General features: G+C 41.9%; 1 long non-coding RNA gene across 1 annotated transcript; it reads left to right on the forward strand.

Annotated features, from left to right (window-relative positions):
- Positions 1-2,280: 2,280 nt before the first annotated feature.
- Positions 2,281-29,725, forward strand: LOC110509368 (uncharacterized). Its single transcript, XR_002471429.3, has 5 exons — positions 2,281-7,827; positions 7,926-8,264; positions 25,228-27,125; positions 27,213-27,450; positions 27,556-29,725. It is a non-coding gene; the product is annotated as an uncharacterized LOC110509368 (long non-coding RNA).
- Positions 29,726-72,089: the final 42,364 nt, after the last annotated feature.

A 72,089-nucleotide genomic window follows, 5' to 3' on the forward strand; every position in this document is an offset into this window, starting at 1 on the left:
TGATTAATTATTTATTTATTTTACCTCACGTTAGTCTCATTCCAAACGTCGTAAATTGTTGGTTATCTGCACAAACCCAATCTTCACTATGAGTCATCCATACATCAATTGTCTTAAATAATTTATTTATTACTAACTAAGTAATTCACAGAAATGCATAAACAAACAAACATGGTAAATGTGGTTACATGAAATGATAGGAAAATGTGCCCTAGTGGGATGATCCGGCATGGCGGCTTGTTAGACAAAGGAGAAGTGGGGGTCGACTAAGAAGTCACTACAGAGTTAATAATTATAACAATTGAAATGCTAATCCTTTACACATAAAACCTCACTCATTCGGGAACAATTACAATCAATATATATATTTTACTCAGTCTTGATCGCTGGTGAAAAGTCTTTCTTTTGTAGAATTGTCCATCTCTCTCCCTCTCTCTCTCTCTGTCTTGGTTAGAGTGGATAGTTCAAAGTGACATTCGTTATAGAATGGATGTTTCTGCGGTTGTCGTTCTTCGCTTTCAATGATACCGAATTCCTAGCTGCAGACTAGTAATTCATATCAAAGACTTGTTCTCATTCTGTTGGTATCGATAGTCTAAGAGTTTAACCACCTGGTATGGTTAAAAGATTCTGCAACTTCAGCCATCTCGTAATTGAGGTAAGCTCGGTCTGGTGATAATTTCTCAAAGATGGGTTTTATTCGGAATGGCAGAAAAGGGCTGTCCCATGATGTCTGGCCCTAACTGGGCTCAGGGGCGGTCCTCTGATTTAGTTCAAATCCAATTCCCTTTTTGAGTTTTCCTTCATTAAACAGTCCAAAATCACATTGTAAAATTGTGTAAACCTTATATCTGGGGCTATTATATAAACAGTGTTATGGTAATGTGGCCACACCGTCTCCCATGAGCTTCCCAAGTTGTGACAAACGGACCAGTTCGTAGCTGGATTCTTCACCGATCTTTTACACTTTCTCCGGAACTTGACATTTGTTCATACCTCAAGTTCTGTGAGGTGGAAGGATTTCCTTTGTCTCCATGAAAAACTACTCTCTGTAACTGTGTGTCCATGAGGTCTTCTCAGGAATTCACGACCTCTGACCACTGCAGCATAGTTGAAGGAGGAAAGGGGGAGGCAGGGAGAGGGGGGTGGGCTTGCCAACGTCATGACATCGGGGACTGTTTCAGACCTTGGACACCAGGTAAGTAAACTCTCTGGCTAATCGCTGACAGTAATCGATAATTAACTACCAGGAAGAAAAGAAAAACAGCAGTTCTTTGGCCTTGGAGGCCTGGAATTGTGTTGCCCTGTTCAAGACTAGAGTAAAGGTAACGAGGGTTGTAGCTGTCCATTGTCTCAACACTGGCTGTTGTCAAGGTACAGTAGTAGAAGGGAATGGAAGTGCTAGTCATTTGATGAGACATAACCTCTTGCTGCCCTTGGTGACTACTGCTCCCTGTGTGTAACCCTCCCATTAGCAGAAGTACGGTTCCTCTGAGCCTTGGGTACAGAGAGAGAAAAGGTAATTAGAGAACATACAGTTGAAGTCGGAAGTTTACATACACCTTAGCCAAATACATTTACACTCAGTACTTCACAATTCCTCACATTTAATCCAAGTAAAAATTCCCTCTTTTAGGTCAATTAGGATCACCACTTTATTTTAAGAATGTGAAATGTCAGAATAGTAGTAGAGAGACTGACTTATTTCAGCTTTTATTTCTTTCATCGCATTCCCAGCGGGTCAGACGTTTACATGCACTCAATTAGAATTTGGTAGAGTTGCCTTTAAATTGTTTAACTTGGGTCAAAACGTTTTGGGTAGCCTTCCACAAGCTTCCCACAATAAGTTGGGTGAATTTTGGCCCATTCCTCCTGACAGAGCTGGTGTAACTGACTCAGGTATGTAGTCCTCCATGCTCGCACACGCCTTTTCAGTTCTGCTCACACATTTTCTATAGGATTGAGGTTAGGGCTTTGTGATGGTCTCTCCAATACCTGGACTTTGTTGTCCTTAAGCCATTTTGCCACAACTTTGGAAGTATGCTTGGTGTCATTGTCCATTTGGAAGACCCATTTGTGACCAAGCTTTAACTTCCTGACTGATATCTTGAGATGTTGCTCCAATATATCCAGAAATATTCCCTTCCTCATGATGCCATCTATTTTGTGAAGTGCACCAGTCCCTCCTGCAGCAAAGCACCCCCACAACATGATGCTGCCACCCCCGTCCTTCACGGTTGGGATGGTGTTCTTCGGCTTGCAAGCCTCCCCCTTTTTCCTCCAAACATAACGATGGCCACTATGGCCAAACAGTTCTATTTTTGTTTCAGCAGACCAGAGGACATTTCTCCAAAAAGTACAATCTTTGTCCCCATGTGCAGTTGCAAACCGTAGATTGGCTTTTTTTATGGCGGTTTTGGAGCAATGGCTTCTTCCTTGCTGAGCAGCCTTTCAGGTTATGTCTATATCGGACTTGTTCTACTGTGGATATAGATACTTTTGTACATGTTTCCTCCAGCATCTTCACAAGGTCCGTTGCTGTTGTTCTGGGATTGATTTGCACTTCTCTCACCAAAGTACGTTCATCTCTAGGAGACAGAACGCGTTTCCTTCTTGAGTGACATGATGGCAGCTTGGTCCCATGGTGTTTATACTTGCATACTATTGTTTGTACAGATTAACGTGGTACCTTCAGGCGTTTGGAAATTGATCTGAAGGATGATCCAGACTTGTGGAGGTCTACAATTGTTTTTCTTAGGTCTTGGCTGATTTCTTTTGATTTTCCCATGATGTCAAGAGGCACTGAGTTTGAAGGTAGGCCTTTAAATACATCCAGAAGTACACCTCCAATTGACTCAAATTATGTCAATTAGCCTATCAGAAGCTTCTAAAGCCATGACATGATTTTCTGGAATTTTTCAAGCTGTTTAAAGGCACAGTCAACTTAGTGTATGTAATCTTCTGACCCACTGGAATTGTGATATATTGAATTATAAGTGAAACAATCTGTCTGTAAACAATTGTTTTGAAAAATGACTTGTGTCATGCACAAAGTAGATGTCCTAACCGACTTGCCAAAACTATTGTTTGTTAACAAGACATTTGAAGAGTGGTTGAAAAATTAGTTTTAATGACTCCAAACTACTGTAGGTGTATGTAAACTTCCTAGTTCAACTCTAGCTGAGGGTAATTTAGGAAGGGAATAAAATGGGCAGCTTTGGAAAACCGGTCCACCACCATAAGGATGGTGGTGTTGCCATCAGAAGGCAGGAGGCCCGTGACGAAGTCCAAGGATATTTCGGACCAGGGGTGGTGAGGGACAGGAAGTGGATGAAGGAGGCCAGCCGGAGCTTGCTATGGAGTCTTGTTCAGCGCACACACAGTACAGGCGGCAACGAATGCAGAGACATTAGGAATCACGGTGCGCCAACAAAACCATTGTCGGAGAAAATCCAAGTTCCGACGGGAACCAGGATGACAGTTGAGTCTCGAGGAATGTTCCCATTCCAGAACCGAAGCACGGGCAGAGTCTGGGAAAAACATCTGGTTAGTTGCGGACCAGACTCTCGATTCCCCAGACAATAGCAGCCACTAGACGGGAAGTAGGGAGGATGGTCTCGGGGTCGAAGGGTGTTGTAGAGGGGCTGTGCAGGTGTGAGAGCGCGTCAGGCTTCACATTCTTAGACCCCGGGCGGTAGGAAATAGTGAAATGGAAGCTAGTGAATAACAGGGCCCCTCTCACCTGCCTGGAGTTGAGGCGCTTGGCGGTGTGGAGAGATTCCAGTTTATTATGGTTCGTCCACACCAGAAATGGCTGTTCCGCCCCTTCTAACCAGTGCCTCCACTATTCCAACGCCATCTTGTCAGCGTAATTTGTGATTTTCCATGTTGTGGTTCCTCTCGCCAGGGTTAAGGCAATGGGAAAGGAAGGCACATGGCTGCAGCTTCTGATCCTGGGCAGAGTGTTGGGACAGGACAGCCCCCACTTCGACGTCAACCTCCACCACAAACTAACAGGACAGGTCCGGATGGATTAAGATGGGGGCTGTAGTGAATCACTGCTTGAGGTCAGAGATCGCCCGGTCAGTTGCTGGAGACCACCTTGGTAGAGGTGAGTGCAGAGAGGGGGAAGCAAGGTTGCTCTAACCCCAGATGAAACGATGGTAGAAATGGCCAAACCCCAGGAAACGCTGCAGTTGCACACTTTTCATAGATTGATGCCAATCAACCACAGCTCTCACCTTGTCAGGGTCAATCTGAACAATCCCTTCAGTGATGACGTATCCCTAGAAGGAGATGGTGGTGCTTCTCCGCATTCACGAACAGCTGGTTCTCCAGGAGATGCTAACCAGGAATAGATGAGGATGTCATTGAGGTAGACAAACACAAATTGGTTCAAAATGTCTCAGAGCACACCAGGGCCTGGAACACTGCAGGAGCATTGGTCAGTCCGAACAGCAGGTACTCATAGTGCCCACTAGCCGTGTTAAAGGCAGTTTTCCACTCATCCCCTTCCCGTATATCTGAACCAGATGGTAGGTGTTCCACAGGTCCAACTTGGAGAAGATGGTTGCCTCCTGGAGAGGCTTGAAAGCTGAGGAGATGAGTGGTAGTGGGTAACGGTTTTTACCCTCAATGTCATTGAGACCCAGGTAGTCAATGCTTGGATGCAGGGTTTGTCCTTCTTCTCCACAAAGAAGAACCCTGCACCAGCAGGGGAGGAAGAGGGACGCATAAACAAAGCAGTGAGAGAAGTCCTCAATATACCCTTCCATCGCTTTGGTCTCCGGACCCGACACGGAATAAAGTCATGCTAGAGGAGGTGTAGTACCCGGGCAGAAAGTCAATGGCGCAGTCATAAGGCCGATGCGGAGGAAGCGGGGTGGCAAGGGCCTTGCTGAAAATCTCCCGGAGGTCCTGGTATTCCACAGGAACGACAGAGAGGTTTGGGGCTTCTCCCAAGCCCGCAGGAAGACGCCCCAGGGCAGGCAGTGCCAACTTCAGACAATGTGCATGGCAAAACGGGCTCCAACCCAGGATAGAACCAGTAGCCCAGTTGATCTGAGGATTGTGCCTCTGGAGCCAGGAGAACCCCAAAACCACAGGTGAATGAGGGATTCGATGGGCAGGGACTGCATACTCTTACTGTGATTGCCCGACATTCTCAGGTTAATGGGAAATGTAGTGTTTGTGACTGCCAGTAGATTGCCCATCCAACGCTCTGACGTCCATGGGAGTAGAGATGGTATGCGTGGGGATTCCCAGCTCCAACACCAGGGTAGCGTCCATAAAGCCCTCATCGGCCCCAGAATCAATGAGCACCCGGAGAGATTTGGACCGTTCACCCCAAAACAGGGTAGCATGGAGAGGGGTATGAGCAATCAAGGATGGGATACTCCCCGTATGGCTCATCAGTGTACTCGTATCTACTTGATGAGCCTGGGTTTTTAATGGGCAGGTAGCTAAGAAATGTCCCGTAGCCTCACAATATAGACAGCTCTGGGTGTTAAGTTCACGTAAGCTCTCAGCCGGAGACAATCTAGCCCTGACCAGTTGCATGGGCTACGAAGGAGGCGAGTTTGCAGCCCACGGAGATTCCCAAGAGAACTTGGGTGACATCGGGTTCACTCGGACATGTAGACTTTGGGTATCTCCGGGATTCCTCGGAGGTGAGGTGGGAATCGAGGGCAAGCGAGTGAGACAGGGCACAGATTCCCTCTCCCTCCTACATTCTCGTAGCCATCCGGATGGTCAAGGCTATGAGGGAGTGAAGGTCCATGGGCAGCTCCCTGGCTGTGATCTCATCTTTGACCACCTCTGATAATCCATGAAGGAACATGTCGAACAATGCTTCCGGGTTCCAGGCACTCTCAGCCCCCAACATGCGAAAATCCACCTCGTAGTCTGCCACGCTATGGGAGTCTTGACATAGCTGGAGCAGCTTACAAGCAGCGTCTCTCCCGGACAATGGAGACTCAAACACCTTCCGTACTTTCGCCACAAACTCCTCCAGACGGAGGCAGAGGGCGGACTGTTGCTCCCACAACGCCGTAGCCCAGGCGAGTGCCCTCCTGGACATCAGCGTTATGAGATGCGCTGTCCTCGAGTGGTCCGGGCGGAACGAAGAAGGCTGCAGCTCAAAGATGAGAGCGCACTGGGAGAGAAAGGCCCGGCGGGTTCCAGAATCTCCAGCATAGTGCTCTGGAGGAGGTAAGCAGGGTTCTAGGGACACTGGGGTAGGCAGGGAAGAAATGCTGCTGGTGGAGGAGTTGCTGAGAGTCTGGGGGATTACTGGTGTGGCCCAATGCCTACTAGGGAATCTGCAGAATTTCTTGAGCAATGTATCGAATGCCTGGTCATGGCGTTCTGCCAGGGTATGGTGTCACTCCATAAGGCATTGCAGTAACTCCTCATGTCTTCCAATGGTGGCTCCTTGCTGGGAGACAACATTGTAGAGTCTATCGTACTATCACGACTCATGATATAACCCAGATGCAGACACAGGAGGCCAATAGTACAGTTCTCAGATGATTTATTATAAGCACAGGGCAGGTCGAGGACAAGCAGGGGTTTGTGATCAGGCCTGAGTAAGGCAGGTAGGCTCGGGGTCAGGGCAGGCAGAGGTTTGAATTAGGTCAGAGTCAGGCAGGTGCAGGACAGCAGGCAGGCTCATGGACAGGGCAGTCAATAGTCAGAACCGGGAAAACTAGGAAACAGAACTTGAGAAAAAGGAAGAAGGGAAAGCACGCTGATAAGACCAGACAAGACACCATAAACAGGCAACAGACAAACAGACAACACAGATGGTGACACTTGGAGGGGGGTAAAGACAGGTGAAACAGATCAGAGTTTGACAGTCTTATTTAATGAACAGGGTTGCAGTTTGCAGTGAAGCGTTCATCCATGTATACGGGTAAGAGTCTAGCTACAGTTTCAGATACATTTCTAATACGTTTCTAATTTTGTCAGAAAGTTGTTTTCATTGCAAGTTAAAGCTAACTGTTGGCTGGCTCTCTAGCTAACATTACATGTATGATCTGTGCAATAATATTATTATGCATTGCTTGTTGTAGCCTAATGTTAGCTAGCTAACCAGCTAACATTTAGCCTATATGGTTAACTTTAGCAAGCTATTACAATCGGTTTGTATTGCTAGTACTCTATGGAATGTGATTATGGTTCATTCTTTAGCTTTCTAGCTAGCTACATGTCTAAACAAAGACCCCAAGTTAAAGCTTACTGTTAGGTAGCTAGCTGACATTAGCTGGCTGGCTTGCTAGCCATCATTACGTGAATGATCTGTGAAGTAATATTATCTCAGAAAGCCATATGCATTGCTAGTTATTGCCTAATGTTAGCTACTGTAGCTAACATTGAACCTATTTGGTTAACTTTAGTTAGCTATGACAAACGGTTTGTATTGCTAGTACTTCACTGTTTAGATAGCTATATGTCTAAACAAAAGACTCCACTTTTCCAGATGATTACATGACCCATCAAATTAGCCAGGTGTGTCTGACGGTGATTACGTCCATCTATTGTCTACCAAAAAAATATTTGTATCTGGAATTTGTCTTTCAGCATCAGTAGAACACGCCTAATTATTTTCCACCAGTCATATAAGGAGAATGGTCTAATGCCTGCCATCAAAAATAAATCTGACCCAAGCAAGCACAGGTTACACCTGAAGCATGAGTACTTGCAGCGAGTTGTGAACCATCAACAACTACGCAGAGGACAATGCAAGAGTATTACCAGGACGCCACCCAGGGCAAAAACACTGGTAGAAAGCTGCTGTCATCTCATGTGAATCGATGACAACACTTGGTATGTAAAGCATAAACAGCACGTTTTGATGATTTAATTTACCTCCAACATGATTGGCACTACTTTTATTTATCTCACATTATTTCTGTATTTTCCAGAGGCACGTGTAGTCGGGCTGTCTTCCTTCAGGAATTTGTGGAGAAAATTGCTGCATCCCATCTCAAGCAACTAAGCCCGGGACAGACCTGTGCTGACATTGACAGAGGAACAACTATCAGGTCTTCAGATCTACCAATCTGCCAGAAGCTGTTAAGTCAGCCAAGCTGAAGAACGAAGAACGACATCTCCTGCTTGTTCAGAGTGAGCGGTCTGTCTACCAGAAGATGGTTGCTGATTGCAAGACCACCTGTCAAGACCTGCAGTTGTCTTTGGGAGGCCCTACTGTACCAGCAAGCAAAGACATCAGGATGCAACACAGTTTTGATTTTGCTCAACAAGTAAGTAAGCAACATTTACTCCTATAAACTGATTAAGGAGATATATATACACACACTACTATTCAAAGGTTTTGGGTCACTTGGAATTGTCCTTGTTTTTGAAATATCTATATTTTTAAGTACATTAAAATAACATTAAATTGATCAGAAATACAGTGTCGATGTTGTTAATGTTGTAAATGGCTATTGTAGCTGGAAACAAAAGTTTCTTTATGGAATATCTACATAGGCGTACAGAGGCCCATTATCAGCAATCATCACTCCTGTGTACCAGTAGCACGTTGTGTTAGCTAATCCAAGTTGATCATTTTGAAAGGCTAATTGATCATTTGCAATTATGTTAGCACAGCTGAAAACTGTTGTTCTAATTAAAGAAGCAATAAAACTGGCCTTCTTTCGACTAGTTGGGTATCTGGAGCATCAGCATTTGTGGGTTCGATTACAGGCTCAAAATGACCAGAAACAACAAACTTTCTTCTGAAACTCGTCAGTCTATTCCTGTTCTGAGAAATTGCCAATAAACTGAAGATCTCATACAACGCTGTGTACTACTCCCTTCACAGAACAGTGCAAACTGGCTCTAACCAGAATAGAAAGAGGAGAGGGAGGCACCAGTGCCCAACTGAGCAGGAGGACAAGTACATTAGAGTGTCTACTTTGAAAAACAGATGCCTCACTAAATAGTACCCGCAAAACACCAGTCTCAACGTTAACAGTGAAGAGGCGAGTCCAGGATGCTGGCCTTCTAGGCAGAGTTGCAAAGAAAAAGCCATATCTCAGACTGGCCAATAAAAATACTAAATTAAGATGGGAAAAGAACAAAGACACTGGACAGAGGAACTCCTGCATCCCGGAGTCACCTCTTCACTGTTGATGTTGAGCCTGATGTTTTGTGGGTACTATTTAAAACCTGTTGATCCTACTTGAGACGCAGACGTCTCAACTAGGCACCTGGAAATGCAAATGCGCTACGCTAAATGCTAAATGTACTCGTTAAAACTTAAACGTTCATTAAAACACACATGCAGGGTATTGAATTAAAGTTACACTCTAGCCAACAAGTCAGATTTTTAAAATGCTTTTCGGCGAAAGCATGAGGAGCTATTATCTGACAGCATGCAACACCCCAATATACCTGAAGGGGACGTAAACAAAATAATTAGCGTAGCTGGCGCTACACAAAACGCAGAAATAAAATATAAAACATTCATTACCTTTGATGATATTCTTTGTTGGCACTCCTATATGTTCCATAAACATCACAATTGGGTCTTTTTCCCGATTAAATCCGTCCATGTATGCCCAAAATATCCATTTGTATAACCTGTCTGGTTCAGGAAAAAAGCTCTCTTCCAACACGTAACGTCATTTTTTAAAATTATATAAGTTGCCTATATTCTTTGACAAAACACTTCAACCTACTTTTGTAACCCAACTTTAGGTATTTCTAAACGTTAATAAGCAATCAAATTGATCACTGGGCGATCTGTATTCAACAGCAGCTACTACTGCAGCTACAAAATCGATTGCTGTATGCTGGACGGAATGAAGGATCTATTTGTCATGACACAAAGGATTTTTGTCAATGAAAATTACGTTTTTGGGTACATCGTGTGGAAGCTGTAGGAATTGCAATCTCGGCCCTATTTAATTTGGTGCCCCTTAAACAATGCATGCAAGTGGCGCATGGATATTTTTTTCAGTTTTCAGTTTTTCTTTCAGTTTTTCTTGCGCTTTTCGATGAAACACACGCTCTGTTATAGTCACAGCCGTGATTTAACCAGTTTTAGAAACTTCAGAGTGTTTTCTATCCACACATACTAATCATATGCATATACTATATTCCTGGCATGAGTAGCAGGACGATGAAATGTTGCGCGATTTTTAACAGAATGTTCGAAAAAGGAGGGGGTAGACTTAACAGGTTTAATGAAGCTGCCAAGATCTGTGCCTCGACACAATCCTGTCTCGGAGCTATACGGACAATTCCTTCGACCTCATGGCTTGTTTTTTTATGACGCTAATTAGATTTCCACGGGGCCGCGACAATTGCCTCAAGAGGGTTAAAGGGATGGCTTAAGATAAATGTTCTAAAAACCCTATTGAATGAAAACTCCACTAGAAAATCTGTTGGCCTGCAAGTGGGAGGGTTTTCAGCGGTTGCCCTGCACAGAACCTTACGGACTGAATGAGGTAAGACTGAATACCAAATACTGAGAAGTGCATAGGAAAGGCGTGCTTAGGAAATGCTAAGGTCCTAAGCTGGAATCGTAGTGTGTGCGCCCCCAGTATGCATATAAATATTTGTCTCACTTTTGAACTTTGCAATGTTGGGAATGGGCTCATAAGTAAAAATAACAGTAGCGAGGCTATATACAGGTGGTACCGGTAAAATGTGCAGGGGGACTGGTTAGTCGGGCTAATTGAGGTAATACAGTGCCTTGCGAAAGTATTCGGCCCCCTTGAACTTTGCGACCTTTTGCCACATTTCAGGCTTCAAACATAAATATATAAAACTGTATTTTTTTGTGAAGAATCAACAACAAGTGGGACACAATCATGAAGTGGAACGACATTTATTGGATATTTCAAACTTTTTTAACAATTCAAAAACTGAAAAATTGGGCGTGCAAAATTATGAAGCCCCTTTACTTTCAGTGCAGCAAACTCTCTCCAGGAGTTCAGTGAGGATCTCTGAATGATCCAATGTTGACCTAAATGATTAATGATGATGAATACAATCCACCTGTGTGTAATCAAGTCTCCGTATAAATGCACCTGCACTGTGATAGTCTCAGAGGTCCGTTAAAAGTGCAGAGAGCATCAATGAAGAACAAGGAACACACCAGGCAGGTCCGAGATACTGTTGTGAAGAAGTTTAAAGCCGGATTTGGATACAAAAGGATTTCCCAAGCTTTAAACATCCCAAGGAGCACTGTGCAAGCGATTATATTGAAATGGAAGGAGTATCAGACCACTGCAAATCTACCAAGACCTGGCCGTCCCTCTAAACTTTCAGCTCATACAAGGAGAAGACTAATCAGAGATGCAGCCAAGAGGCCCATGATCACTCTGGATGAACTGCAGAGATCTACAGCTGAGGTGGGAGACTCTGTCCATAGGACAACAATCAGTCGTATATTGCACAAATCTGGCCTTTATGGAAGAGTGGCAAGAAGAAAGCCATTTCTTAAAGATATCCATAAAAAGTGTTGTTTAAAGTTTGCCACAAGCCACCTGGGAGACACACCAAACATGTGGAAGAAGGTGCTCTGGTCAGATGAAACCAAAATTGAACTTTTTGGCAACAATGCAAAACGTTATGTTTGGCGTAAAAGCAACACAGCTGAACACACCATCCCCACTGTCAAACATAGTGGTGGCAGCATCATGGTTTGGGCCTGCTTTTCTTCAGCAGGGACAGGGAAGATGGTTAAAATTGATGGGAAGATGGATGGAGCCAAATACAGGACCATTCTGGAAGAAAACCTGATGGAGTCTGCAAAAGACCTGAGACTGGGACGGAGATTTGTCTTCCAACAAGACAATGATCCAAAACATAAAGCAAAATCTACAATGGAATGGTTCAAAAATAAACATATCCAGGTGTTAGAATGTTCTAGTCAAAGTCCAGACCTGAATTCAATCGAGAATCTGTGGAAAGAACTGAAAACTGCTGTTCACAAATGCTCTCCATCCAACCTCACTGAGCTCTAACTGTTTTGCAAGGAGGAATGGGAAAACATTTCAGTCTCTCGATGTGCAAAACTGATAGAGACATACCCCAAGCGACTTACAGCTGTAATCGCAGCAAAAGGTGGCGCTACAAAGTATTCACTTAAGGGGGCTGAATAATTTTGCACGCCCAATTTTTCAGTTTTTGATTTGTTAAAAAAGTTTGAAATATCCAATAAATGTCGTTCCACTTCATGATTGTGTCCCACTTGTTGTTGATTCTTCACAAAAAAATACAGTTTTATATCTTTATGTTTGAAGCCTGAAATGTGGCAAAAGGTCGCAAAGTTCAAGGGGGCCGAATACTTTCGCAAGGCACTGTATATACTATATATTTGAATTTATTTTTATTTTTTGCTGACTTGAGTCTTGACTTGAAGTCTCGACTTGTTCTTAGAATGCACGACTTGGATTTGACTCGAGGCTCGACCAGTTCGAACCGTTCTACTTGAGACTTGACCTTGTAACTTGCTTGTCACTCGAATAATGGTGACTTGGTCCCACCTCTAAAATGTTCGACTTGAAATGGAATTTCAAGCAAGTGATATAGCAAGATGAAGTAATTTAATTCACTCTCTATTATCCCATACTGCCAGTGCCAGATTGCTTGCTAGCTAATGTTAGCTAAACGTTTAGCATCACAATTTTCAAGTTAGCACAAAATAGCAGCAAACAGGCAGCTGCTTTGTTAAAAAACATCCATTTTGATTTAATAATGTTGCAAGCTACACTAGTAATCTAGTTGTGGCCATCTAGCTGGTATTAACAAGGGCTTACTACAAATTCTAGATAAATAGCAACAAAATTAGTGCAGCTTGCTAGTTAGCTTACATGAGCTATCTACAGCAGGCAACAGCCAAACATCACTCAAGGAATCTACTGCCACCTTGTGGTCTGGAGAACTTTATCGAGGCTGATCAGCGGTTGATCTGTGCAATATGAACAACAAAAAGTTGATTACCAACACTCTGGGCAGAGAACCCTAAGTACCTCTTGGCAGTCAGTATCCTTGGCGTGTCTTAGGCTTAAATTAACTCATATAGTAACCTACAGTAAAGCAGCAAGTAAAATTCTCACTAAGCAAACGATCCAATTATACTAGCTACAGGGAATCTGAGAATGTTTTAGAAATCAATATTCAGGATGACCTTTGGGGGACATAGATGTCCTGTTAAGAGAATTTTAAAGCTGACCTTCATTTAGCACTATATATTTTTTTATTTTACCTTTATTTAACTAAGGCAAGTCAGTTAAGAACAAATTCTTATTTTCAATGAAGGCCTAGGAACAGTGGGTTAACTGCCTGTTCAGGGGCAGAACGACAGATTCCAACCTTCCAGTTACTAGTCAAACGCTCTAACCACTAGGCTACCCTGCAGCCCCAGGGTATGTAGAGAATAGCACATTTTCAGGTGTTCGTCAAGACTACACTTAGAAAAAATTGTTTCAAAGGGGTTTTTCGGTTGTCCCCATAGGATAACTATTTTTGGGTCCCATGTAGAACTCTGTGGAAAGGGTTTTACATGGAACACAAAAGGTTTCTTCGAAGGGTTCTCGTATGGGTATAGCCAAAGAACCGTTTTAGGTGCTAAATAACAATTATTTTTCTAAGAGTGTAAGTCAAATAATTGTTCCTGTTTCCTTTTCAATGTCCCTTTCAGGGATGAGTCCCATCAGATAAATGGTTCTCTATTTGATTCTCCGCCTACATGCCACCTGCTTCCATTTTATGTTATCATGCCCTGCACGAATCTCTGCCACTCCAAATCCCCATTTCACTCATTTGTTGTCAGAAAGACTCACCCCACATTCCACTGCCCACTTTCTAAATTCTTCTGAAAGACACATGAGCTGCTACATGATGGAAGCAGCAGAAAAATAACTACATTTTAGTTTTGAGCTACTGCTTTTTTTTCACCTTTATTTAACCAGGTAAGCTAGTTGAGAACAAGTTGTCATTTACAACTGCGACCTGGCCAAGATAAAGCAAAGCAGTGCGACAGAAACAACAACACAGAGTTACACATGTAATAAACAAGTGTACAGTCAATAACACAATAGAAAAAAAGAAAGTCTATATACAGTGAGTGCAAATGGCATGAGGAGGTAAGGCAATAAATAGGCCATAGTAGCAAAGTAATTACAATTTAGCAGATTAACACTGGAGTGATAAATGAGCAGATGATGGAGTGTAAGTAGTGATACTGGTGTGCAAAAGTAAATAAAAACAATATGGGGATGAGGTAGGTAGATTGGGTGGGCTATTTACAGATGGACTATGTACAGCTACAGTGATCGGTTAGCTGCTCAGATAGCTGATGTTTAAAGTCAGTGAGGGATATGTAAGTCTCCAGCTTCAGCAAATTTTGCAATTCGTTCCAGTCACTGGCAGCAGAGAACTGGAAGGAAAGGCGGCCAAAGGGGGTGTTGGCTTTGGGGATGACCAATGAGATATACCTGCTGGAGCGCGTGCTATGGGTGGGTGTTGTTATCATGACCAGTGAGCTGAGATAAGGCGGAGCTTTACTAGCATAGACTTATAGATGACCTGGAGTCAGTGGGTCGGCAACGAATATGTAAAGATGGCCAGCCGACTAGAGCATACAGGTCGCAGTGGGGGGTGGTGTAAGGCGCTTTGGTAACAAAACGGATGGCACTGTGATAGACTGCATCCAGTTTTCTGAGTAGAGTGTTGGAAGCTATTTTGTAAATGACATCACCGAAGTCGAGGATTGGTAGGATAGTCAGTTTTACTAGGGTAAGTTTGGCGGCGTTAGTGAAGTAGGCTTTGTTGTGAAATAGAAAGCAGATTCTAGATTTAAATTTGAATTGGAGATGTTTGATATGAGTCTGGAAGGAGAGTTTACAGTCTAGCCAGACACCTAGATATTTGTAGTTGTCCACGTATTCTAGGTCAGAACTGTCCGGAGTAGTGATGCTAGACGGGCGGGCGGGTGCGGGCAGCGAACGGTTGAAAAGCATGCATTTGGTTTTGCTAGCGTTTAAGAGCAGTTGGAGGCCACGGAAGGAGTGTTGTATGGTATTGAAGCTCATTTGGAGGTTTGTTAACCAGTTATGCATTAGGGGGCGCTATTAAAAATTTGGGATGAAAAACAAGATATTTTGTCACGAAAAGATGCTTGACTATGCATATAATTGACAGCTTTGGAAAGAAAACACTCTGACATTGTCTGTGAGTGCCACAGAACTGATGTTACAGGCAAAACCCAGATAAAAATCCAACCAGGAAGTGCCACATTTTTTGAAACCGCCTCATGCCAATGACTCCTTATATGGCTGTGAATGAGCTTACGTATTCCCCAAGGTCTACAGCATTGTGACGTCTTTTTAGGCATTTCCATTGAAGAATGGCTGTAAGGGACCATATATAGCATGTGGTCCCATGGTGTCTCCCGCAGAAAATCTTGCGTAAAATACTGAGGTAGCCATTTTTCCAATCGCTTCTTATGAGAAACCAATTGCCTCGACGGATATATTATTGAATATATATGTTAAAAACACCTTGAGGATGGATCCTAAACAACGTTTGCCGTGTTTCTGTCGATATTATGGATCAAATTTGGAAAAAAGTTTGGCGTTATAGTTGCAGCATTTTCAGGTCGATTTCTCAGCCAAGCATGATGAAGAAACGGGAGCTATTTCGCCTACAAAAATAATATTTTTGGAAAAAAGGAACATTTGCTATCTAACTGGGAGTCTCCTGAGTGAAAGCATCTGAAGTTCTTCAAAGGTAAATTATTTAATTTGGTTGCTTTTCTTATTTTCATGAAAATGTTGCCTGCTGCTAGCAGAACTAGCATAGCATTATGCCATGATAAACTTACACAAATGCTTGTCTAGCGTTGGCTGTAACGCATATTTTGAAAATCTGAGATGACAGTGTTGTTAACAAAAGGCTAAGCTTATGTTTGAATATATTTATTTCATTTGCGATTTTCATGAATAGGAAAAGCTTCTAGGGGTATTTATGTCCGCTGCGTTATGCTAATGCGTTTGAGGCTATGATTACGCTCCCGGATACGGGTTTGCTCGTCGCAAGAGGTTAACACAGTGTCCAAAGAAGGGCCAGGTGTATACAGAATGGTGTCGTCTACGTAGAGGTGGTTCAGAGAATCACCAGCAGCAAGAGCGACATCGTTGATATATACAGAGAAAAGAGTTGGCCCGAGAATTGAACCCTGTGGAACCCCCATAGAGACTGCCAGAGGTCCGGACAACAGGCCCTCCAATTTGACACACTGAACTCTGTCTGCGAAGTAGTTGGTGAACCAGGCAAGGAAGTCATTTGAGAAACCAAGGCTATTGAGTCTTCCGATAAGAATGTGGTGATTGACATAGTCGAAAGCCTTGGCCAGGTCGATGAAGACTGCTGCACAGTACTGTCTTTTATCGATGGCAGTTATGATATCATTTAGTACCTTGAGCGTGGATGAGGTGCACCCATGACCAGCTCGGAAACCGGACTACACAGCGGAGAAGGTACGGTGGGATTTGAAATGGTCAGTGATCTGTTTATTAACTTGGCTTTCAAAGACTTAGGGTAGGATGGATATAGGTCTACAACAGTTTGGGTCTAGAGTGTCACCCCCTTTGAAGAGGGGGATGACCACGGCAGCTTTCCAATATTTAGGGATCTCTGACGATACGAAAGAGTTTGAACAGACTGGTAATAGAGGTTGCAACAATGGCGGTGGATAATTTTAGAAAGAGAGGGTCCAGATTGTCTAGCCCAGCTGATGTGTACTGGCCCAGGTTTTGCAGCTCTTTCAGAACATCTGCGATCTGGATTTGCGTGAAGGAGAAGCTGGGGAGGGCAAGTAGCTGCAGGAGGTGCGGAGCCGTTGGCCGGGGTTGGGGTAGCCAGGAGGAAAGCATGGCCAGCCGTAGAGAAATGCTTATTGAAATTTTCGATTATCATGGATTTATCGGTGGTGACCGTGTTGCCTAGCCTCAGTGCAGTGGGCAGCTGGGAGGAGGTGCTCTTGTTCTCCATGGACTTTACAGTGTATTTACAGAGGTGTATTTGGAGGGCAAGTTGGACAGGATACTATCTATGAGGGTGCCCATGTTTACATGTTTAGGGTTGTACCTGGTGGTTTCCTTGATAATTTGTGTGAGATTGAGGGCATCTAGCTTAGATTGTAGGACTGCTGGGGTGTTAACTTATTCCAGTTTAGGTCACCTAACAGAACGAACTCTGAAGATAGATGGGGGGCAATCAATTCGCATATGGTGTCCAGGGCACAGCTGGGAGCTGAGGGGGGGTCTATAACAGGCGGCAACAGTGAGATAATTATTTCTGGAGAGATTATTTTTTTAATTAGAAGCTCAAACTGTTTGGGCATAGACCTGGAAAGTATGACATCTCTGCAGTAGATTGCAACTCTTCCCCCTTTGGCAGTTCTATCTTGACGGAAAATGTTGTAGTTGGGGATGGAAATCTCAGAATTTTTGGCGGCCTTCCTAAGCCAGGATTCAGACACAGCAAAGGACATCAGGGTTGGCGGAGTGTGCTAAAGCAGTTAGTAAAACAAACTTAGGGAGGAGGCTTCTGATGTTGACATGCATGAAACCAAGGCTTTTTCAATTACAGAAGTCAACAAATGAGAGTGCCTGGGGACACGCAGGGCCTGGGTTAGCCTCCACATCACCCGAGGAACAGAGGATGAGTAGGATGAGGGTACGGCTAAAGGATAGCAAAACTGGTTGTCTAGTGCGTTGAGGACAGAGAATAAAAGGAGCAGATTTCTGGGCATGGTAGAATAGATTCAGGGCATAATGTGCAGACAGTGGTATGGTGGGGTGCTGGTACAGTGGAGGTAAGCCCAAGCACTGGGCTGTGAGTGATGATAAGAGAGGTTGCATCTCTGGACATGCTGGTTATACTGGGTGAGGTCACCACATGTGTGGGAGGTGGGACAAAGGAGGTATCTAAGGCATGTACAGTGGGACTAGGGGCTCCGCAGTAAACTAAAACAATGATTATTATCCTAAACAACAGTATACAAGGCATATTGACATTTGAGAGAGACATAAAGCGAGGCATAAAGCAATCACAGGTGTTGATTGGGAGAGCTAGCTAAGACAACAACGGGTAAGACAACAACAACAGGTAAAATGGAGATGAATGGGCAGAGAGGGTCAGTTAACTACATACAGGGCCTGAGTTCGGGGCTAGGGCCGACAGATAAACAAAGGTAAACAAAGTACCGTGAAAAATGAACAGTCCAGCAGGCATCAGCTATGTAGCCAAGTGATTATAGGGTCCAGTGTACAGCAATAGATGGAACAGGGAAGCCACGGGGTACTCGCTGCTACGCTAGCACGCGGGAGACATGGCGTTTAAAGTTAGCAGTCCGGGATAAGTAGAAGAATCTGCTCCGATGTTCGGCAAAGGACGGTTGAAGGCACAGCTGATGGAATTACGTCTGCGGACCAGTCGTGGTGGTACGGCGGGGCGCCGTGGCGAAAGAGGTAATGTAGTTGTGGTAATTACGTTTGCTAGCCGGGAGATCTGCCTGGCTCAGGGCTGGATCACTCAGTGGCAGCTAGCTAGCTGTGATGATGTAATGGTCAGGGTTTACGGCAGTAATCCGGCGTCGTAGTGGAGAAAAACAGTCCGAGGTTGGCAGGTATTATCCAGGCTAAAAAATGGCTGGTGCCTGAGCTGAGGGTAAAGGTTGCTAGCAGTGGCTAAATAGCTAGTAGCTGGCTAGCCTCTGATGCAAGTTTTGGCTATAAGGTCTAAAAAAAATAGCGGATTCGTGTCACATTGAGTGAGGCGGGTTACTGGAAGATATAATTCATTGGAATATATACAAAAAATACAAAAAGTAAACGAGAAGAGGACAATCCACGTCTGCACTGCTACGCCATCTTGGTTTCTACCACTATAGCACAAACAACACCAGTCAACCTTACTTCTTAATCTGTCTTCTTCCTCTGCCCTCCAGAAGCAGTAGCATTTCAACAATTTCAATCAAGTTACACCTGTTTGACCTCGAGCAATAGAATTACTCAAAACTGGAGATAAGAGTTTGAAAAAGGCATTTCAGACATGTAGCTAGGAAAGAGAGAACCTGAAAATAACCCCTCTCTCCCTGAGTTGTCATTATCACGGCATGCTTCAGTAGCTCAAAGGGTCTCCTCCTCCTCCTCCTCCTCCTCCTCCTCCCTGATTCACTCTAATGATAATGGTTCATCATTAAATACTCTTCCCACTAAAACACTGCTGAGGTGTGTTAAAGCATGCTGCTTCACAGTGTGGGCTCTATTTCAATACTTTGGAGAGATTTTTGGAATGGTTCTTTCACCACAGTCGGCGCCTTGCTCTTTCAGATGGGTAACTACAGTATTACTAATTGTTGTGCTTCATTGGTGCTTATAGGGACAGCCGACACAGGTGATTCACAGCCCTATAGCTACAATGTAGCACCCTGAGCATGTTGACAGTGTTGTCTACTTTAAACCAATGAACACCCAGAGGTACAGATTATGATATCTGTCTGTCAGGACAAGCTGCTGTGTGTGGGTCATATAAGAGCTGGTAAAGAGTACTTGATGAACAGGCACGTCGGTGAAGTCCCTCTTAATAATGTGTGTTCACACAACCCCGACAACCCACCACCCTGTCATTTTAGTCACACCATTATTGGATGTACAGAATATTCTATTTTCCTTTACAGTTTTGGTCTATCCTTTTCGATTCCCCACAATGAAATAGTAAAAGCTAGCCATGGATATTTAATTATGTTTTGCTGGAATGGCCACAGTCCATTTATCTGTAACTCTTCCCCAATTTCCCTCTGCGTCTCCATCAACATCACAGGTCTTTACTAATTGTCACGTTCTGACCTCTATTTCTGTTGTTTTGTATTTATTTAGTATGGTCAGGGCGTGAGTTGGGTGGGCAGTCTATGTTTGTTTTTCTATGTTTTGGGGCATTTCTATGTTTTCGGCCTAGTATGGTTCTCAATCAGAGGCAGGTGTCATTAGTTGTCTCTGATTGAGAATCATACTTAGGTAGCCTGGGTTTCACTGTGTTTGGGGGTGATTGTTCCTGTCACTGTGTTTGTTGTCACAGGATAGGACTGTTTTGCGTTTTCACATTTCTTGTTTTTGTTAGTTTGTTCATGTGTAGTGATTTATTAAAACATGAATAACCACCACGCTGCGCTTTGGTCCGCTTCTCTTCCTCCTACAGACGAACGCCCTTACACTAATGGAATGATTTGTATTCTGTATCCTAACCTGTCAATTCAAATATATTTTTCCCAAACAAAATTCAATTGAAAATGTGAAGTTGAAGTCAAGGTCCGATGGAGATCTCAAGACCTGAACATGAACTCATAACCCATGCAACATTAAAACATTTAATGCTGAGTTTTATTGTTACATTACGTTAAAATGAGAGAGAGGAAAGCTCATGATTAGAGATATGATTCATCAAGTCTGTGAGAGGTTTTGATTCCAGTTTGTGCATACGCTGTGGGAAGCCTCCTGCTAGTTAAACCTCCTGGCTCTATTCCATGTGTTTTCACGTTGCCCATAAACCCAATTGAGGCCATGTGCCCACCAGCGACAACCATTCTATCTATGAGTACAAATTGAAACGGGCTTCCTCTGTCAATCATTCATGAATTAAACTCCCACACATTTTCTTTATTTTGTCCATTCATGAAACTTACATACATTGATCATTGATGAAAGGATAATCATCTTTGACAGCTGGAACATGTAGGATCTTAATTTGAGCCAGTTTGCTAAAGCAGGAAAACACTAAGTCAAATAATTGTTCTTATTTTCTTTGATGTTTTCGTTTCACCGTCCCTGTCAGGGATGAGTCCCATCAGATAAATGGTTATCCATTTGATCCTTTGCCTTGATGCCACCTGCTTCCATCTTATCTTATCACTCCCTGGGCCAATCTCTGTCACTCCAAATGACCATTTCACTCATTTTTTGTTCAAGTGCCAAAGGACTCATGGCATCATCTGTGACATTAACAATAATTTTCCTCCACCCCAATCGCCTTCCCACCACACAAAAACCCCATTCCAACTGCCCACTTTCTCAATTCTTCTGAAAGACACACGAGCTGCAACATGGAGGAACTCGAAGCAGCAGTTATATAACTATATTTTAGTTTTTAGCTCTGACTTCCCACCACTACAGCACCAACAACACCAGGCAACCTTACCTTACCTCTTAATATGTCCTCCTTCCTCTGCCCTCCACAGTCTTTAGCATTTTAGAAATGTCAATCAAGTAACACCTGTTTGACCACGGGCACCAGATGTAGTCAAAATGAATTACGAGAGATAGAGTTCGTGTAAGCCATTTCAGAGACATGCAGCTAGGAAAGAGATGTTGAAATGACCTGAAAAGAAACCCTCTCTCCCTGAGTTGTCATTATCGCTGCATGCTTTAATTACTGAACAAGTAATTACATTATTTGCCGCCAGCAGTCTAAACCATGACAACCTTACGACACTGTGTATAGCTTTGTGAAGTGTTAGGCTTAATGTGAGAAAATGATGACCAAATGGGCCTACCGATGTACAGTACATGTATTGGTAGGTCCATTTATCCATTGGGTAACTCATTCAATCTTTTTTTCTTTTTTCTTCTTTGTGGGTGTCCAGATAAACTGTGTTACACCAGTGTGGACAAGCTGCTGTGAGTGGGTCATTTAGGAGCTGCTAAAGCGGCCATTATGAACAGGCAGGTCTGTAAATGCACTCTTACACCTTGACCAAACCGGCTCCGTACGTGCGTCCGAACAAAAACATTTGAACATCTTGGCCATGTTCTGTTATAGTCTCCACCCGGCACAGCCAGAAGAGGACTGGCCATCCCACATATGCTCTCTCTAATTCTCTCTTTCTTTCTCTCTCTCTCTCGGAGGACCTGAGCCCTAGGACCATGCCCCAGGAATACCTGACATGATGACTCCTTGCTGTCCCCAGTCCACCTGACTGTGCTGCTGCTCCAGTTTCAACTATTCTGCCTTATTATTATTCGACCATGTTGGCCATTTATGAACATTTGAACATCTTGACCATGTTTTGTTATAATCTCCACCCGGCACAGCCAGAAGAGGACTGGCCACCCCACATAGCCTGGTTCCTCTCTAGGTTTCTTCCTAGGTTTTGGCCTTTCTAGGGAGTTTTTCCTAGCCACCGTGCTTCTACACCTGCATTGCTTGCTGTTTGGGGTTTTAGGCTGGGTTTCTGTACAGCACTTTGAGATATCAGCTGATGTACGAAGGGCTATATAAATAAATTTGATTTGATTTGATTTGCTCCCTCGTGCGCATGTTGATTTTGTCTATCCCCACCAGACACATTCATGACAGACAGGTTCAAATATCAAAACCAACTGTGAACCAACTATATTATACTGTACAAAAATATAAACAACAATTTTACAGTTACGGTTCATATAATTACATTAGTCAATTTAAATTAATTCATGAGGCCCTAATCTATGGATTTCACATGACAGGGCAGGGGCACAGCCATTGGTGGACCTGGGAGGCCATAGGCCCACCCATTGGGGATTCAGGCCCAGCCAATCAGAATTTGTTATTCCCCACAAAAGGGCTTTTTTACAGACAGAAATCCTGCTCAGTTTTGTCAGCTTTTCCAGGTGGCTGATCTCAGACGATCCCGCAGTTGAAGAAGCCAGATGTGGAGGTCCTCAGATGACGTGGTTACACTCGGTCTGTGGTTTGAGGCTGGTTGGACATACTGCCAAATTCTCTCAAATAATGTTTGGAGTTTGCTTATGGTAGAGAAACGATCATTCACTTCTCTATCAACAGCTCTGGCGGACATTCCTGCAGTCAGCATGCCAGTTGCACGTTCCCTCAAAACTTGAGACGTCTGTGGCATTGTGTTGTGTGACAAAACTGCACATTTTAGAGTGGCCTTTTATTGTCCCCAGCACAAGGTGCACCTGTGTAATGATCATGCTGTTTAATCAGCTTCTTGATATGCCTCACCCTTCAAGTGGATGGATTATCTTTGCAAAGGAGAAATTCTCACTAACAGGGATGTAAACAGATGTGTGCACACAATTGGAACTAAATACTGTACGTTTCTTGTGTATATGGAACATTTCTGGGACATTTTGTTTCAGCTCATGAAACACTTTAAATGTTGCTTTTATATTTTTGTTCGGTATAATTTGGGGACAAGCAGAAACATATTTGAAACATTCATGGACATTTAGCTAGCTTGCTGTTGTATGCGCACAAAACCTTTTTTTTGCTGGATCTTTGTAGAATTTTTGCACATTTTGAGTCATCAGAAATCTTGTGTTCTCTACCCAGAAAATGTTTCCACAGATGAATGGGGAAATCTAGTACATTTTTTTTGTTAGTTTTCTTTGATTAATCTCTCCTTGTTCATCATTCTGCTCCTTTTATTATTATTATTATTTTGTGTCAACAAAGGTGCATTACCAACTGGATTGGAGTGTGGACCTCATCTTTCAAATCGCCCTTGTGGGTTAGTATGCTCATAAAAACCAATGAGTAGATGGGATAGGCAGGGCTTGCAGTGCGTCAAGAGTCTAAAATAGATCCAAGTTCTATTTCTGCGTTTGACTACACAGAAGCCAATGATGCGCGCAAAGCAGTTTGGATGAAATAACTGAATAACATGAATATGTACATTTATTTTGCAACGCCAGTTTAGTCAACATATTAGTGTATGCTCACAAAACCACAACAGCACACCACCCTGTCATTGTATTCACACCAACATGCAACTATTGGATGTACAAAAGATTCAGTTTTCCTTTTAATAAACGCCAGCTATGGATATTTCATTCTGTTTTGCTGGAATGGCCACAGCCCATTGAGCTGTGACTTTTCCTCAATTTCCCTCTGCATATCAACATCACAGCTCTTTACTGATGGAAATATTTGTAATCTTTACCATAACCTGTCAAAACAAATATATTTTCCCCCCAAAAAAATGGAAAATGTGAAGTTGAAGTCAAGCTCCAATGGAGATCTCAAGACATGAACATAAAGTTTTAACACATGAAACATTAGAATGTTTTATGTTGAGTTTTACTGTTACCTACAATAAAATGGAAGAAAGGAAAGCTCATTATTAGAGATATGATTCATCAAGTCTGTGAGAGGTTTTGACTACAGTTCGGGCCTACACTGTCCAAAAGATGAGCTGTGGGAATCCTCCTGCTAGATAAACTTCTTGGCTCTAGTCCATGTGTTTTCACGTTGCCCATAAACCCAATTGAGGCAATATGCCCACAGCTATTCGATCCAGTCTCTAAATACAAATTGAAACGGGCATCCTCTGTCAATCATTAATGATTGAAAAGCCCACACATTTTCTTTACTTTGTCCAGTCATGAAACTTAAGGACATTGTTCATTGATAAAAGGACAATCATCTTTAAAAGCTGCATCATGTACAGATGTAGGATCTTAATTTTGGACAGTTTTCTACAGCAGGAAAATAATCCTGCAGCTACAGGAAATGTGAATTATTTTGTGGATTACAATTAATGGACATTTTTGTAGGGGCTGATGCATTTTTTTCATAAGGGAAAATCAAGTCAGAAATGTAGATTACAGATGCCTGTTTAAACATGAAATACATTACAAGTTACTCCTTGCAGGAAATGTCTCCTGCAACAGGGTGATCAAATTAAGATCCTACATCTGTATCATTTAGTTAATGATGGCACAATTGCACCGAAGAGAAGATTGCTCTAACCACATGGAAGCCTAACCTGGAGGGAAACTTGACAGCAAACATCTACTATATTTTTGTACCTTTTCCTATGCATGTTTCTGTGTAGATTTATTTTACATGATTGAGATAACTATATTAAACCATTACATGGTCAATGGGATGATTAATTATGGTCACCAGCAAGACTGGCATGACATGCCTTTAAGCAGTCTCTCCCAGTCTCTCCCAGTACCTCTCAGTCTCTCCCAGTTCCTCCCAGGCTCTTCCTGTCCCTTGCAGTCTCTCCCAGTCCCTCCCAGTTCATCCCTGAACTCCCAAGAACTCCGTCTTCACCGAGAGGACGCTGGAGTGACAAGGGGGCGGGCCTCCATCTCCTAATGGGATTGTTACCTGTTGATTGGCTCTCGTCTCTGCCCTCCTTTACATGACCTCCCCCCTCATATACACAATGTGTCTTCTCCTCCTTTGCATTAGATCCCTGCAGTGAGACGCTTGTTCAGAAGGCCTCGCCTGCTGAGATCAGACAGGCAGAAAATACCCCTAAAGCCTCCACCTCATCCAGCAACTTGCAGCCTGTTCATCGTGTGACGCCTCTGAACTTTCCCATTGTAGACCTGCCAGTGATGCTCCAATACGACCCCCTCCTTCCCTCCACCTCCCCACTGGAACCTCCATCAGGAGGCTGTGTTGCCCTATGAGCTGCTCAGCAGGTGAGGCACAGCAGGGGCATGGCTTTGTTCTTACCATTCAAACCCTTCGGGTGTATCAGTTAGGAGACAAAACTGTAATAAATAGCTAGAACAAAAGGCTATACAATCACTGATCAAATGTCACACATCACCAGGAACCAAATAAATTACCTTCCAGTAGAAATGTTCTATCTTTTTTTTTACATTACATTTTAAAGGTGCTCCACGCAACAACTAACCCTGCTAATAGCACAAAATATAATTGACATACAGTAGCAGTCAAAAGTTCGGACACACCTACTCATACAATGGTTTTTCTTCATTTTTACTATTTTCTACAAAGTAGAATAATTGTGAAGACATAAACTATGAAATAACACATATGAAATCATGTAGTAGCAAAAAAAAGTGTTAAAAATCTAAGTAAATGTTATATTTTAGATTTTTCAAAGTAGCCACCCTTTGCCTTGATGACAGCTTTGCACACTCTTGGCATTCTCTCAACCAACTTCACTTGGAATACTTTTCCAACAGTTTCGAAGGAGTTCCCACATACAGTGGTTCCTTCTTTAAAAGTTGTGTCATACTGCTTCACACCTTGCGGGCTGCTACAGCATTCTGTGGCACGTTATCTATTTGTCAGCCATTTTTTCTGTTAATGCAAGTTATTGCTAGTTTGACCACCAGAAGGCATCATTGAGAAACATTTGATAGTCTTCCATATTGGCATTAACAGAGAATGTTAAACCTTTTTTGCAATAACATAGTAAATGGGATTAATTTGATCAATATTATGGTGTTTCTATTCAGAGAAAAACAAAACCCTCAGGGTTTCTGCTAGGATGGAATGGAAAGTATGGCACTGTATAACGGGAGGAAGCTGTCCTTGTTAATAAGAATTAGTTCTTAACTGACTTGCCTAGTTAAATAAAGGTTACACTAAGAGCATAACATTTCTGCACCCTAATTTTCCAATTCTTATCTAACCAATACCCAAACAGAGATTGAGTGGCAATAAAATTCTCATTGATTTATCAAGACCAGTCCCCATGCTTGTCTCAGAGCAGCGCAAAACAGTGCTAAAATAGTTGTAGGCTTTTGCTTCTAACTTCAACATGCTGTTTAAATAAATAAGACCTAAACCATTTTTAACAGCCCATTACTCAACACTAGAGACTCATTTCACCTATGGTAGGCCTACAGTATATTTAAAAAATGTTTTTCAATGACGTGCCTCTCCACCAATAATTACATTTAGAGGATTGGAGGACTCTATATTAATATCTAAGGGGCATTTTCAGTTAGGATCTGTGAGAATATCTAAGAATATATTTTGTATAGTTCTAAATTAATAACAATAATAATTGCTTTGTTTAAAAAGTAACAATATTTTGGAGATTTTGTTTTCATTTAACCTAGTGAGCAAGAACAAGACAATTATTGAACATGGGGTAAGACATTCTCACTAATATGTAAATAAAGCCAGTTTGTTACTTAGAATTATTTATTTTTGGAGAAACCTAACTTGATTTTTTTAGCAGACATTACTTGTATTCATGAAGATGATGAGCGATCGGCAAAGGCAATCTGTAATCTGCTAGCATCACGGCACGACATCAACATCACTCTAATTACAGGCAGAAGACAGTTGAAGAAACTTGTGTGGACTTATGGAAAGGCTCGGTAAGAATTTTTTTATGTATGTTTTTTTATTGTTTTATTATCAGAACATTAACCGTGTGTGTTCGCTTGTTTTGTTCTGTTCTGTAGTTTCAACCCAATGATTTGTCTGCCCTACAAAGAACTTTGCGTCCTGCTGGCCCAGGCATGGATCAAAGATGGCGAGACATTCAATAATGTCATCTTCACAGATTAATCAACCATGGCCCAATTTGCTCCAGAAAAAAAGGAAGAAGATGAAGCAAGCCGAGTCCCAAGCATCTGCTCAAACTCAATGTGTGGGGTGCAATTTCTCCCCAGGGACCAGGCCCATATTTGATTGTTGATGGTAAGTTTGGCTATTTACAAAGCAAAAGGTACATAAAATATTTTATCCTACACCTCACAGACTGTTATGTGTTAGACAATAATTCACTCTTGCCTCCTTTTTCAGGTATCATGTCTCGATATATCTTTGAGGAAGAAATCATCAAGTGCTGAGCACTTGTATGCTGCTTTTCCTTCACTCTATGGTCCAACTCTTGCCAAACCATCTCAAATGGGTTGAGATCGGGTGATTGTGGAGGCCAAGTCATCTGATGTAGCACTCTATCACTCTCCTTCTTACACAGCCTGGAGATGTGTTGGGTCATTTTCCTGTTGAAAAACAAATGGTATCCCATCTGGTTTACGCTTAGTGGGACTGGCGTATCGCTGCAGAATGCTGTGGTAGCCATGCTGGTTAACTGTGCCATGAATTCTAAATAAATCACTGACAGTGTGACCAGCAAAGCACCCCCACAACATCACAAAAAGCTCAAATGTGTACTCATCAGACCAAAGGACAGATTTCCACAGGTCAAATGTCCATTGCTCATGTTTCTTGGCCCAAGCAAGTCTTTTCTTGTTATTGGTGTCCTTTAGTAGTGGTTTCTTTGAAGCGATTCAACCATGAAGGCCTGATTCACGCAGTCTCCTCTGAACAGTTGATGTTGAGACGTGTCTGTTACTTGAACTATGTGAAGTATTTATTTGGGTTGCAATTTCTGAGTCGGGTAACTCTAATGAACTTTTCCTCTGCAGCAGAGGTAACTCTGGGTCTTCCTTTCCTGTGGTGGTCGTCATGAGAGCCAGTTCCATCATAGCGCTTGATGGTTTTTGCAAATGCACTTGAAGACACTTTAAAAGTTCTTGAAATGTTTCACATTGACTGACCTTCATGTTTTAAAGTAATGATGGACTTGTTGTTTCTCTTTGCTTATTTGAGCTGTTCTTGCCATAATATGGACTTGGTCATTTACCAAATAAGACTATATTCTGTATACCACCCCTACATCTACTTTATGCATGACACAAGTAATTTTTCAAACAATTGTTTACAGACAGAATTCACTGTATCACAATTCCAGTGGGTCAGAAGATTACATACACTACGTTGACTGTGCCTTTAAACAGCTTGGAAAAGTCCAGAAAATTATGTCATGGCTTTAGAAGCTTCTGATAGGTTAATTTACATCATTTGAGTCAATTGGAGGTGCACCTGTGGATGTAATTCAAGGCCTACCTTCAAAGTCAGTGCCTCTTTGCTTGACATCATGGGAAAATCAAAAGAAATCAGCCAAGACCTCAGAAAATGTTTTGTTGACCTCCACAAGTCTGGTTCATCCTTGTGAGCAATTTCCAAATGCATGAAGATACAGTACCACATTCATCTGTACAAACAATACTGTGCAAGTATAAACAACATGGTACCACATAGCCATCATACTGCTGAGGAAGGAGACGCATTCTGTCTCCTAGAGATGAACGTACTTTGGTGCGAAAAGTGCAAATCAATCCCAGAATAACAGCAAAGGACCTTGTGAAGATGCTGGAGGGAACAGGTACAAAATTATCTATATCCACAGTAAAACGAGTCCTATATCGACATAACCTGAAAGGCAAGGAAGAAGCCACTCTTTTGCGGTTTGCAACTGCACATTGGGACAAAGATTGTACATTTTGGAGAAATGTCCTCTGGTCTGATTAAATAAAAATAGAACTGTTTGGCCATAATGACCATAGTTATGTTTGGAGGAAAAAGGGGGAGGTTTGAAAGCCGAAGAACACCATCCCAACCGTGATGCATGGGGGTGGCAGCATCATGTTGTGGGGGTGCTTTGCTGCAGGAGGGACTGGTGCACTTCACAAAATAGATGGCATCATGAGGATGTAAAATTATGTGAATATATTGAAGCAACATCTCAAGACATCAGTCAGGAAGTTAAATGGGTCTTCCAAATGGACAATGACACCAAGCATACTTCCAAAGTTATGGCAAAATGGCTTAAGGACAACAAAGTCAAGGTATCGGAGTGGTCAACACAAAGCCCTGACAAACCCCTTTAAAAATTGTGGGCAGAACTGAAAAAGCATGTGCGAGCAAGTTGGCCTACAAACCTGAGCTCCGTCAGGAGGAATGGGCCAAAATTAATCCAACTTATTGTGGAAGCTTGGGAAGGCTACCCAAAATGTTTGACCCAAGTTAAACAATTTAAATGCAATGCTACCAAACACTAATTGAGTGTATGTAAACTTCTGACCCACTGGGAATGTGATGAAAGGAATAAAAGCTTTAAAAAATCCTTCTCTCTGCTATTATTCTGACATTTCACATTCTTAAAATAAAGTGGTGATCCTAACTGACCTAAGACAGGGATTTTTTAAATGTCAGGAATAAAGTGTATGTAAACTTCTGACTTCGGTATACACAAAAAAATATATAATTAAGCGCAACATGTAAAGTGTTGGTCCCATATTTCATGAGCTGAATAGAAGATCGCAGAAACTGTCCATAAACAAAAAGCTTATTTCTCTCAAATTTAGTGAGCATTTCTCATCAACCTGGTGGGTGTGGAAGATCAATAAGTTAATTAAACAGCGTGATCATTGCACAGGTGCACCTTGTTTTGGGGACAATTGAAGGCCAGAGACAGTGACAAGATACTGAGGCCCATTGTTGTGACAAGATACTGAGGCCCATTGTTGTGCCATTAATCCGCCGCTATCATCTCAAGTTTCAGCATGATCATGTCGCAAGGATCTGTACACAATTCCTGGAAGCTGAAAATGTCCCTACATGCTCACCAGACATGTCACTCATTGAGCATACCTGGTATGCTCTGGATCAAAGCGTGTACCAGTTTGTGCCAATATCTTTCTACTTCACACAGCCATTGAAGAGGAGTGGGACAACATTCCAAAGCCACAATCAACACTCTGCTCAAATCTACGCAAAGGAGACGCATGGTGGCCACTCACATCAGATACGGACTAGTTTTCTGATCCACATCCCTACTTTTTTTTCAGGTATCTGTGACAAACAGATGGATACCGTATCTGTATTCCCAGTCATGTAAAATCCATAGATTGATTGCCTAATGAATTTATTTAAATTGATTGATTTCCTTATAAGAACTGGAAATCCGTAAATTCTTTTAATTAGTCGCATTTATATTTTTTAATTTGACCCCTTTTTCTCCCCAATTTCATGGTATCCAATTGTTTTTTAGTAGCTACTACTACTCATCACTACAACTCCCGTACGGGATCGGGAGAGACGAAGGTTGAAAGTTATGCGTCCTCCGATACACAACCCAACCAAGCCGCACTGCTTAACACAGTGCCATCCAACCCGGAGGCCAGCCGCACCAATGTGTCAGAGGAAACACCGTGCACCTGGTTGGTTAGCACACACTTCACCCAGCCCACCACAGGAGTCACTGGTGCGCTATGAGACAAGGATTTCCCTACCGGCCAAACCCTCCCTAACAACACTAGGCCAATTGTGCGTCGCCCCACAGACCTCCTGGTCGCGGCCGGTTACGACAGAGCCTGGGCGCGAACCCAGAGTCTCTGGTGGCACAGCTGGCACCAGAGATACAGCCCCCTTATCCACTGCGCCATCCGGGAGGCCGCATTTATATTTTTGTTCAATATACATTATCTGTTATAGTAAAGGAATACATTTCCTTGTAAAACAAATAATAATAATAATCTTAGTTTACCGGTAAGGTCACTCTCAGTATAGGCTACACTGTGAACTGAGTCTTCCTCATGATTGGTTCTCAATCTCTGAGATTTAACACTTAAACAATGGTCACACTATGTCCCTCTTTCAGGTATTTCTAGGCTGTAATTCTTCAAAAATCACGAGGAACTTAAAAAAAATGTAAAGGTCATGGCATTGAACATGTGAATAGTCAGCAACAAGGTTCAGATACTGACTTCATAAAGCAATGTTCCATCATCCTCTTCTGTTATTGAACAGTCTACACAATACTGAATGTTCTTTTACAAAACTACGGTCCTGACATTTATTGCTGAATAGCTCTAGACTATTGCACTGCTGTGTGCTTGAGGTGAAGACATAAGTACTTAACAAAGCTTTTTTGCATTTTGTATCAAAAGCCTTTAACAACAGAGAAGTGCTATTTGGTCCATTTATTTGCATCCCCCGTTTGCGTTTAAGAGTCTGTATTATAGTGCTTTACAACGGAAATCTTGTCTCAAGGAAAATATTGACATATTGTTTGAACTGCTAAGCTTTTCTCCCAGCTAGCATGACTAGACTTTGAAACAACGCACTGATGTAAAATTCTTAAATGTAAGCTGTCGTCGGTTTCCTGTCTGTGTAGAGGGTATGATTAAAACACAGAGAATGATTCATCATCACAGGGAAAAATATTCTCACCAAATGCCCTCACTTAGTTTATTCTTTTTACCCCCTGAAGCACACTTTTGTTTTATTTTTTGCTTTTCCTTCAAGCTCTATGAATAATTCTGCTCCTCCTCCTTGAGAATGTATGTTTTTTAACATCTCTGACTTTCATCCGTATGTTTATTTCATTATTTATCTGTGTCATTGCCGAGGGGACAGAGGCGGTTCGGGGTGCTGGCGATATGTCAGTGGGATGCTCCCTGCCATTTCACCCGACATAGTCTTTTCTGTCTGCCACAGCATGTTTCAGAGCCACTAAATCAATCCAACCATTCCTCAGACATTCTATCTGGCACAAATGCACTTTGCAGCCAGGTAAGTAATAGCTGAGAATATCTGTTTGTGTGCACAGATGTAGAATACTCTCTATTTCTCTCCACACAATCCACGCTAGTTTTAATGCTTCATTACACAATGTATTCTGCAGACACTTATTTTATTGGCCATCTAAGCATTTGTCACAGATGAAATTCCCAATAGATTTCCAGTAAATTATCAAATATGGCTCACTAGGTGAAATGTAAGATTTTTGCATAATGCTTTGTAAAGGCTTGCTTGTCGATAGGGGTTGCAAGTTTAGAAACATTATACATGCATGTTTTAAGTGAAATGCTCCTTTTAAAAATGCAGTACTTCATGAAACTTGAGTCTAATAGAAATGAATGCCAAAAGTATATGAATAATTGAGCATCCACAGAGGTGTTACTGAATGAATGGTTTGACTGCTGGTAGCATGATTAAACATTCCTCTGCATGTGTCCTGTTTCTAAGGTGATGATGTGTGAGGGGGCAGTAGCACTCTGGTGAGGTAATTTGTTCCAGGTGAGAACTCTGATGTTCTGCTATCATCCAGCTGGGTCCTCATTAATTACCTCAGTGGAGTTGAGACGTTCCCACAGTTAGAGCAGGACAAGACAAGGGGTCTGAGGACTACGATGCTACTGCAACGTTGTTGGACGTTTATGGTGGTCTCTCTGTCCCACACTGCTTGTTCTCCTGTCCTCTCCTGGAGAGGGCCAGGGATCCACACATCAAGGACAGTCTCTTTGGTAAGGAACATGTTGTAAATAGGTTCTGGGAATGTCTTGTGCCTTATTTTACTCCAAAGAATCCAAACATAATGTATTTGGTGTTACTGAGAATCACTTTCACAAAAAGATACGAAGATATACACTGAGAATACAAAACACTAAAAAATAACTGATGTTTCCATGACATACAGTGCCTTGCGAAAGTATTCGGCCCCCTTGAACTGTGATGTGCAGATAATGATGTGCAAGTAGAGATACTGGGGTGCAAAAGAGCAAGAAGATAAATTACAATATGGGAATGAGGTAGTTGGGTGTGCTATTTACAGACTGGCTGTGTACAGGTACAGAGATCGGTAAGTTGCACTGACAGCTGATGCTTGAAGTTAAGAGAGGGAGTTGAAGTTGGAGGTTTACATAGCCAAATGCATTTAAACTCAATTTTTCTCAATTCCTGACATTTAATCCTAGAAAAATTCCCTTTCTTAGGTCCACTTTATTATAAGAATGTGAAATGCAAAAATAATAGCAGAGAGAATTATTTACCTCAGCTTTTATTTCTTTCATCACATTCCCAGTGAGTCAGAGGTTTACATACAATTAGTATTTGGTAGCATTGCCTTTAAACTGTTTAACTTGGCTCAAACATTTCAGGTAGCCCCCCACAAGCTTCCCACAACAAATCGGGTGAATTTTGACCCATTCCTTCTGACAGAGCTGGTATAACTGAGTCAGGTTTGTAGGCCTCCTTGCTCGCACACACTTTTTCAGTTCTTCCCACAAACTTTCTATTGGATTGAGGTCAGGGCTTTTTAATGGCCACTCCAATACCTTGACTTTGTTGTCCTTACGCCATTTTGCCACAACTTCGGAAGTATGCTTGGGGTCATTGTCCATTTGGAAGACCAATTTGCTACTAAGCATTAACTACCTGACTGGGGCGGCAGGGTATCCTAGTGGTTAGAGTGTTAGACTAGTAACCAGAAGGTTGCAAGTTCAAACCCCCGAGCTGACAAGGTACAAATCTGTCGTTCTGCCCCTGAACAGGCAGTTAACCCACTGTTTCTAGGCCGTCATTGAAAATAAGAACTTGTTCTTAACTGACTTGCCTAGTTTAATAAAGGTAAAATAAAAAATGTCTAGAGATGTTGCTTCAATATATGCACATAATATTCCTGCCTCATGATGCTGTCTATTTTGTGAAGCACCCCCACAACATGATGCTGCCACCCCCGTGCGCCACTGTTGGAATGGTGTTCTTCGGCTTGCAAGCATCCCCCTTTTTCCTCCAAACATAACAATGGTCATTATGGCCAAACAGTTCTATTTTTGTTTCATCAGACTAGAGGACTTTTCTCCAAAAGTACGATCTTTGTCCCCATGTGCAGTTGCAAACCGTAGTCTGACTTTTTTTGGCGGTTTTGGAGCATCGTCGATCTTTCGATATAGGACTCGTTTTACTGTGGATATAGATACTTTTGTACCTGTTTCCTCCAGCATCTTCACAATGACCTTTGCTGTTGTTCTGGGATTGATTTGCACTTTTCGCACCAAAGTAATTTATTTTGATTGTCCCATGTTGTCAAGCAAAGAGGCACTGAGTTTGAAGGTTGGCCTTGAAATACATCCACAGGTACACCTCCAATTGACTCAAATGATGTCATTTAGCCGATCGGAAGCTTCTAAATCCATGACATAATTTTCTGGAATTTTCCATGCTGTTTAAAGGCACGGTCAACTTATTGTATGTAAACTTCTGACCCACTGGAATTGTGATACAGTGAATTAAAAGTTAAATAATCTGTCTGTAAACAATTGTTGGAAAAATAACTTGTGTCATGCACAAAGTAGATGTCCTAGGTTTAATTGACTCCAAACTAAGTGTATGTAAACCTCCGAGTCAAATATATAACTCTCCAGCTTTAGGGATTTCTGCAACTCGCTCCAGTCATTGGCAGCAGAGAGCCGGAAGGAAAGGCGGCCAAAGAAAGTGTTGGCTTTGGGGATGACCAGTGAAATATACCTGCTGGAGCTTGTGCTATGGGTGGGTGTTGCTATGGTGACCAATGAGCTCAGATAAGGTGGGGCTTTACCTAGAAAATACTTATGGATGACCTGGAGCCAGTAGGTTTGGCGACGAATATGTAGCGAGGGCCAGCCAATGAGAGAGTACAGGTCGAGGTGGTGGGTAGTGTATGGGGCTTTGGTGACAAAATGGATGACACTGTGATAGACTGCATCCAGTTTGCTGAGTAGAGTGTTGGAGGCTATTTTATAAACAACATTGCCGAAGTCAAGGATCGGAAGGATAGTCAATTTTACGAGGGTATGTTTGGCAGCATGAGTGAAGGAGGCTTGCGAAATAGGAATCCGATTCTAGATTTAATTTTGAATTGGAGATGCTTAATGTGAGTCTGGATGGAGAGTTTACAGTCTAACCAGACACCTAAGGATATGTAGTTGTCCACACATTCTAAGTCAGAACCGTCCAGAGTAGTGATGCTAGTCGGGCGGGTGGGTGCGGGCAGCAATCGGTTGTAGAGCTTGCATTTAGTTTTTATTTTCATTTAAAGCAGTTGGAGGCCACGGAAGGAGTGTTGTATGGCATTGAAGCTCATTTGGAGGTTTGTTAACACAGTGTCCAAAGAAGGGCCAGAGGTATACAGAATGGTGTCGTCTGTGTAGAAGTGGATCAGAGAATCACCAGCAGCAGGAGCGACATCATTGATATATACAGAGAAAAGAGTTGGCCCGAGAATTGAACCCTGTGGCATCCCCATAGAGACTGCCAGAGGTCCGGATAACAGGCCCTCCGATTTGACACACTGAACTCTGTCTGCGAAGTGGTTGGTGAATCAGGCATGGCAGTCATTTGAGAAACCAAGGCTGTTGAGTCTGCCGATAAGAGAGCGCTGCTTGACAGAGTCGAAAGCCTTGGTCAGGTTGATGAAGACGACTGCACAGTACTGTCTTTTATCGATGGCGGTTATGATATTGTTTAGGACCTTGAGCGTGGCTGAGGTGCACCCATGACCAGCTCAGAAACCAGATTGCATAGTGGAGAAGGTACGGTGGGATTCAAAATGGTCGGTGATCTGTTTGTTAACTTGGCTTTCGAAGATTTTACATAGGCAGGGCAGGATGGATATAGGTCTACAACAGTTTGGGTCTAGAGTGTCTCCCCCGTTGAAGAGGGGGATGAACGCTTCAGCTATCCAATCTTTGGGGATTTCAGACGATACGAAAGAGAGGTTGAACAGGCTAATAATAGAGGTTGCATCAATTGCGGCAGATAATTTTAGAAAAAGAGGGTCCAGATTGTCTAGCCCAGCTGATTTGTTGGGATCAAGATTTTGCGGCTCTTTCTGAACATCAGCGGGGGGGAGGGCTTGGGCAAGTTGCTGTGGGGGGTGCAGAGCTGTTGGCCAGGGTAGGGATAGACAGGTGGAAAGCATGGTCAGCCGAAGAAAAGTGCTTATTGAAATTATCAATTATCGTAGATTTATCTGTGGTGACAGTGTTTCCTTGCCTCTGTGCAGTGGGCAGCTGGGAGGAGGTGCTCTTATTCTCCATGGACTTTACAGTGTCCCTAAACTTTTGGAATTAGTGCTACAGGATGAACATTTCTGTTTGAAAAATCTAGCCTTTGCTTTCCTAATTGACTGTGTATATTGGTTCCTGACTTCCCTGAACAGTTGCATATCGCGGGGGCTATTCAATGCTAATGCAGAATGCCACAGGATGTTTTCGTGCTGGTCAAGGGCTGTCAAGTCTGGGGTGAAACAAGGGCTACATATGTTCTTAGTTCAATGTTTTTGGAATGGGGCATGCTTATTTAAGATGGGGAGGAAAGCACTTTTAATGAGCAACCAGGAATCCTCTACTGATGGGATGAGGTCAATATCCTTCCAAGATACCCGAGCCAGGTTGATTAGTAAAGCCTGCCCGCTGAAGTGTTTTAGGGAGCGTTTCACAGTGCTGAGGGGTGGTCGTTTTACCGCAGACCCATAGCGGATGCAGGCAATGAGGCAATGATTGCTGAGAACCTGGTTGAAGACAGCAGCAGTGTATTTAGAGGGCAAGTTTGTCAGGATGATATCTAAGAGGGTTCCCATGGTTAAAGATTTAGGGTTGTACCTGGTATGTTCCTTGGTCATTTGTGTGAGATTGAGGCCATCTAGCTTAGATTGTATGATGGCCGTGGTGTTAAGCATATCCCAGTTTAGGTCACCTAACAGTATGAACTCTGAAGATAGATGGGGGGCAATCAATTCACACATGGTGTCCAGGGCACAGCTGGGGGCTGAGAGGGGTCTATAACAAGCTGCAATGGTGAGAGACTTGTTTCTGGAAAGGTGGATTTTTAAAAGTAGAAGCTCGAATTGTTTGAGCACAGATCTGCATAGTTTGACAGAACTCTGCAGGCTGTCTCTGCAGTAGATTGCAACTCTGCCCCCTTTGGCAGTTCTATCTTTTCGGAAAATGTTGTAGTTGGGGATGGAAATTTCAGAATTTTTGTTGGACTTCCTAAGCCAGGATTCAGACACGGCTAGGACATCAGTGTTGGCAGAGTGTGCTGAAGCAGTGAATAAAACAAACTTAGGGACGAGGCTTCTGATGTTAACATGCATGAAATCAAGGCTTTTACGGTGACAGAAGTCAACAAATGAGAGCACCTGAGGAATGGGAGTGGTGCTGGGTGCTGCAGGGCCTGGGTTAACCTCTTCATCACCAGAGGAACAGAGGAGGACTAGGATAAGGGTACGGCTAAAGGCTATAAGAACTGGTTGTCTAGTGCGTTCAGAACAGAGAGAAAAAGGAGCAGATTTCTGGGCGTGGAAAAATAGATTCAAGGCATAATGTACAGACAAGGATATGATAGGATGCGAGTACATTAGAGGTAAACCTATGCATTAAGTGACGATGAGAGAGGTTTTGGCTCTGGATGCACCAGTTAAGCCAGGTGTCATGATGTTGGCCTGGGGGGTTGGTTTATGACAGTCATAAATACCTCTTCCACCCTTTTTCCTCTCTCTAACCTACTGAGGTAACATTTTTTTTTAAACTTGGTTAACATAGAGATTCTGGGAACATCAGTATGTGGGGGGAAATGAACTATATTCCGGTAATCCGAACAATTGAACATATGCAGTGGTACTTAATGAATATGATGTCAGTTTGGTTGTCATCTGAGACCTTCTCATCAATGATAAGATGACAAACTCTACAGTGGAAAGTCTATACATCAGAGTTATCAGATTCACATGGAATTGTTGTTCAATTTAAATGTTTGAATATGAAATGATTTGTGATGGGATGAAATGTGATTTTAGCTTCTAAAATGTGAGATGTGGGTTTTCATAAGTTAGGGCTGCTCACTCAGATGCCCGCCCACGTGAAGAGACAGAGGTTGTAAACTATGACACACACCCCTTTTCTCCCTTCCTATATAAAGCCTTGACGACAACATAACTTTCGGTTCCAATGAGGTAGGATGACGATCCTATGTCAGAATGGTTCAGATAAAACTACAGAACGAAGCCAACATCAGCATGAGCTTCACGAGAGAAGTGATACCTCCTAGCCATTGAGTTAGCGACCGCAGCTGCAAATGCAGGTTAGGAAGGAACAGACAGAGTATTCCATCTACCACACAACGACGTTACTACAACTTCTCCAAGTGACCACCAGAGACATTCTTCAAAGGACAGAGGACTCGGTTTGGCAACACGGTCTTCCATCTACCACCAACCTACTGAAGCGCAGCTCACAGTAAATATTTATTGCATTTTCCTTTTCCAAGTGGGCAGTAATTTAGAATTCATAAGATACTGTATTTACGATAGCACAGCTTCGCCTTTGTTCCAGGCTCTTTCACTCAAACCCAGACGCTTTTCTTTTGTGTAACAAGCTGTCATATCTGTTCTTCCCGCTAGGGACGTTTTCTTATGACGTAAAGAATTATCCAGGTATAATTCATTCTTTGTGTATGTGAATTCTGTGTGATTAGTTAGGTATTTAGTAAATGAATAATTAAACCCAATTTTGTATTTCTGATTCAAATTGTTAGCCAGGGTTCTTGAAGATAACCAAGAATTTACAACTTTCAGATGAGACTAAAGTAAGATGAAGATTAATGTTGACTGCTATTGATGTAAAATATTACTAGTTCTTTAAGAGTTAATTCGGAAGATAACAGCTCTATAAATATTATTTTGTGGTGCCCGACTCTCTAGTTAATTACATTTACATGATTAGCTCAATCAGGTGATATTAATTACGGATAAATTATTTTATAGAATAGCAGGTCTTATCAATTAATCCGGCATAGCCAAAGACACGACACATGTGAGGTCACCACATGTGTGGGGGGTGGGACAAAAGGGCTATCTAAAACAGCAATAGACAAGGTATATTGACATTAGGGAGAGGCATGTGTAGCCGAGTGATCATAGGGTCCAATGAGTAGCAATAGGCGAGTCAGGGAATCAATTTAGTAGTCACTACTATGCTAGGCGAGCTGGAGACACAGCGATTCAGACAGCTAGCGGACCGGGGATAGCAGATGTTGAAACGGAAGAGCCTGTTGAAACCATCTCGGATGATTACGTTGGCAGACCAGTCCTGATGGATTGGCGGAGCTCCGTGTCTGCAGTAAAGGGTCCAGGCCAATTGGCAAAAATTGTATTGTAGAATTAGCTGGTGGACCTCTTCGGCAAGCCGGGAGATGGGCCTAGCTCGAGGCTAGCTCAAGGCTAACTGGTGCTTGCTTCGGGACAGAGCCACTCGGATTGCAGCTAGCCAGCTACGATGATCCGGTGTAAAGGTTCAGAGCTTGCAGTAGGAATCCGGAGATGTGGTAGAGAAAAAGCAGTCCGACATGCTCTGGATTGATATTGCGCTGTGCAGACTGGCAGGTAATGACCAAGTTCAGGCTGGCTGGTTCAGTGGCTAACTGACTACTAGTGAGTTAACTGGCTAGCTTCTGATGGGGGTTCCGGTTCTAAAGTATCAAAATCACAGATACGTACCACATTCAGTGAGGCAAGTTGCAGGAGAGTATATTCAGTCCATAGATGAAATGTGAGATTAAAATATATACTGTAGGAAATACATACTAAAACAAACAGGAAAACGATATTTACACGGGACAGGACGAGAGAAGACAAAACAGGTCTGACTGCTACACCATCTTGGAACCATGGTAGCAAAACAATATAACATCAACATGGTAGCAGCACAAAACATGGTACAAATATTACTGGACACAGACAACAGCACAAATGGCAAGAAGGCAGAGACAACAATACATCAAGCGATGCAGTCACAACTGTCAGTAAGAGTGTCCATGATTGAGTATTTGAATGAAGAGATGGAGATAAAACTGTCCAGTTTTTTGCAGCTCATTCCAGTCGCTATCTGCAGCCAACTGAAAAGAGGAGTGACCTAGGGATGTGTGTGTTTGGGGACCTTTAACAGAATGTGACTGGCAGAACGGGTGTTGTATGTGGAGGATGAGGCTGCAGTAGATATCTCAGATAGGGGGGAATGAGGTCTAAGAGGGTTTTATAAATAAGCATCAACCAGTGGGTCTTGTGACAGGTATAGAGAGCTGACCAGTTTACATAGGTATATATAGTGCAGTGATGTGTCCTATAAGGAGAATTGGTGGCAAATCCGATGGTCCAATGGTAAAAAAAACATCTAGCCGCTCGAGAGCACCCTTACCTGCTGATCTATAAATTATATCTCCGTAATCTAGCATGGGTAGGATGGTCATCTGAATCAGGGTTAATTTTGCAGCTGGGGTGAAAGAGGAATGATTATGATAGAGGAAACCAAGTCTAGATTTAACCTTAGCCTGCAGCTTTGATATGTGCTGTTAGATGGACAGTGTACCATCTAGCCATACTCCCAAGTACTTGTATGAGGTTGTAGAGCATTTAACACAAAATCAGGGGAAGGGCCAGCTGAGTATAAGACTATCATCTGAATATAAATGGATGATAGAGCTTCCTACTGCCTGAGCTATGTTTTTGATGTAAATTGAGAAGAGCATGGGGCCTAGGATTGAGCCTTGGGGTACTCCCTTTGTGACTGGCATAGACAGCAGATGTTCTGACTTCATACACTGCACTACTTGAGGTAGTTAGCAAACCAGCGCAAAGACCCCTCAGAGACACCAATACTCCTTATCCGGCCTCCAAGAATGGATTGGTTTACCGTATCAAACGCTTTGGCCAAGTCAAAAATAGCAGCACAACATTACTAAGAATCAAGGGCAATGGTGACATCATTTAAGACCTTTAAGGTTGCAGTGAGACACCCATTACCTGAGTGGAAACTAGATACCAGAGAGAATACTATAGACTTCAAGAAAGCCATATGTTTTTCAACACTTTTGATTAACAGGGCAAAATAGAAAATGGCCTATAACAGTTAGGATCAGCTTGATCTCCCTATTGAAATAAAGGACGCACCGTGGCTGCCTTCCAAGCGTTAGGAACCTCCCCATAGAGGAGAACTATAAGGTCACAAGGCGAGACCCAGATGCAGACACGGGAGGCAGATTGTTAGTCTTTGACATTTATTATAATCCAAGGGGTAGGCAAGAGAATGGTCATGGACAGGCAAAAGATCAAAATCAGGTCAGAGTCCAGTAGGTACATAGTGGTAGGCAAGCTCGAGGTCAGGGCAGGCAAAAAGTATGGCAGGCGGGTTCAGAGGCAGGCAGGCAAGGGTCAAAACCGGGAGTACTAGCAAAAAAATAGATAATGGGAAAAACATGCTGGTTGACTTGACAAGACAAGACGAACTGGCAACAGAGAGACAGGAAACACAGGGATAAATACTCTTGGGAAAATAAGCAACACCTGGAGGGGGTGGAGACAATCACAAAGAGGTGAAACAGATCAGGGCATGACAAGAACAGGTTAAAAAGGTCAGAGATAGGTTTGGCGATGATAGGGGCAGTAACTTTAAAGAAGAGAGGGTCTAAACTATCTGACCCAGATATTTTTGGGGGGTCAAGTTTAAGGAGCTCCTTTAATTTAATCAGGAAAAGACCATTGAGACACAGAGTCTCCGTTTTGAGGGAGACCTGGCCAAGAAGGCAGCAACAATCAATACATTACAGAATCAAAACATACAACAACACCATCCAGCCTAAAAAAAGCATTTACAGTCCTCTGTAACAGTCTCCCGTCAATATTTTAAATTAATTCAGTGGCACTAACATACCTAGATGAAGCATGGATTGTCGTCTATTCCATTTGTCTGGTGCGCAAGACGAAAAGGCAGTCTTGCCTAGTACTGTGAATGTCCTGGGGACATTAAATCGCAACCACCTAACAGACCGGGTATGGTAACTGCTGGTGGTGAAGGAGACCCGACTACAGAGGTAAAGAGGTAGTTTATCAAAAAAGGGCTTTGTAGATGAACACATACAAATGTATCTTTATGCGCATTTAAAGTGAGGTCCAGCCTACCATTTGGTACAATGTGCAATGGTGGGTGAGTGACTTGGCATTTGTAATAAAGTGCAAGGGTGCATGATTACAATCCAGTCTCTGTTAGAACGGAGGAGGTTGCATGCATATACAACAAGTCACTATAGTCAATTACTGAGAGAAAAGTGGCCTGAACAAGCTTCTTTCTAGCCATAAGTGGGAAGCAAGACTTATTACGAAAATAAAAACCCAATTTCAATTTAATTTTAAGCTTTGTCACAAGATAATCCACATGAACTTTAAAGGACAACTTGTCATCCAACCAAATACCTAGGTATTTGTAGGATGACACTTTTTCAATGGATAAGCCACCAGATGTGACAATGCTAACGTTCTCTGGCAGAGTTCTAGCTCCGGTAAAGGTCATGAATTTAGTTTTTTGTATATTCCAGACCAGTTTGAGACTGGTAAAGGGAGGCCTGCAGAGACTGAAAAGCAGTCTGGAGCTTTGCAACAGCCTGAACCGTTTCCAAATCATTAATAAAAATTGAGAACAGCACAGAAGCTAAAATGGAACCCTGGGGCACACCTCTATTAATCTCAAGAAAGCTAGACCTGTGATTGTCAGTATATACACATTGTGTTCTGTCAGAAAGATAGTTCCTAGACCAATTTACTGCCCTTCACTGAGACCAATGTTTCTGAGTCTAGCTAGCAACAACTCATGGTCAACTGAATCAAAGGCCTTTGATGAATCCACAAACAGAGCAGCACAATGTTGCCATTAATGATGTCGTTTGCCACTGCCATAGCTGCAGTTGTGGTGCTGTGCCCCGATCTAAAGCCTGACTGAACCCTGCTCAGTATGTTCTTTTCAATTAAGACATTTTTTAACTGTGAGTTCACTAGGGATTCATAGACTTTGGCCAGGATAGGGAGTTTAGAGATAGGACGATAGTTATTAGTATCTGAGGGATCTCCACCCTTTAGCAGTGGGAGGACATAAGCTGATTTCCAAAGGCTGTTTTGGAATTGATAAGAGGTAGGGGTCCATGTTGCCTGAACCTGCAGACTTTTGAGTGTCTATTGCCTTTAGTGCTTTATAGACCTCAGTATAAGAATCAGGCTCAAAGTTAAAATGGTTCACATGAGGGTCTATATCATAGTTGACTGTAACAGAGCTTACATTCTAGGCCTGGGCCCCACCATTATCGAAACTGAACCATCAGATATGAAGTGCTTGTTAAAAACCCCTACAATATCGTCTTTATCCTTTACTTCATTAGAAGCCATAATTAAATGGTCAGGAAGGCCAGAGGATACATTAGAACCTGACACTGATTTGGTTAGCTTCAAGAACTTGGTAGGGTTGTTTAGGTTCTCTGTGACTGCATTTAAATAGTAATCTGATTTGGACTTCCTGATCAATCCGGTGCATTTGTTTCTTAGCGCTCTGAAGGAGGCCCAGTCAACAGGAGCATTTGTATGTCTAGCTTGATCCCAAGAGATATCTCTTTCCATTTAATTCTGCCATGTTATCTGAAAACCAGAAATTGTCCCTTCCACTTATTCTACATTTCTTCACAGGGTCATGCTTATCACAAATCGACACAAATTGAATATAAAAATAGTCCCAGGCAATGTCAACATTGGGAATCCTTGTCAATAAAACAAAATTGTCAATAAAACAAACTGAGTCTTTCAACACAGAAAAAATAGTAATTCAATAGTTTGAAATTTTGGAAACATGCCATCAGTAACAGATACATAATGCCTACTTTTGGCCTATAGCACCTCGGACTCGGTAACCGTCTGCAGGAAGAAAATTTGTAGCGGGGCAGGGGAAAAAGAGGGAGGAGCACTGGGGCTAGTCACATTAGAAGGGGTGGGAGATGAGGAAATGTTGGATGGGCAAGGAGGCATGGCTGAGTCAAATAGGAATCCATAATTAATGAAGTGATGATTAAAGAGCTCGGCCATGTGCTCCTTGTCAGTAACAACCACATCATCAACTTTAAGGGACATGGGCAGCTGTGAGATGAAGGATTTACTCTCCAGTTCTTTAACCATTTTCTATCAATTCTTGGGGTGAGACCCACAGAGAGAGAACTGCTCCTTAAAGTAACTAACTTTGGCCTTTCGGATAGCCTGAGTGCTCTTATTTGTAATTTGGCAGAACGAGAGCCAGTCAGCCTGAGTATGCATGTGCCCATGCCTCAACGAATTGAGTCTGTTCTGAGGGCAATATTAGCAAGGTGTTCCTAATGTTTTCTATGCTCAGTGTGTCAGGTAATGTCAAATGCTGGAGTCTACATCTTGGTTAAGGACTCACAGACCTTAAAAGTAGGAAATATGACCTTGACCTAACGATTTTATGAATAATGTAATTCTGCTTCACATTGTTGTGGCTGCTAAAGGCCATGTCAGCTGTCACATCAATTATTGCGTCATTCAGAAGAAAATAACACATTTTCTTTTGAAAACTGAACCACACCAATTACTTATTCATCAATATGTCAAAGCATCCATACAAAAATAACTCTCTGTTCATATTCCCAGATCATGTACACATGTACTTGTGTATAATTCACTTTCAACTGGAATACATTTTGAACTTATTAAGATGGCTTCTCGGAAAAGAACATTGTCTCTATCAGCAATATAATTCTACAAGACAGGAACGCTGTTTCATATATTTGAAGCTTTCATGTTCACAAGAGTAAGTCCTCTCAGTCAGGTCTGCTTTGGAGCCGAGGGGTGAATTACTATTGCTTCATACACCAAAGATTGGCAACGTCACTGTTGCAGCTTCTTGATGCTGTTTCATCATTGACCAAAATACCTGAAAACTCAAACTTGCTCATTTTTCTCAGTGCCACTAGTGGTCCTCTCTGTATACTAGTTAGACCTATTTACACCATAACATCCTGTGAGACCAACACAGCCACAACTAATAGCCTGGTGATGAGGCAACGTTTTCCTACAACAGATGCATCCACTTATGTTTGCTTGTACGTCACATCATTTAGTTCTAGTGTTATTCATGAATGATTGTGAGTCTGTGATTTATCTTTGTTAACAGCGGCCACATTGTCAAAGATAGGATAGTACAACACAGTCCAGGTAGGACCGGAATGTATGATACACTAGTTGTCATGGAGATGTCATATCTCTTGGCTTTGGTGTTCTTCAACGATTATTTCATTTTTAAGACACAATCAGTAGGAGAACAGAGCCCAATGAGGCCACAATGCTGTATCACTCAGACTCAGTAAGACGCACAGTAGAGCGGCCCACTCCTGACATCAGGTCTATAAATCACAATCCTCCAGGTTAGGATTTAAAAGTCGAGCCGATTCAAAAATCCATTTTGATTTCCACTGTGGCAGCGACGGATAAATCATTAAGCATACTCTTCCTCTTCGCATCCTGTTAGAGACTGGTGAAACGTTGCCTCATATATCCCATGGGACGTGGCATTCTTTCTCTTCCCTCTGTCTTGTGAATTTAGGATAAACGACAGAGTCCTAGCATTACCCCACTGAAACATGCTTTACCCCAGTGCTGCTGCCAGCCTTTTTGAAGTGTGAGAAACATTTTTTACTAAGACAATCGTATACAATAAAATAAACCCCAGAACACCATCCGCTGACAGGGTACTCTTTCATTCTTCTCTTCTGAGTCATGTTCAGAGCTTGCCAAAGAGGAGGCCTTTGAAGGTGTGAACAGTGGATTGGCACACCTTTAACACAGTCCTGTGTCAGCCAAGTTTGGATAAGTAGATGGAGAGGCTAGATGTTGCCTCCCTGTAACAGGTACATGCACTAAAAAGTGAATGTTTTAATGTGGGTAAGTGAACAAACTCATCCACATTTTACAATGTAACACGGGTTGAAAAGTTGGCAATGCAGCTACTGTAATAATCTATCTGACCGTTGAGATTTTACGACTATACTTTATTACAGAATATCTTTCCTTTGCTTTTCTTTGAAAATCAGGTTATGTGGGCTGCTGTCAATGTTGGCTGCTCTCACTGGATTTTCCTGAACAGGGTGGTGGCTCTGCAGCCTACAGTAGTTGTCATGGAGATGTCACAACTCTTGGCTTAAGGGTTCTTGGCCATGATCACCGATTATTTTATTCATTTCATCCTGTCCAGAGAGTCCTCTGGTGCTCTCAGAAATATTGTGTAAGTCTCCCCTCGTTAAGCCTCACATGTGCTTATCAACCAACTCAAGGTGACTGACTCACAGACTCCCCCTTTCAGAGAGTGCTATTGTACTTGACTGTATAGCATTGTGCACTGAGTGATGGCTCTATGAGCACAACATGAGATGCCTGTGATAAGGAACTGCCTGAGATCTCAACAATAGTCTGCTCAAATCCCATTCAGGAAGAGGAACTTAATTTAACTTAATTTAAGTCCTATTGTAGAGCACTGACAGAACTAGAGAGCCTCTGCACACAGGGAAACAGTGGCAGCCTTGTTCTTTCTTCTAGGAGAACATCTAACCAAGCCCAAGTCATGTTGGTTAAATAATCTGTGTGTGACACGAGGTTATGCATATCTGGAGTGCATGACACGAGTTGATTATAGGATGCTTTTTGTGTTTGTTTTCTTCTCCCACGCTCAAAGTTTAGCAGAACAGTGATTTTGACAGTCACATGCCATGGTACTCCAATATACTGAATGACTTGAATGTGTCAATACAGTAGGTCTACGTGACATGTACAGTGGCATATGTGACTTACAGTTTGTACACAATATTAGCCAACCAACCTCTGCTGCAATGCGTCAAATAGTTTACACACTGAGTTCCCTTTCCATGTTCTTCATCCTATTTAACCGTACTGAATATCATTGTTTTTTTTCTACTTTTGTTCTTCAAGACACAGTTATGAAGGCAGGTGAAAAATGGTTATGTGATATCATAATGGACGATGTAGATGACAGGTCCTCTTTGAGATTCAGAGGGCAAACCTCTCCTGTCTTTTTCTGCTCATATCAAGCCGCTGAATACAACCTGCCACCCACACCTCTCCTCTCCCAGAAGTGTCTGAACATTAGAACGTCAGTACAATAGAGCTCAGTCAGTCAGTCAGGGGCACCTTCAGACCTCACAGGATGGGCGGTCTGAACGCCCTGGAACTAGAAACCTGGAGGGAAACCGGCTTTACACTGCTGTACTGAATAGAGGGGTTTCCACCTACAATGACTGAATGGTCTTTTGTTGTCGGGACCTGATTATCCTATTCAAACTGTTTAAGAACAATTTTTTTCCTAGGGTGATATTATCCATTTCACCTAGTTTTGTTTACCCAAAATATTCAAGGTCTTGGTTTCCATGCTGTTTAAATCTCCTGATAGGTGCGGCATTAACACAGACTGTGAACACAAAGGGCACAGCCTCCTACATTATCTCCCTCTCACAGAGCAGGGACATGGCACATTAATCACAGGCAAAGCTACCTACACAACACACACTTACACGCGCACCCACTCACACAAACACACACACACATACTAATTTGTAGTATGTGATACTCTATCCCATTCCAACTGAAGTCTGATTGTTCTAATTATATTTTAACACAAGCTCCAGCAGAGTTAAGAGTTGATATAGAAAAGAAAGCCTATCAATGCCTGCGTGCTGTTTGCTTGAAAATGCACAGTGGTTATTCTTTCGAGGCTCCTTCAAAATGACAAATGGGTCTTGGCGGCAATGTCTAATTCAGTCTAAAACTACCTCTGCAGGCCATTGTATCTGAACGTGTATATCATTTAAATTGACTTATGCTATTGACCTTTGTGTCTGTGCATTGTAACTGAAGATTAACTAATGACTACTTGTTAAATATCCCCAATTTTCCAATGGTGGGATAATGAATGATGTAATTAAGCACAGCGCAAGAGTGCAGAATCATCAGAAAATCCCACAGAGATCGATTTTTCACCTTACCTGACTATCTGTTGTCTGCTCTCTATTTGTGTGATCCTTTCTGCAGTAAACCTGTCTGTTCTGTTAGCACCGTGGTCGTTATAATGATGAGGATTTAAAAAAAATAAGGATTTCATGCAAATTGTAAGTGAACTCACAGGGGCAAAGCTTACACCTTGCAATTGATTTGTTTGATACAGATTTTTTTTCTCCGCAGTACAAAAAAATAATGCTTCCTTATGGAAAAGCATGAAAAGACAACAATTAGAAAAGCTTAATGTACCATACTATGTAGCTAGGTACATTATATGCTGTTTATTGTGTGAGCAATCATTTTCCCAGCCCATATTCTCTAAAGCACAGCGTAATTATACAGTTACACCACTGACTTTATGTAAAGTGATGAGGAATGAACTTCTGATGAAGACCTTGCCTGGGGCGGCTCTGTGGATTTATATCCTGCTCTGTGGAACCACTCTCTCCCCAGCCAACCTACTGGGAGAGACGGAAGAGAGAGAAGGAGGGAGGGAGAGAGGAAGGACAAATTCACTTGATTTTAATAAGGTGTTGTCACAGCAGATAGCCAGGCCCTAAATCAGCTATGCAAAGGCTTTATGAGCTCTGCCAGCCAGGCTGAATACCGCTCTGTTTCACTGGAGCTCCTGTGTGTGTCATCGGCCTCAAATATACAGACTTAACGTCAGTATGAAGACACCTCACGTTAAATGATACACCATATATTTGATGTACTGTATTTATATGTCAAAATGGGACTTATTTAATCTAGATAAGAAGTACATTAGACAGTCTTTTTACTGGACATATTGGTGAAAAAATATAAGACAGGAGTTCTGTAGTGTCTGCTGGCCTATGTTCAGTCCCTGGCTCAACACGAACCCTAGCTTCATGTCCATACCATGGCTCAAACCTAACCCTAGCTAAGACCCTAACCCTAACTTCATGTCTACACCCTGGCTCAACCCTAACCCTAGTTAAAACCCTAACCCTAACTTCATGTTTACACCCTGGCTCAACCCTAACCCTAGTTAAACCCTAACCCTTCAAGTCCACACCCTGGCTCACCCCTTACCTTAGCTAAAACCGTAGCTTCATGTTTATACCCTGGCTAAACCCTAACACTAGCTTCATGTCCACACCCTGGCTCAAACATAACCCTAGTTAAAATTTCTTACGGCTAGGGGTTCCGTTAGCAGCAGAGAAGGCAGAGTGCGAAATGCAAAAATATTTTTTTGAAATATGTAACTTTCATACATTCACAAGTGCAATACTTCAAATTAAAGATGAACTTCTTATTAATCTACCCATTGTGTCCGATTTCAAAAAGGCTTTTCAGCGAAAGCACACCAAATGATTGTTAGGTCAGAGCCAAGTCATAAAAAACATACACAGCCATTTTCCAGCCAAAGAGAGGAGTCGCAAAAAGCAGAAATAGAGATAGAATTCATCACTAACCTTTGATGATCTTCATCAGATGGCACTCATAGGACTTCATGTTACACAATACATGTATGTTTTGTTCGATAAAGTTCATATTTATATCCAAAACTCTCAGTATACATTGGCTCTTTATGGTCAGTAATGTTGTGCCTCGAAAACATCCGGCGAATTTTCAGAGAGCCACATCAATTTACAGAAATACTCATAATAAAATTTGATAAAAGATTCAACTATTATGCATAGAATTGTAGATATACTTCTCCTTAATGCAACCGCTGTTTCAGATTTCAAAAAAGCTTTACGGAAAAAGCAAACCATGCAATATCCCGAGTACCGCGCTCATACACAAAAACAAGCCACGCAGATACCCGCCATGTTGTGGAGTCAGTAAAAACCAGAAATAGCGTTCTAAATATTCACTTACCTCTGATGATCTTTATCAGAATGCAGTCCCAGGAATCCCAGTTCCACAATAAATGTTTGTTTTGTTCGATAAAGTCCATAATTTATGTCCAAATACATCCTTTTGTTAGAGCGTTTGGTAAACAAATCCAAACTCACGAGGCACGGGCAAGTCCAGGCGAAAGTTCAGACGAAAAGTTCAAAAAGTCATATTACAGTTCGTAGAAACATGTCAAACAAAGTATAGAATCAATCTTTAGGATGTTTTTAACAAATCTTCAATAATGTTCCAACCGGAGAATTCCTTTGTCTTTAGAATTGCAATGGAACGCAGGTTGCTCTCACGTGTGCTCAGCTCATGGCACTCTGGCAGGCCTCGGGTTGAATCAGCTGTCATTCGCCCCCACTTCACAGTAAAAGCCTCAAACAACGTTCTAAAGACTGTTGACATCTAGTGGAAGCCATAGGAAGTGCAATATGACTCCATAGACACTGTATATTCGATAGGCAATGAGTTGAAAAACTACAAACCTCAGATTTCCCACTTCCTGGATGGATTTTTCTCAGGTTTATATACTCACAGACATCATTCAAACAGTTTTAGAAACTTCAGGGTGTTTTCTATCCATTACTACTAATAATATGCATATATTAGCTTCTGGGCCTGGGTAGCAGGAGGTTTACTCTGGCCACGCTTTTCATCCGAACGTGAAAATGCTGCCCCCTATCCCAAACAGGTTTTAAAACCCTAACACTTTCCATAACCCTAATTCTAGCTTCATGTCCACAACCTGGCTCAACTCTAACCCTAGACATAAACCTAACCCTTGCCCTAACCCTAATCCTAACTTCATGTCCAAACCCAGACTCAACCCTAGCCCTAGCACTAACCCTAACCTTAACCCAAACCATAACCCTAGCCCTAACCGTAATCCTAGCACTAGCACTAGCCATGCTTCACCTCTCCCTTCCATCCCTTCCTACCTCCACCTCTTATCCCACCCCACTCCCTTCTATCCTTGGTTAAAGTAGGCCAGTAAATCAGTGCCATAACACCAAGCAGCAGACAGGTCCTTGCTTCTATAAAGCCTGTTTGAATCAGCAAAAAGTTACATCTAACTGTCCTCCAAGAACAAAGCTTAACAAATAGGATGAGGTGGAGAGGTCAGAGGGCAGATTTAAAAGATAATCATCAAACTATCAATGTTGCCTTTCATAGTGAGAAGAGGCGTTATCTTCACTCAGACAGGTGAGCTGTAGTATGAGGGTAAAGGTCTGAATCAGAGGACTTTGAGATATTGGTTTGAACAGTGTCACTCTGCCCCCGGGGAATAGAAACATAATAAGTTGGCCCTGATTTCCATAATATGTCCTCTACACTCTGTCTGATCAGAATAACACTTTATACTAGGTCTCTCAACTCTACTAACATTACATATGACAATACTGCCTACTAACACCAATGCACCCACCTCTCAATCAGTACTTTGATTTGTCACCTCTTACAAGTCATATAGTCTGTTATTACCCAGTAAACACCAAGTCAGCCCTTCCTCAGAGAGTGAATCAGTCTCTGCTATGTTAATATCATCGTCATTATTTCTCCCCTATGTAGCCAACATTATTTCACTGCAGCTAGAAACTGCTCAATGGCAATTTATTGAAGTGATCACACAGCCTACTTGTTTGAATACGAAAATGTCCTTGCGATTTGACTTTTCAAAGAGCTTGTGATTTTCATTTTTACTCCTCCTAATGTTTAAGTTCATGCGTATTTCAATCTCATTGCCTTTACCTGGTCTAGCAGTAGACTGTAGCAGTTATTAAGGTTACTAATGCTATCCTCATTCATGATGTACACTGTTTTATAACCAACTGCAAGACATTCAGGAAACTGGTAGTTATCAGGTCAAAGGGGAAAGAGAACTGCCAATGTTTCTATTTTACCTCTACAATGCAGAGCATGTCTGAGAGCAGTCTTTAAATCCAATAAACAAACAAAATAAAAACCCAGGAGATCACTGCTTTAAGGCTTCTTAGCCATTAAAGGACCCTCAATGCTTCCCCATAACTAATCCAGTTTGATATCCCATTATGTGTCATCTCCCCCCTCATCTCCCTACCAGAACTCTCACCTACCACAGGAGTAGACTACAGCTTTAATTAAACACTAATGATGAGAGTGAGAGAGGAGGGAGGGACTGGGAACAGATGCTCTCACCAAACCCCACCAGCTAGCCCTATAGTAGGACCACACACACTCAGTCAAACCTACTCTCACACAAACACTCTGAGAATATTCAGCCAACCATACATTAGTCTAACAACTCTGAGAACACCCTCAGATACATTTGCTCTGGTACAAAACACAAGACACTCTGAGAAAGTGAGAATCCACTCAGCCACCCCTAGTAGCCAACAACACTGACTGTCTCACAAGAAAAATGTTGGTTACATATTTGTACAAATACACGTTCTTATTCTTAACCTAGCTTTTTGCATCAGGGGCAGCAACTGCAATATTCTAAGTAAGCCTTGTGTTTCTCGCATCATAAAATATCTGAGCATTGTCTGAACATTCATTTATAGCTAATGATGTCAGCAGGGGCTTGGTGCTAGCCCCTGTCATCAATCTGATTGCCCAGAGGGAATGGCCAAGTTGCGTATTGTCACAATTCTGATACATAATTTATTGTATCAGAATTCATGCATATTAATAGTGATGCGTATTAATAAATAGTGCTGAGTTCACAGGGTATAATCATGTTAACCCTGGTCGTTACTCTCCCTCCTCTAGTCAGAGACGGAGAGAGCAGGGCATATACGTACAAGAACACCCACAGTGTTCTTATATGGGACATGTTCTATCATAGCTATAGCTACAAAGTATGAATGTGCTATGCGTGTCAGAATAGCTAAACATATGGTTAGCACATGGAAAAGTGTATGACTCGAGTTAAACATTCAGTGTACGCTGAACGAAGAGTCAGGATAAACACAGATGCTCTTTGCTGTTGTAAAAGACAACATCAATCTGTCCTTGCATACCCTGCACTGTGTCATAATTTTTATGTGCTGTAAGTGCTTCCACATCTGGTAGAGTTTATGTAAGTGCTAGACACAGCCTCCACTGAGAAAGCCGGTGGCGGTGTTTGTCCTTCCTCCATTGATTCATGCTCGTCAAGGAAAGAGACAAATTGGGCTTTGTGCACCTCTAAGGAGACCTTATGGATCCATCTGAACGCCAGAGGCCTCAGGTCAAGACCTATCCATCCAAGACCATGTCTCTCGGGTTTCAAGACTAAGGTGTCCGTGGGAAAAGTAGGGGTCATTGCAGGTGTACAGGTTTGTGTGCACACCAATGTGCCTATGTGCAGGTGCATGTCAGTGTCTATGTCTGTGTGGGATTGTCTTAGGCATAGTGAGTGTGAAAGTGGCTGGGGACATGTGATAGAAGGACAGAATAGAAAACATAATTTGGCAGAGTAAAGATAAGAAAGGTAATTCTATTCCCACTTTCCTGGCCAGCATTTGGCAGCCCTCAGCCTGAGAGTGAGAGAGTGACAGACAGAAAGAAAAAAGGAAAAGGAGGGTTGGAGGAAAAATAAAAGGCGTTTCATACTCAACCCCATATCGCAAATCAACGTTGACAGTCTGGGGAGAAGAATGAGGAGAGGAGACAAGGCTCTGCTAATGTAGGGCTAGGTTACCGTGGAGATGCTAAGGGTTGTGGAGTTGTAGCTGAGACTATGTCTGAATCCCATATGACAACTTATTCCCATAAGGCTCAGGTCAAACGTAGAGCACTATATGGAGAATAGGATGCCATTTGGGACATAAACCCATAAATTATGTGCAGTTCAGCAGTTGAGTCAATGTTGCACTCTGTGGTACAGTAGGTGAGGGGAGTGCAGTGTCACCCAGCCTGTCATACTCTTGTGATCTTGTGAACTGCCGCAGGCCTAGGGCCTTCTCTAGCATGGAATCATAAATCATTGACTGAATCATTTACTCTTCCGCATAGACACACACAAACACACACACACACACACAGAAACATAAATAAGTTATCATTCACAAATTTCCACTGATAAACATTAGCGTTACTCAACCTTCTTGTCTAGTCTACCACTGCATCACTTCCTACACTGCCTGTTTCTTTATTGGTTCTAAGAGAGAGCCTCTACACTCAGCAGAGCTCAATGTGCAAGAGAGACTTCCTGGTGACAGTCAAGAGGAAATCTCCAGTGACTTCCTGTCCACTGATGTGTTTGCAGAGAGCATCGTGAGTAACGGCGCTCAATTTGTTTTGACATCAGTGGGGACATTTGATAAATAGTGGAGGACCTGAGCACATAAATGAGGCATAAATAATGCAGAAATTAAGTGCCATTTTATGGAGATATGTCAGTGTGTTACTCCAGTAAAAGGAAGATTAATGAGCTGACTGTGGAGGAGAGATACTGCATTTTAGAGTAGGAAAAAGATCTAGGGATGAGGCCTCAAGCGAAATGTCTTTGGTCAATATGTCACCATATTTACAAAATGTAGATGGATTGCAGATTTAAAGTAGTCATCTCTCTTTAGCCCTGCTTTCTAAAGTGAGAAGGTCTAACATAATAACTACCACTTATTGGTGCAATCTAGTCCTATCCAGAAGTCACCTCAAAGCCTTATGCAGGTCTTTATGATGCAACTGGAACATCTTGAGAGTTTCTTTCCCATCTCAATCGTTGCATCACTTTGAAAGTTCTAGGTGTTATATGTCTCAAGTTCCCTTTATACGTCAGTATTATTTCCACTCAGACATGGAGATGTGTGGCTGTGAAGGTGCAGAAAGAGTGTCACTCAGGCTAATGCCAGTAGACAGTCCTTTGTGTGTCTCTTTGCCATTTCCTGTGTACCAGAGCGTCCCAACATCGGCAGCTGTCCACTTTGGTTTCTCTCCCTGGAGCTTGGACAGGACCTGACACTTCCACTCCCTGACACAGAAAGCCTTTGGACTGCTCGCCGTTACAACAGAAATTATGCATTTTTAACACCAGCATTACCGAATGGTCATGAGGTGTTAACATCCCACCATGACTCATGGTTGATGTATGGTTCACTGGTGTAGAACTAATGAGGGATGTAACGTACACTAAATAACTAATCTAACACATCCCACAGAGGCCACTGAGGTAGTACTCAACGTTCTCACAGCTTTGGCCAAATTCTTCGGAAATTAAATAAGCTAAAGGAAAACGTGACCTAAGGCTCATCTAATCTAAATTGGGGACTGTGGCACTTAATATTCAGAAGGATATTCTCCCTCTGCAGTCAAAGCCACTCAACGTTTTTCAAATCCACCAAGTAAAAAGGGATGGCAAATTGAAAATAATTGCTGTGATTATAACAACAGCTGTAATGTTTGATAAATGTAGGTCAAAGGCACACACTGTATCAACACTCTCCGACCTCAATGGTTCTCTGCACTGTCTTTATTAACTTTAAAGGTTTAATTAAAATAGTATTACATCTACAGTAGCAGTCAAAAGTTTGGACACCTACTCATTCAAGAGTTTTTCTTTATTTGGACTATTTTCTACATTGTAGAATAATAGTGAAGATATCAAAACTATTAAAAAACACATGGAATCATGTAGTAACCAAAAAATTGTTACACAAATCAAAATATATTTTATATCATTCAAAGTAGCCAGCCTTTGCCTTGATGACAGCTTTGCACACTCTTAACATTCTCTCAACCAACTTCATGAGGAATGTTTTTCCAGCAGTCTTGAATGAGTTCCCACATAGGCTGAGAACTTGCTGGCTGCTTTTCCTTCACTCAGCATTCTAAACCATCTAATTTGGGCTGAGGTTGGGTGATTGTGGAGGCCAGGTCATCTGACGCAGCACTCCATCACTCTCCTTCTTGGTCAAATACCCCTTACACAGCCTGGAGGTGTATTGGGTCATTGTCCTGTTGAAAAACAAAATATAGTCCCACTACGCGCAAACCAGATGGGATGGTGTATCGCTGCAGAATGCTGTGGCAGCCATGCTGGTGCCTTGAATTCTAAATTAATCACAGACAGTGTCACCAGCAAAGCAACCCCACACCATCACACCTCGTCCTCCATGCCTCACGGTGTGAACCACACATGCGTAGATCCTCCGTTCACCTACTCTGGGTCTCACAAAAACACTGCAGTTGGAACCAAAAATTGGACTCATCAGACCAAAGGACAAATTTGCACCAATCTAATGTCCATTGCTCGCGCTTCCTGCCCCAAGAAAATCTATTCGTCTTATTGGTGTCTTTTAGTAGTGATTTCTTTGCAGAGATTTGAGCATGAAGGCCTGATTCACGCAGAGTCCTCTGAACAGTTGATGTTGAGATGTGTCTGCCTGTTCAACCTCTCTTTCATATCGTCTGAGATCCCCAAAGATTGAAAAGCTGCCACGGTCATCCCCCTCTCCTATATCTATCCTACCCTGCCTTTCCAAGGTCTTCGAAAGCCAAGTTAACAAACAGATCACCGACCTTTTCGGATCCCACCGTACCTTCTCCGCTATGCAATCTGGTTTCCCGGCTGGTCATGGGTGCACCTCAGCCTTCGCTCAAGGTCTTAAACAATATTTATACCTGTTTAAAAAAAAAAATTTTAATAAAGAAAACTTGAACTCTGTGAATCATTTATTTGGGTTCTACTCTGAGGTGCAGTTAACTCTAATAAATGTATCCTCTGCAGCAGATGTAACTCTGGGTCTTCCTTTCTTGTGGAGGTCCTCGTGAGAGCCAGTTTCATCATAGTCCTTGATGGTTTTTGCAACTGCAACTTTCAAAGTTCTTTCAATTTTCCGCATTGACTGACCTTCATGTCTTAAAGTAATGATGGACTTGTCATTTTCTTTGCTTATTTGAGCTGTTCTTGCCATAATATGGACTTGGTCTTTTACCAAATAAGGCTATCTTCTGTATACCACCCCTTTCTTGTCACATCACAACTGATTGTCTCAAATGCATTAAGAAGGAAATAAATTCCACAAATGAACTTTTAACAAGGCACAACTGTTAATTGAAATGCATTCCAGGTGATTACCTCAGGAAACTGGTTGAGAGAATGCCAAGAGTGCGCAAAGCTGTCATCAAGGCAAAGGGTGGCTACTTTGCCTTAACTTTTTTGATTACTACATGATTCCATATGTGTTACTTCATAGTTTTGATATCTTCACTATTATTCTACAATGTAGAAAATGTAGAAAATAGTTTTAAAAAATAAAGAAAAACCCTTGAAAGAGTGGGTGTGTCCAAACTTTTGACTGGTACTGTATGAATGGGGTATAGAGATTAGGTTATCATTCACAAATCATGTTAAACACTATTACTGCACACATAGTCAATTCAATGAAAATGTATTTGACTTGTCAAGCACGTTTTTACTCCTGAACTTATTTAGGCTTGCCATAACAAAGGTGTTGAATACTTATTGACTCAAGACATTTCTGATATTTATTTTTTATTAATTTGTACAAATTTATGGTCTATTGTGTGCCAGTAACAAAAAAAAACTAAATTGTATCCATTTTAAATTCAGGCTGCAACACAACAAAATGTGGAAAAAGTCAAGGGGTGTGTGTTATGTTTCCCATCAAGAAAATCAAAAATGTTTCTGAAACAGAACGGGAAACTAAAAAAGAGTCACTGACAACAACCAAAACAAAACCGGTGGGGTTTTGGGAGGGGTTCTGAAAGATACTCATGGGGATGTCCATTGAAAGCTGACTAGCAACAACAACTGGAACCTAAAAGACACCCACCATGAGCTCCCAGTAAATTTGCTCAAAAGGAGGCAAGCAAAAGAAAAACCCACACCAAACTTAAAGACAGGAAGCAAACCAAGAAGATGGAGCAAAACAAAATCAGGGAAAATAGAAAGGAATATTTTTCTAGAAATCAAATAGGGAGCACCAACTAAAAGTGTTGACCCTCCACATCTCTCAAGACAACTGGAGCACTGGGCCAGCACAGGTGAAAGACCATCCCACTAACGAGATGGCAACCAGCCCTGGTGTAACACATACTTACTAACGAGGTGACACCAATCGGTGTGCCCTACGTGCTAACGAGCTATACGGACTAAAGTCCAACCTCAAAACATAAATGCAAAAGCCATAGCCAGAAATACTTTCTGAAGGCACTGTATGTAGGCACCTGATCTGATCCATAAAGGAGACTACGCATCTACCACCCCACTACCACTAGCAGATTAGGGTGGGAGGGGGCAATGTAGCATATGTTCTTCAAATCACCATTACCCACTAATTAACTTGTCATTTTTGTAGATTAGGTGATTGAGCTTATATAAATATAAATATATAAATATTTATTGTTTACAAATTAGCTATGACATACCCAATGAATATATAGCACATCTTTGCATTTCACCTGTGGTGGATGAATCAGAATTAGTTGGGTAACATAACTAATTAAGATGTCATATCTGCATAATATTCTTATGTGATATACTTTTTATTAGAATGTATCCCTTTGGGACTATAGTGTTGGCAGTTGCACTTTACCCTTCTCAAACAAGGCTCAGTCACTTGGGGCCCAGAGAGGGGAGAGGTCAGGCTTGTCTTTCACATGTCCCTGGTGCTATGCAGAATATCAGAAAGGGAAGAGGACAGGATGGTTGTCTTCATATGTGAATGTATCTGTTAAACCATGTGAAGGGATGGCGTGATTAAGGGGGAACAAATTATTTGTCTTTACAATGTCTGTGCTTGTCCAGGAGTGGGGAGAAGAGGGGGTTTACTTGAGATGGGAGTATATAGAGTTGACAATAGAGTTATGTCTTGGATGAGGTAATGTTTTGGTACTATGAAGTACCAGGAACGAGATTAGAACCTTGTTTTAGAGACCAAACTGAGCGATATTTTATAGCGAATGTAATCTGGCTAAGGGATAATCTTTTCTTAATTAAAAAGCCCTTTGTGAAGAGGTCCTAAGATCTGTGGTTCGTCATGTAAGTTGAGAGTGGTGTTTCTGGGCTATAAAATATATTTGTATTCTACTGTAGGGACTCTCAGAATTCACTATTGTAAAGTTCATATTATTAAAGATGAAGTTTAAGTAAAACTCTGACTGTTGTGTGGTTTGTAACTCTCCTCATTTGGTAATACAGGAAATTGCAACGACACACCCCATCTGAAAATCTAATAGATTTGACTGTTTGGGAGTTTTTAGTGAGCCTCTTTTTCCTTCCACTTTGGCCATGCAGTGTGCCTTGCAAAATGATTCCTCATTATGGAATTATCAACTTTGCACGTGTTGCTTAGGTGGTAGAGCATGGCTCCAGGGTCGTGGGTTTGATTCCCATGGGGGACCAGTATGAAGAAAGTATTAAAATGTATGCACTCACTACTGTAAATCGTCTGCTAAATGTCTCAAATGTATGACCAAATACACTGATTGTTTAACCTCTGCGCACGGAAACCGCTGGTGGGCTGAAATTCCACAACATACGGTGATCGCTACATAAATAGTTATATTAAACATTCATGAAAATACAAGTGTCTCATAATGTATCGAAAGCCTAGAATCTTGCTAATCCAACTGCGTTGTCAGATTTAAAAAAGGATTTACTGTGAAAGAATACGATGCGATTATCTGAGCATATAGCCCCATAAAAACAAACAATTTAAAATAAATCGTTTACCTTTGACGATCTTCATCTGTTTGCAATTCCAATGCTCATTGTTACACAATGAATGATCTTTTGTTTGATAAAATCCGTTTTTATAGCCTAACACAAAACATTTTGTGAACCGCTTGTGTCGTGAATTCCGTCTCATTCCATTTGACGACACATTCCAGGTAAATAACCCGCACAGAACGTGACTTTTCCAGTCATGTTTGGTTTCACTGCAATCAAATGCTTTGTTTGTAACACAATCAAACCTGATGGGCCATATCGCGGGACATATTGACTGAAAGAAACCGATTTGAAGACAACAAGTCATGACATCATTGTGCACCAATGATTTGCCCGCTGTTTCGTTGATTGACTGTCTTTTAACCCAATGACCACTGATCGTCTTGAAATCTAGCTGGGTAGATAGCCAATGAGCTGAGCTAAACGACAATACGCCATGTTTATGTGTTGCAAGACCAACCCATGTAGTAAGCTTCAGCGTAAAGTGAGTCATTCGCTATTGAAGTTTCATACCGGAAGAAGCTACGCATATTACACACGCATTGTTTGGTGAATGCGCAGATTCAGCTGTTTATATATCAATCATTATGGCGACTAAGTCAGGGAAAGCTAAATCTAAGTCTAGATATACAGATGTACACACAAGTTTTGAATAAATTGATTGGGAAGGTGAGACAGAGATTGTTGTAAGACGCTTCATTTAGCGATTGTGAAGGAATATTTTTTGAACGGGAGAGGACATCGTTTTGGACTGGTAAGTTCTTATCATGCTAATGCCCTTATTTGAAATTAACAATCTAAAATATTATTTGTGATTTTTTTAAATTTATTTAGAAGCAATATATAAACATGTAATGTCATGAAATGTGAGATGCGTGTGTCTGCCGCCCCACCCCAACTCACATGAAATAGCATATTTGAGGCTGTTGAGGAGCGGGCAGGACCACATCAATAGCCAAAGTGAAATGGAGACAGTAGACACAGCTGGTCTGTTGTAATATAATAAAGACAGTAGATCTAGTTGATATGTCATAATATAAAAGAGACAGTAAATCTAGCAGGTAATAATAATATAATAAAGACAGTAGATCTAGCTGAAATGTCATAATATAAAAGAGACAGTAGATCTAGCAGGTAATAATAATATAATAATGTATTCAAACCAATATCTTCAACCTTCAACTCTCTCTATATATATATGTTTATTATACCTGTTGATACAGGGCTCATATGTGAAACTATTCTAACTGAACATTTTCTTATCCGGTTTCCTGTGTGAATTTAAGTATGCTCTCTCTTTCTCTCTCTCGGAGGACCTGAGCCCTAGGACCATGCGTCAGGACTACCTGGCATGATGACTCCTTGCTGTCCCCAGTCCACCTGGCCTTGCCACTGTTCCAGTTTCAACTGTTCTGCCTTTGGCTATGGAACCCTAAACTGTTCATTTTACTCTTGAGGTGCTGTCCTGTTGCACTCTCTACAACCACTGTGATCTCCACCCGGCACAGCCAGAAGAGGACTGGCCACCCCTCATAGCCTGGTTCCTTTCTAGGTTTCTGCCTTTCTAGGGAGTTTTTCCTAGCCACCGTGCTTCTACACCTGCATTGCTTGCTGTTTGGGGTTTTAGGCTGGGGCTATATAAATAGATTTGATTTGATAGAGCACTGAGGGACTTCCAAATATTGAAAGTGTGTAAATAGTTACCCATGTTATTTTGTAAATATATATATTATATATATAGAAAATATTTATAAAAAATTATATATTTTTATATTTTCATATTTAAATGGGGGGGGGGGGGGGCGTGTTAGAATACCATTTTGGTATTTTGTATATAGTTATTTGTTTCAAAATGTATACCTTCACCAATTTGGCCACTTGGGTAAATTTGGGCTACTTGTGTGGGACACCTGGGTGACTTCATGATAAATGTCATGTAGCACACTCATTTTGGAAGTTATCATTCTGAAACGTTGCACAAGTACTGTTGCCCTCTTATATTTTTCACTGAAATTGTCCCCATCATCCTATCTGAATGTTTGTTTTATCTTGTTCATTTTAAAGATGATGATACAAAAAAAACTTATGTTTTTTTTCATTGTTTTATTGTGTGTTATTCTCCTACATTCAATTCACATTTACACGAACTTCAGAGTGTTTTCTTTCAAATGGTACCAAGAATATGCATATCCTTGGTTCTGTGCCTGAGCTACAGGCTGTTAGATTTGGGTATGTCTTCAGGCAGAAATTGCACAAAGTAGGGGGGAGCTGCAAGAGGTTAAACCAAAACTCTTGCTGATGGTGAACCTGAACAATCCAAATAAAATCAGCAGATATAGACAGATGAGAGTTGTGTCTCCGGTAGCTTCCTTTTAATCCGGTGAAAGTTTTAAAACACAATTTTCTACAGTGCATAGCTAACAAAAACCTAGTAAATTACTCCAGCAGGTATATTTCACTGATCACCCCAAAGCCAACACCTCTTTGGCCGCCTTTCCTTCAATTCTCCACTGCCAATGACTGGAACGAATTGCAAAGATCACTGAAGTTGGAGACATATATCTCCTTCCTTTTGCCTACCTTGCCTCCTTTTGCCTACCTGGTTAAATAAAGGTAAACAAAATGTCTGACCAAACTGCTAGGAGAAGGCCATTAAGAATCCTAGGGTTCAGAAATAGGGGTTTAATCAAAGTTCACAACAACATTTGCCAGACAAAGAAAGAACCCAGTGTGGGAAGGGTGTAGCAAGCCCTCCCCTAGGATAAAGTGTTTCATGTCCATCCCCAGGCCAGTGCAGGTTGCTGGTGTGTTTGGCACCTGGGAGTGCTTCTGTCTCTCTGTAGGACTTGGCTGCTGGTCTGCAGGTGTGGTTTTATTTACCTCTAAGCAGAAGTGACCTTCACGTCAGAGTTCTGGCTACAGAGAGCCCAGCCCCATAGGATCTGCCTGTCTTCTCCATCTCTTCTCTCCAATTCCCCCCAGTGAAGGGCAAGACTGAGTCACATCAACAGCATCCATTTCACAACTGTCAGAAAAACCTTACAAAGTCACAACACTTCTATTTTGTATACCCAAACAGTGACCTGTATGGTTTCATAGAACAGTATTTATTCTGCTTCCTCAGGTTTTTCTGAGGAGTTTCTCTCTGCTCCCAGCATCACCCTCAGGCCAATTGTTTATATGTAAATATACTCAAACATGTCAAGGCTGCATTTGTTATTTATGCATAATGAGTACTTGAAGCAAACATCCCCTTCTCCTCAGTAGATGTTGTATGGTTGAGTAGAGAGAGAGAGAGGGGGAGAGAGAGAGAGGGGGGAGAAAAGGAGAGGGGAGAGAGAGAGCGAGAGAGAGAGAGAGAGAGACGGAGAGGGAGGGAGAGGACACAAACAGTACAGGGGTGGGGGGGATACACAGCTCTACACAGTGCTACACAACATAGAAAGACATGTCTGCCTGTAGCCCAATATTAGACCTCTGAGGTATTTCCTTAATTAATAAGACAAGGTCTGAGGGTGACTGAGTTCAAGATAACTCATGGTCCAATGACCGTACCTGCTAGCAGCATGTGTCCTTTGTCCGATGCAACATGCATAATCGGTAGACGGTTCTGATTGGAAAAATCGCTGTTTGCATCACCGAGCAGTGAACAAGAAACTACTGAATCCAGTTTGATTCTATCCCCCTCACCAAATCAAAATCTAATATGGATGCCAATTTTATGTGCTGTAGTTTATGAAGGTTCAATAAGGAAGGCTGGTCTGAATGCTTGCTTAACGTCATCCAGTGTGCATAACATAATATTCAATCGTATTATACGGGCATAGTGGGAATGAATACAAACATATCATCATCAACAGTGTCTTGTTTCTTTTCCTCTTTCCCATTAGCCATGTGCAGAATGTCATGCACCTATTTACCTCGTAGCCTATAAGCACAGCACCATAATACACATTTTGCACGCTTGCTGTTTAACCTATGGGCTCACTCTTTCAATGATCACCTTCCTCTCCTCTCACCTTCCTCTCTTCCTCTCACCAATGGATGTAGATCTTGTGATGTATTTACAGCATATGTCAACTTACCCTTGTTCTCTCACTTGCGGTTTTTCAGCAACAGTTTGACAACCATTCACTTCTCTGCCACCACCAGCTAGAAATCAAATCAAATCAAATCAAATCAAATTTTATTTGTCACATACACATGGTTAGCAGATGTTAATGCGAGTGTAGCGACATGCTTGTGCTTCTAGTTCCGACAATGCAGTAATAACAAGTAATCTAACTAACCATTCCAAAACTACTGTCTTGTACACAGTGTAAGGGGATAAAGAATATGTACATAAGGATATATGAATGAGTGATGGTACAGAGCAGCATAGGCAAGATACAGTAGATGGTATCGAGTACAGTATGTACAAATGAGATGAGTATGTAAACAAAGTGGCATAGTTTAAAGTGGCTAGTGATACATGTATTACATAAGGATACAGTCGATGATATAGAGTACAGTATATACGTATGCATATGAGATGAATAATGTAGGGTAAGTCACATTATATAAGGTAGCATTGTTTAAAGTGGCTAGTGATATATTTACATCATTTCCCATCAATTCCCATTATTAAAGTGGCTGGAGTTGAGTCAGTGTCAGTGTGTTGGCAGCAGCCACTCAATGTTAGTGGTGGCTGTTTAACAGTCTGATGGCCTTGAGATAGAAGCTGTTTTTCAGTCTCTCGGTCCCAGCTTTGATGCACCTGTACTGACCTCGCCTTCTGGATGATAGCGGGGTGAACAGGCAGTGGCTCGGGTGGTTGATGTCCTTGATGATCTTTATGGCCTTCCTGTGACATCGGGTGGTGTAGGTGTCCTGGAGGGCAGGTAGTTTGCCCCCGGTGATGAGTTGTGCAGACCTCACTACCCTCTGGAGAGCCTTACGGTTGAGGGCGGTGCAGTTGCCATACCAGGCGGTGATACAGCCCGCCAGGATGCTCTCGATTGTGCATCTGTAGAAGTTTGTGAGTGCTTTTGGTGACAAGCCAAATTTCTTCAGCCTCCTGAGGTTGAAGAGGCGCTGCTGCGCCTTCTTCACGATGCTGTCTGTGTGAGTGGACCAATTCAGTTTGTCTGTGATGTGTATGCCGAGGAACTTAAAACTTGCTACCCTCTCCACTACTGTTCCATCGATGTGGATAGGGGGGTGTTCCCTCTGCTGTTTCCTGAAGTCCACAATCATAGAATAACCTTAATGTCTGTCATTGGAAGGGTGTCCGGATGTAGCTCCGGACATGGGACACATGCTGCTAGCAGGTACAGTCATTGGACCATGAGTTATCTTGAACATAGTTGCTATGGGATTTCCTTAGACCTTGTCTTATTAATAAATGTTATCATTATTCAGAGGTCTAATATTGGGCTATAGACTGCCTGCAGTCACTAGTTCTAGTTACTTACGTTAGTACTGTATGAGTCCATTGTAAAAGTGAATTTCAATGTCATAAGAGTTGCTATGGCAACATCAAGTGTCCTTGAGTACCTCAAGTTTCCCGAAGGCACAATCTGTAAGATGTTCAGTTATTCAAATTTCTGAAATATACCCCTTGATTTTGAAGAATATAAGATTAGTAGTCTTACCTTAGCGATGTTATCTTAACATGTTTTTAAAGAGGAACTATCCAAAGCCTTCATTTGGGTCCCTTACTTTTAATGTAGTTCTTCCTAGCACACATAAAGGACACACGCACACACACAAGCAGTCTGCTGTTTGAAAGGTTGTCCTCCAGAGTTTTCTATTCATCCAACTCCTCTGTCGTGTAATGACATGGTCACATTGCCTATTTGTTCTATGACTCTATCGCAACATCAGAGATGCATCGAGGGCAACCTTATTCTATCCAGAGAGGGGGAAAATCCATACCTAGACAATATCAGATGTCCTCTTATCAGTCATCTAAGTATACCCTAACAAATAGATGTAGATGCTACAATGGACGATGGGGGTGGGGTGTGTGTGTGTTGGGGGAGGCCGGGGTGAAGGAGAGTGACTGAAAGGAAGATATACAGTGGCAAGAATAAGTATGTGAACCCTTTGGAAATACCTGGATTTCTGCATGAATTGGTCATAAAATTTGATCTGATCTTCATCTAGGTCACAACAATAGACAAACAGTCTGCTTAAACTAATAACACATAAACAATTATATTTTCATGTCTTTATTGAACACACCAAAGAAACATTCACAGTGCAGGGTGGAAAAGTATGTGAACCCTTGGATTTAATACCTGGTTGACCCTCCTTTGGCAGCGATAACATCAACCAAATGTTTTCTGTAGTTGCGGATCAGACCTGCACAACAGTCAGAAGGAATTTGGGACCATTCCTCTTTACAAAACTGTTTCAGTTCAGCAATATTCTTGGGATGTCTGGTGTGAACTGCTCTCTTGAGGTCATGCCACAGCATCTCAATTGGGTTGAGGTCAGGACTCTGACTGGGCCACTCCAGAAGGTGTATTTTCTTCTGTTGAAGCCATTCTGTTGTTGATTTACTTCTGTATTTTCGGTCGTTGTCCTGTTGCATCACCCAACTTCTGTTGAGCTTCAATTGGCAGGCAGATAGCCTAACATTCTCCTGCAAAATGTCTTGATAAACTTGGGAATTCATTTTTCTGTCGATGATAGCAAGCTGTCCAGGCCCTGAAGCAGCAAAGCAGCTCCATACCATGATGCTCCCTCCACCATACTTTACAGTTGGGATGAGGTTTTGATGTTGGTGTGCTGTTCTCTACATAGTGTTGTGTGTTCCTTCCAAACAACTCAACTGTAGTTTAATCTCTCCACAGAATATTTTGCCAGTAGCGCTGTGGAACATCCAGGTGCACTTTTGCAAACTTCAGACGTGCAGCAATGTTTTTTTTGGTGTCCTCCCATGAACACCATTCCTGTTTTAGTGTTTTACATACCGTAGACTCGTCAACAGAGATGTTAGCATGTTCCAGAAGTCTTTAGCTGACACTCTAGGATTCTTCTGAACCTCATTGAGCATTATGTGCTGTGCTCTTGTCATCTTTGCAGGACAGCCACTCCTAGGGAGAGTAGGAACAGTGCTGAACTTCTCAATTTATAGACAATTTGTCTTATCGTGGACTGATGAACATCAAGGCTTTTAGACATACTTTTGTAACCCTTTCCAGCTTTATGCAAGTCAACCATTCTTAATCTTAGGTCTTCTGAGATCTCTTTTGTTTGAGGAGTGGTTCACATCAGGCAATGCTTCTTGTGAATAACAAACTCAAATTTTGTGAATGTTTTTTATAGGACAAGGCATCTCTAACCAACATCTCCAATCTCATCTCATTGATTGGACTCAAGGTTTGCTGACTCCTGACTCCAATTAGCTTTTGGAGAAGTCATTAGCCTTGGGGTTCACATACTTTTTCCAACCTACACTGTGAATGTTTAAATTATGTATTCAATATAGACAAGAAAAATACAATAATTTGTGTGTTATTGGTTTAAGCACACTGTGTTAGTCTATTGTTGTGACTTAGATGAAGATCAGATCAAATTTGATGACTAATTTATGCAGAAATCCAGGTAATTCCAAAGGGTTCACATACTTTTTCTTGCCACTGTATAATGAATAAACCCAATCAAAAACCACTTCAGTTTTTGTATTCAGATGAGCGCTTCAGACTAATCAGATGTCTCAGATGTAGCTCTGTCGCAACAATACATATTTTCATTTAGTAAACACTGTGTTATTCATCACATTACGGCAAATGTGCTTTGATGTTTTGCAATAGCAAAACATTTACTTTCTTAACTTCTCCACTCAATGTTGGTTGTATTGCGTTCCAGCCTCAGTTGCTCTGTGCTTTATTACTTTCCCAAAACCTTGGCACTGACTATTTGGAGGAGATGAGAGCTTACTTCAATTCAGTTTTTAATGGCCACAGTTGCCACCAAGCCATTAAATGCCATGTATTTGAGCCCCATAGGCAGTCAGCACAGTTAGTTAGCTTTACCATCCTCACCAACGGTATGGAGGGTAATTAAGATGTACAATGTTTCAAAGGGAAGAGATTGTTCTCTATTATAATGTGAGTATGTTACCAATGACAATCCTTCTGCTCAAACCGTGCTGCATTAAAATGATAGTGTATCAAGCGGAATGGGAGGATGGCTTTGTACAACTATGTAAGGTAAATCCTTCTCTTTCCCTTTCCCCGAATGTCTTTCCCTCATGCTTTCTCGCTCTGTCTCTCTCTCACACACACACACGCAGACGCACGCATCCAAGTACTCACGCACACACACAAAACTACTGAACTGAAGTGCTGAGGTCAGGAATTTAATCAAATCAGACTGCCTGTCTAAATATAGCCAGGCGCAAGACAGGTTGTGATAACATGACAGAGTAAATAGGCTGGAAACATGGTAAGAGTTAGGCCTGCGGAACAGAGCACAGAACAGCATGTGCTTCAGTCCTGTCTTAACTACAGCCTTATTCATTTATTATTTATGGTGATCTGTAAGGACGGGCTGAACACAGACAATGTTCTGGTGTGTTTCACTAGCTTGTCAGAAGGAGACATTAGGGTCTTAACTTTGGCATTCATACTTATTTCAGTTATAACTACTCTTCTGTTTTAGTCTAAGGATGCAAGACAGCAATAGATGTTCTGAACCACCTCTCCCATCCTGAATATGTTTGCTCAGATAACTCGATTTGGATTGTTTAATAACTGGCAGTCCCTGAGCGAAGTTTACAGCAATTTTGTATTTTATTTCATATTCAGTCATAAGTGACTTTGAAATTCATTTAAACCTTACATTTGAATAGCAAGTGGAGCTGGAGCCTGCTGCCAAACCCCACCTCCTAATTTGGGCATTTTACTGACTGTTTGTGAACATCTTATTTACAGCGCTTTGCTCTTTATAACGTGTAAATCGAAGCAGCTGTTGCTATCCCGAGGTGATAAAGAACTCTAATCTTCACTGCTGTGTGAGTGCTTTCACACTTCAAGTGTTAGAATTCGTGAGAGCTCACGTTTCTGAAATGGCACGTATGTATGTCACGCGCGTGTGGTAAAAAAAAAAATTGCACAAATTAATTGACATTTCATGTTTTTTAAAGGCTCTACTAACCCAACAATGGGTTATGGGAAATGGAAAGATAATTTCTGTAAGCCTAGGGCTTCTTATTAGCCAAACCAATCAGTCTCTCTCACACACTTACCATCTTACTTATTTTTTTTATTTTTTTTATTTTACCAGGCAAGTCAGTTAAGAACAAATTCTTATTTTCAATGACGGCCTGGGAACAGTGGGTTAACTGCCTGTTCAGGGGCAGAACGACAGATTTGTACCTTGTCAGCTCGGGGGTTTGAACTCACAACCTTCCGGTTACTAGTCCAACGCTCTAACCACTAGGCTACCCTGCCGCCCCATACACCCTTATACACTCAAGCACCTGTTTTTAAGGAGAATTTGCAGAGATTGTCCTGGAATGGAATCAATGGGTAATGAAGTCCCTCTCCTGAAGTACTCTCACTAGAAACTCTATGACCTCTGACTTCACTGAAAGTTCCTGGTACTGAACGTTCCATTGGCTATTTTCTTATGTGTCTGTGTTAAACCATTTCCTTGAGTGAAGTGATAGATTCACCTTTTTGGTATTGTGATTTCCTCTTGGGTCAATAGTGTGAGAATTAATGTGTTAGACCTTAACACATTTATTTTCCACAGTAACCATAGTGTGTGAAATATAACACTTGAACATCTGCTAAGTTCTGCCATATTTGTGATTTTAGCAATGCTCAATTGAGGGTGGAAAAAACCACCTTATGTGCAGGGTAAGGAATTTCTCTCTATTTGGTAATTCACTGGAGCTTGTTGCAGCAATATGAGTAGTGATAGAGGATAGACCTGCTGGTGGGGCCATCTTTTGTTTATTTCCCCATTATCCTCCTGCTGCAAGGCACGGCCCTGCCCATGGGGAATCATCTGCACAGGCTGGCTTGGCATTCTTCACACCACATTCTCCAGTCCTCACTTCATTAACAAGAAATAGAACAACCTGTGTAGGTTCTTCCATTCAGGAAGCGTGTAACGTGGTGGATTTAAACAATCTATTCCCGTAGCCAATACTACACCTTGAATGAATGAACGCAACCAACAAACATCTCTACCTTGGGAACGCCCTTAATTACAACGAGGCACACCTGGGAACCAAACAGACCAAGAGGATGTATTCAAGACAGTACAACAGTTCCACCCTTTTACAAATGCCTAGCTTCACTCTAGTCTATGATAGACATGGCTGTCTTGAACATGCCAAATATGTTCCACAGGGAGACTTAAAGACTTTTGTGTAATATTGGCAGAATATACATAGAAGTTGTAAAAAACTGACGAAACATTAATGAGGTGGGTATATTACAGTAAACACCAGGGGTCCGTTTCTCAGACACAGATTAAGCTTAGTCTTGGACTGCTTTATAATCCTGAACAAGGCTTAATCTGTGTCTGGAAAGAGCCCATACAAGTGTGTGTTGTCTTTCTATAGGAGCTCAACATTGCTGCAAAAAAAATGATATAACAAGAGGTATGAAATCAACAAGCACTTTATACAGGGTGGCAGGTAGCCTAGTGGTTAGAGCGTTGGATTAGTAACCAAAAGGTTGCAAGATCAAATCCCCAAGGTAAAAAGCTGTCGTTCTACTCCTGAACAAGGCAGTTAACCCACTGTTCCCACTGTTGAAAATAAGAATTTGGTCTTAACTGACTTGCCTAGTAAAATATATGAAATAGAGAAAAAAATTGAATCTGTTGCCTTTGTGATTAATCATGTCATAGATCTCAGTTCTGTTTGTCAACGTCTTAGGGGGAGTGCAAAAGTCATGTTTATCAGTGCTGCTGGCACCTTGTGCGCTTAATGAAGAATTTATTCCCTTTTTAAATCCCTCTTCCAGGGGTTTATTCTCCCCTCTGTCTCATAATTAAGTCAGTATACGAGCCATAAAGACTGAACTCTCAAGAAATAAATCCTGAGAATTGAACGCCATCTGTTCCTCCAGTCTTCTTCTCCACTGCATCCTCCCAACAACACAACGCTTTATCTCCACAAAAAAACACACAAGCATGCATACTGTACACACGCATGTGGACCACACTCACAAGCATGAATGACTCATGGCTGCACACACCCCTGCAGCCTTGAACAATGTGGGATGCTCAGCCAAAGGACTACACTCATTAGTATTATGAGCCACTAACAACTCTCTCTCTCTCTCTGCAGACAGCCCGGCAACTGAAATGGACCAGAAAGGAAAAGCAAGGTGTGAATGAATGAGCTGTCTCATGCGTAATTGGGAGCATTAATTGATTCATTATTTTGTGCATGCAAGTGTTAGAATGAGTGGTTCCCGCTGAGGGGGAGGACTCTAAAGGCAAATGTAGCGTTTTGCACATTCTTGCCTCTCTAAATGGTCCGCTGTTGTCGGGGCACTATGAACACACATTGCCAAATGTGATGTTATCATTCCAAACAAAGTTCTCATAAATTCCACCCACTTGTTTCATAAAATCCCAATTCAACTTCATGTAAGATTAATATGCACTTTTCTGTCATTGTATGTGTTAGTTTGAAACTCACACAGAGCCCCTGAGGAGTTTAGGAGTTTAGTGGATGATGAAATGGGCTGACATCAGTCAGGAAGTTGAAGCTTGGTCGCAAATAGGTCTTCCAAATGGACAATGACACGAAGCATACTTCCAAAGTTGTGGAAAAATGGCTTTTAACGACAACAAAGTCAAGCTATTGGAGTGGCCATCACAAAGCCCTGTCCTCAATCCTATAGAGAATTTGTGGGCAGAACATAAAAATTGTTTGCGGACATAGAGGCCTACAAACCTGACTCAGTTACAGCAGCTCTGTCAGGAGGAATGGGCAAAAATTGGGTGGGAAGCTTGTGGAAGGCTACACAAAATGTTTGACCCAAGTTAAACTATTTAATGGCAATGCTAACAAATACTAATTGAGTGTATGTAAACTTCTGATCCACTGGGAATGTGATGAAAGAAATAAAAGCTGAAATAAATAATTCTCTACTATTTTTCTGACATTTCACATTCTTAAAATAAAGTGGTGATCCTAGCTGACTTAAGACAGGTATTTTTTTACTAAGATTAAATGTGAGGAATTGTGAAAAAAATAGTTTAAATGTAATTGGCTATTGTATATGTAAA

The sequence above is a fragment of the Oncorhynchus mykiss genome, chromosome 29 (assembly GCF_057628025.1).
Source record: "Oncorhynchus mykiss isolate SJ-2025 chromosome 29, ASM5762802v1, whole genome shotgun sequence".
Classification (NCBI taxonomy): domain Eukaryota; kingdom Metazoa; phylum Chordata; class Actinopteri; order Salmoniformes; family Salmonidae; genus Oncorhynchus; species Oncorhynchus mykiss.